The sequence below is a fragment of the Salvelinus alpinus genome, chromosome 1 (assembly GCF_045679555.1).
Source record: "Salvelinus alpinus chromosome 1, SLU_Salpinus.1, whole genome shotgun sequence".
Taxonomy (NCBI): Eukaryota; Metazoa; Chordata; class Actinopteri; order Salmoniformes; family Salmonidae; genus Salvelinus; species Salvelinus alpinus.
The window spans coordinates 33,206,543-33,278,631 of record NC_092086.1 but is presented as its reverse complement, the minus strand read 5'-3'; the positions used below and the strand labels follow the sequence as shown (position 1 = coordinate 33,278,631).

General features: G+C 45.8%; 1 protein-coding gene and 1 long non-coding RNA gene across 3 annotated transcripts; both read left to right on the top strand.

Annotated features, from left to right (window-relative positions):
• The first annotated feature begins 46,380 nt into the window (after positions 1-46,380).
• slc25a23b (solute carrier family 25 member 23b) lies at positions 46,381-71,160 on the top strand. Of its 2 annotated transcripts, none has more exons than XM_071397507.1 (10): positions 46,381-47,293; positions 64,620-64,743; positions 65,485-65,572; positions 65,723-65,834; positions 66,229-66,387; positions 66,579-66,731; positions 67,202-67,315; positions 67,457-67,624; positions 68,510-68,540; positions 70,556-71,160. In XM_071397507.1, the coding sequence occupies exons 1-10, from the start codon at positions 47,075-47,077 to the stop codon at positions 70,735-70,737; spliced, it is 1,350 nt and encodes a 449-aa protein (XP_071253608.1). In that variant the 5' UTR covers positions 46,381-47,074; the 3' UTR covers positions 70,738-71,160. The 2 variants fall into 2 exon arrangements, with proteins under 2 accessions (XP_071253608.1, XP_071253598.1); XM_071397497.1 differs by having other exon boundaries at positions 68,510-68,660.
• On the top strand, positions 48,190-51,323 carry LOC139573726 (uncharacterized). The gene is made up of 4 exons (XR_011674645.1): positions 48,190-49,119; positions 49,227-49,299; positions 49,457-50,523; positions 50,793-51,323. It is a non-coding gene; the product is annotated as an uncharacterized lncRNA (long non-coding RNA).
• Positions 71,161-72,089: the final 929 nt, after the last annotated feature.

Here is a 72,089-nt window from a genome sequence, read left to right as displayed (position 1 = left end):
CCACCCAACATTGAGGGGGTGAAACTCTTGTGACCTGTTGTCACAAACACACAAAGTACACAGATACAGTGTACTCACAAGTGACAGTAATACAGCATTCCAAATTCAGTCTAAGAGTGTACACTATGGCAGCAAAAAAGAAAATACACAAAAAAGACAAAACAATGGCAGCAGAAATGGGAAAGAGAGAGTGTGTATATCTGAGTGTGAGAAAAAGAGAATGTGTGTGTGCAGTATAGACAGGTGCACGTGTGTGAGAGAAAGAGAAACACAGGTCTGCAAGAGAGAGGAGCAGATAGCTGAGAGAGAGAGAGAGAGAGCGAGAGAGAGAGAGAGAGAGAGAGAGAGAGAGAGAGAGAGAGAGAGAGAGAGAGAGAGAAGCTGAGATTATGTACAGTGCTTTGGTCATCCCCAGTCTGCACACGCACAGGGGACCTGCATCACAGAGCCAGGAGAGCAAAGTCAAGTCATAGCTCATCTCACCACCGGTGTGCTGGGGGGGGGGGGTTTGGGTTGTCTGGGAGGAAAACAATACATACTGTATGGATGTTGTGAGTGCCACAGTCTGGGATGTGGGACTGGGACTGGGATGTGACTCTCATACCAAATGTACGTTTTTAGCCTACAGTCAAATGGTCTATTATGAAAACACCCTCTGTTATTCTGAGTGAAGAGATATCGATTCAAAGTCCACCACACCTCTGTTGTTGATACATGCTAGGCCACCACCACATATACAGTGTCTTCAGAAAGTAGTCATTACCCTTGACTTATTCCACATTTTGTTGTGTTAGCGCCTGAATTCACCCATCTACACACAATACCCATTAAAGACAAGGTGAAAACATGTTTTTATTAATTTTAGCAAATTTATCGAAAAGGAAATACAGAAATATCTAATTTCCCTAACTATTCACATGCCCGAGTCAATACTTAGTAGAAGCACCTTTGGCAGAAAGTACAGGCATGGTCTTAGGTATGTCTATATCAGCTTTGAGTTGTCTTAGGTATGTCTATATCAGCTTTGAGTTGTCTTAGATATGTGTAACGGTCGTCGTATGAAGAAGGTGTGGACCAAAGCGCAGCGTGGTAAGTGTTCATGTTACTTTTATTTAAACTGAACACAAAACAAAATAACAAACAGAATGAACGAAAACGAAACAATCCTGTCAGGTGCAGAAACACAAAACATAAAACATCTACCCACAAAGCATTGGTGGGGAAAAGCTACCTAAGTATGGTTCTCAATCAGAGACAACGATAGACAGCTGCCTCTGATTGAGAACCACACCCGGCCAAACACACAGAAATAGAAATCATAGAAAAAAGAACATAGAATGCCCATCCAAATCACACCCTGAACAAACCAAAATAGAGACATAAAAAGCTCTCTACGGTCAGGGCGTGACAATATGTCTATATCAGCTTTGAGTTGTCTTAGGTATGTCTATATCAGCTTTGAGTTGTCTTAGGTATGTCTATATCAGCTTTGAGTTGTCTTAGGTATGTCTATATCAGCTTTGAGTTGTCTTAGGTATGTCTATATCAGCTTGAGTTGTCTTAGGTATGTCTATATCAGCTTTGAGTTGTCTTAGGTATGTCTATATCAGCTTTGAGTTGTCTTAGGTATGTCTATATCAGCTTTGAGTTGTCTTAGGTATGTCTATATCAGCTTTGAGTTGTCTTAGGTATGTCTATATCAGCTTTGAGTTGTCTTAGGTATGTCTATATGTTAAGATAATTATGTTCTCAATGTTCATAAACTGAACTTCCATTAAACTACTCGGTCTGTTACTAAGAATCTGTAAGGTTCTTGTTGAAATGAAACAGACAGAGGCCAGTCTACAATAGTCAGCATGTTTATTTACGAGAGCTCTGCCCATCCTTACATGTACATTGGTTTATATACCTCTCATTTCATCATAACTGTCCCTCCTCCTCTAAGACAATGACAATATAGTTTACAAGTCTTCTCCTTCTCATACATAGCCTGCCACCTGTTATACAATCTACTACAAGCCCAAGGTTTCTCCCCTCCCTGGGTGGGGAGACTTCCTTCCCTGTTATCAGTTCCACAGTGGTCACAAGTTGTCTGCCACAGTTCCTTGCCTGCTAACAGTCCATCTTTCTTATGGACAAACATTATTTATCATTATACAGAGACAGGGTAGAATTCTGTTAGTTATAGTTCTACGTTAAATGTATACACCATTTAGTCATTATTCATAAAATTCATAACACTATATCAGCTTTGAGTTGTCATAGGTATGTCTATATCAGCTTTGAGTTGTCTTAGGTATGTCTATATCAGCTTTGAGTTGTCTTAGGTATGTCTATATCAGCTTTGAACATCTGGATTTGGGCATTTTTTCCCATTCTTCCTTGCATATTTTCTCAAGCTCCGTTAAGTTAGATGGGGAGCAGCAGTGAACAGCAATCTTCATGTGTTTCTACAGATTTTCAATGAGATTCAAGTATGGGCTTTGGCTGGGCCATTTAAGGACTTTCACATTCCTCTTCTGAAGCCTTTTCAGCATTACTTTGTCTGTATACTTGGGGTCATTCGCCTGTTGGGACATAAATCTTCACCCCAGTCTAAGGTCGTTTGCACTCTGAAGCAGGTTCTCATCAAGGATTTGCCTGTATTTGGCTCCATTCATTGTTCCCTTTATCCCCCTTTTCTCCTTAGTAGTATCCCAGTCCCTGCTGCTGAAAAGCATCCCCACAGCATAATGCTGCCACCACCATGTTTCATGGTAGGGATGATTTTAGACGGATGACATAGCGCTTTGCATTCAGGCCAAAGAGTAAAAATGTTGTCTCATCAGACCACAGAATATTTTGCCTTATTCTCTGAGTATTTCACGTGCCTTTTTGCAAGCTCCAGGTATGCTGTCATGTGCCTATTTCTCAGGAGTGGCTTCTGTCTGGCCACTCTCCCATAACGCCCAGATTGGTGAAGTGCTGTAGAGACTGTTCTGGCAGGTTCTCCCATATCAGCCGAGGAACTCTGTAGTTCTGTCAGAGTGGTCATCGGGTTCTTGATCACCTCCCTGACCAAGGTCCTTCTTGCACAGTTGCTCAGTGTGGTTGGAGGGCCAGCTCTAGGCAGAGTCTGGGTAGTTCCATTTTTCCATTTCCCAATGACAGAGACCACTGTGGTCTTGGAAACTTTCAACACTCTAGAAATAGTTTTATACCCTTCCCCAGATATATTCCTCATCACAAATCTATTTCGTAGATCTACGGACAGTTCCCTGGACTTGGTATAGTTTCTGCTCTGACATGCACTGTCAACTATGGGACCTTATATAGACGGAGGTGTTTCTTTCTAAATCATGTCCAAACAATTGAATTGGCCACAGGTGGACTCCAATCAAGTTGTAGTGATTGGAGCTCCATTTGGAGTTTTATTCCAAAGGGGGATGAATACTTATGTAAATGAGATATTTCTGTATTTTATTTTCAATATATTTGCTAAAATTTCGAAAAACATGTTTTCACTTTGTCATTATGGGGTATTGTGTGTAGATGGATGAGAAAAAAATCTATTTAATCCATTTTGAATTCAGGCTGTAACACAACTAAATGTGGAATAAGTAAAGGGGTATGAATACTTTCTGATGGCGCTGTATTTAATTACATGGTTATAAACAGTTTTGTTTTTGTTTTTTGTTTCCATTCATTCATATCATCATGGTGCATGAACATAGGTGAAGGCTCTCTCTAGTCTGTGACAAGAGGTATGGACCTTTATGGCACACATGAAGTAGTTCGCCTCTAAACATTAAACAGATGCTTTAATCAAGATTTGACAGGCCAGGCCTGTATAGAGATTATAAAGTATAGAAGCTATAGAATAGTGTACATTTGATTGTTAAAATATTAGGTTCAACTCACTTGCTGCAACCAATGTATATATAAATCCTCGGCTGCGACCCGCAACATGCAGTCGAGCAACGAGCACAGAGACAAAAGGACGATGTTCACTTCAGAAGTCGCTATGATTGGTTGTTCGTGTAACCATTGGAAACAGTGAGAAGGAGGAAGTAATTTTCCAATTTTCCTTAACCTTTTCCCTCACATCGACATGGTAATATTATGATTTTTTACAGACATGAGAATTTCACATCAATGTATTTGGTGCAAACAGCTGACAAGAACAGACACACAATGAAGATATCCTAATATAAAGTATTCATGGTGTGTTTGACAAAGGTGAACTACCTGATATAGTCTTACATGCTAGGTGTGTTAAATTACACATCAAGTAGACTGGGGTTACACTAGCATGAGGCTTAATATACACTGCTCAAAAAAATAAAGGGAACACTTAAACAACACAATGTAACTCCAAGTCAATCACACTTCTGTGAAATCAAACTGTCCACTTAGGAAGCAACACTGATTGACAATACATTTCACATGCTGTTGTGCAAATGGAATAGACAAAAGGTGGAAATTATAGGCAATTAGCAAGACACCCCCAAAAAAGGAGTGATTCTGCAGGTGGTGACCACAGACCACTTCTCAGTTCCTATGCTTCCTGGCTGATGTTTTGGTCACTTTTGAATGCTGGCGGTGCTTTCACTCTAGTGGTAGCATGAGACGGAGTCTACAACCCACACAAGTGGCTCAGGTGGTGCAGCTCATCCAGGATGGCACATCAATGCGAGCTGTGGTAAAAAGGTTTGCTGTGTCTGTCAGCGTAGTGTCCAGAGCATGGAGGCGCTACCAGGAGACAGGCCAGTACATCAGGAGACGTGGAGGAGGCCGTAGGAGGGCAACAACCCAGCAGCAGGACCGCTACCTCCGCCTTTGTGCAAGGAGGTGCACTGCCAGAGCCCTGCAAAATGACCTCCAGCAGGCCACAAATGTGCATGTGTCAGCATATGGTCTCACAAGGGGTCTGAGGATCTCATCTCGGTACCTAATGGCAGTCAGGCTACCTCTGGCGAGCACATGGAGGGCTGTGCGGCCCCACAAAGAAATGCCACCCCACACCATGACTGACCCATCGCCAAACCGGTCATGCTGGAGGATGTTGCAGGCAGCAGAACGTTCTCCACGGCGTCTCCAGACTCTGTCACGTCTGTCACATGTGCTCATGTGCTCAGTGTGAACCTGCTATCATCTGTGAAGAGCACAGGGCGCCAGTGGCGAATTTGCCAATCTTGGTGTTCTCTGGCAAATGCCAAACGTCCTGCACGGTGTTGGGCTGTAAGCACAACCCCCACCTGTGGACGTCGGGCCCTCATACCACCCTCATGGAGTCTGTTTCTGACCGTTTGAGCACACACATGCACATTTGTGGCCTGCTGGAGGTCATTTTGCAGGGCGCTGGCAGTGCACCTCCTTGCACAAAGGCGGAGGTAGCGGTCCTGCTGCTGGGTTGTTGCCCTCCTACGGCCTCCTCCACGTCTCCTGATGTACTGGCCTGTCTCCTGGTAGCGCCTCCATGCTCTGGACACTATGCTGACAGACACAGCAAACCTTTTTACCACAGCTCGCATTGATGTGCCATCCTGGATGAACTGCACCACCTGAGCCACTTGTGTGGGTTGTAGACTCCGTCTCATGCTACCACTAGAGTGAGAGCACCGCCAGCATTCAAAAGTGACCAAAACATCAGCCAGGAAGCATAGGAACTGAGAAGTGGTCTGTGGTCACCACCTGCAGAATCACTCCTTTTTTGGGGGTGTCTTGCTAATTGCCTATAATTTCCACCTTTTGTCTATTCCATTTGCACAACAGCATGTGAAATGTATTGTCAATCAGTGTTGCTTCCTAAGTGGACAGTTTGATTTCACAGAAGTGTGATTGACTTGGAGTTACATTGTGTTGTTTAAGTGTTCCCTTTATTTTTTTGAGCAGTGTATATAGCTATATAGTGGTCTATAGGGGCCATTTACAATGCAAAACATTTACAGTATGCTGTCTATGAAGGACTCGTAAATTGTCAGAAAGAGTCAGAGAGAGAGAGATAGTCATTTGTTTTCCAGAGAAAGTCATTAATTCAGACACAGGGTTCTGGAGGAGATAGAAAGGTAAGCTAGGCTAACATGAGTAGGATGATGCTGATAGGCTAACATTAGTATGATGATGCTGATAGGCTAACATGAGTATGATGATGCTGATAGGCTAACATGAGTAGGATGATGCTGATAGGCTAACATGAGTAGGATGATGCTGATAGGCTAACATGAGTGGGATGATGCTGATAGGCTAACATGAGTATGATGATGCTGATAGGCTAACATGAGTAGGATGATGCTGATAGGCTAACATGAGTATGATGATGCTGATAGGCTAACATGAGCATGCTGATGCTGATAGGCTAACATGAGTGGGATGATGCTGATAGGCTAACATGAGTAGGATGATGCTGATAGATACTTGATACTGGCTATAGTCTGTGTGAAATGAGTTATTAGTTACTGAGTAAGTACATAATTACCAAAGAGAGAGACAGTCTCAGCAGTTTGTTGCGTCGCTCCCCTGGGACTCTGTCTGGTGACTAACACACCATTAATAGTGTATAGACCAATCAGCACACCTTTGTTAATAACAGTGTCATCATATGTGCAGTTTTCTACCCACCAAACCAGCTCCTACGTTTGTGTATTACACCCCCTCAGATGCATTTACACCAGCTCACCCTATTACACAGCGGCCTCCAGTCTTGGTGTCTGACTACCTTTTTTAGACGGGGTACCCAAATCCCAACCTTAACCCTTAGTGAATGAATGAATAATATTGACCCTGTGATTATGGAACTTTTATGTACTCTAACCCAGCATGGACTCGGCTGTTTGCCCACGGTAGTGCCTCTTTTAATGGGTATAATGAGGCAGCCTCCCTCTGTCATTATGATGGAAATAAGACTGTGTGTAGAGCGAAGAGCCTCTTGTCCAACAGGTGTTTCATACAAGCACAGCCACACCCAATAAGTTAGGAGCACTAATGAAAAATCTTTCATAGAATATTCAGTCCTCTGTATTATCACAAATGGGCAAAAGGCGTCTATCCCTCCTTCTCTTTTATCCTTCTCTCCATCCCTTTCTTCTCCAACAGCATCACACCCTTCTCTTCTTCCCCATCCATCCTTTCTCCTCCTCCAGCCATCTCTCAGCTTGACGTGCAGAGGGTGGAGCCTGTAGTCGATGTTGAGGTTCAGACAGCAGGTGAAAGAATGTTGAGGGTGAGGCAGGTGAGACCTAATGACCTAATACTGTTCACAGTATTGAAGAAGTGCTATGAGATTCTCAAATATCAAATCAGTCAAATGCAGGCCTGTGTGATCAAGAAAATGCCATTGAGTATCGGTGGTGTCTCCTCTCAATCTACAGTATGTCCGTGGCTCAAAGTGCACTCTAAGGCCACCGTTGTACGACAAGAGTATGAACAGGCCCTGTTGTATATGCAGGATTCCAGTGAAGAGGAGGAGGAGGAAGGAGGAGAGGAACTGTGGGATCTAGAAGCAGACACAGAGCTTGTGGTAAGGAACTGTCTGTAACGTCCTGACCAGAGTTCTTATGTGTTGTGCTTGTTTTAGTGTTGGTCAGGACGTGAGCTGGGTGGGCATTCTATGTTGTGTGTCTAGTTTGTCTGTTTCTGTGTTCAGCCTAATATGGTTCTCAATCAGAGGCAGCTGTCAATCGTTGTCCCTGATTGAGAATCATATATAGGTGGCTTGTTTTGTGTTGGGGATTTGTGGGTGGTTGTTTTCTGTGTCCGTGTTTGTGCCACACGGGACTGTGACGGTTAGTACGTTTGTTGTTTTGTATTTTGTCTAGTTTTCATGTTATTAAATTATGGAAACTTACCACGCTGCACATTGGTCCTCCGATCCTTCTCGCCTCTCCTCGTCTGAGGAGGAAGAAGAGCTAGACTGCCGTTACAGAACCACCCACCAAACTCGGACCAAGCAGCGTGGCTACGGGCAGCGACAGCAGCAGCAGCGGCCAACTACACAGGACTCCTGGACATGGGAGGAAATTTTGGAGGGAAAAGGACACTGGGCTCACATTGGAGAATATCGCCGCTCTCGGGAAGAGATGGAGGCAGCTAAAGCCGAGGAGCGGTGGTATGAGGAGGCAGCACGGAAGCGTGGCTGGAAGCCCGTGAAGAAACCCCAAAAATGTCTTGGGGCCTCCCGGGTGGCGCAGTGGTCTAGAGCACTGCATCGCAGTGCTAGCTGCGCCACCAGAGTCTCTGGGTTCGCGCCCAGGCTCTGTCGCAGCCGGCCGCGACCGGGAGGTCCGTGCGGCGACGCACAATTGGCATAGTGTCGTCCGGGTTAGGGAGGGTTTGGCCGGTAGGGATATCCTTGTCTCATCGCGCTCCAGCGACTCCTGTGGCGGGCCGGGCGCAGTGCGCGCTAACCGAGGGGGGCGGGTGCACGGTGTTTCCTCCGACACATTGGTGCAGCTGGCTTCCGGGTTGGAGGCGCGCTGTGTTAAGAAGCAGTGCGGCTTGGTTGGGTTGTGCCAACGCATGGCTTTTGACCTTCGTCTCTCCCGAGCCCGTACAGGAGTTGTAGCGATGAGACAAGATAGTAATTACTAGTGATTGGATACCACAAAAATTGGGGAGAAAAGGGGATAAAATTTATTTAAAAAAAATAAAAATAAAAATAAACAAGTTCTTGGGGGGGGGAGGCTAAAGGGTAGTGTGGCGAAGTCAGGTAGGAAACCTGCGCCCACTTCCCATGCTTACCGTGGAGAGCGGGAGTACGGGCAGACACCGTGTTATGCGGAAGAGCGCACGGTGTCTCCTGTACGTGTGTATAGCCCGGTGCGGTACATTCCAGCTCCACGTATCGGCCGGACTAGAGCGAGCATTGAGCCAGGTGCCATGAAGCCGGCTCAACGTATCTGGCCTCCAGTACGTCTCCTCGTGCCGGTGTACATGGCACCAGCCTTACGCATGGTGTCCCCGGTTCGCCAACACAGCCCAGTGCGGGTTATTCCACCTCCTCGCACTGGTCGGGCTACGGGGAGCATTCAACCAGGTAAGGTTGGGCAGGCTCGGTGCTCAAGGGAGCCAGTACGCCTGCACGGTCTGGTATATCCGGCGCCACCTTCCCGCCCCAGCCCAGTACCACCAGTGCCTACACCACGCACCAGGCTTCCAGTGCGTCTCCAGAGCCCTGTTCCTCCTCCACGCACTCTCCCTGTGGTGCGTGTCTCCAGCCCAGTACCTCCAGTTCCGGCACCACGCACCAAGCCTCCTGTGCGTCTTCAGAGCCCTGTACGCACTGTTCCTTCTCCCTGCACTCGCCCTGAGGTGCATGCCCTCAGCCCGGTACCACCAGTGCTGGTACCACGCACCAGGCCTATAGTGCGCCTCGAGAGTGCAGTGTGCCCTGGTCCTGCTCCCCGCACTAGCCCTGAGGTGCGTTCCCTCAGTCCGGTACCACCAGTTCCGGCACCACGCACCAGGCCTACTGTGCGCCTCAGCAGGTCAGAGTCGGCCGTCTGTCCAACGCCGCCTGCACTGCTCGTCTGCCCAGCGCCATCTGAGCTGCCTGCCTGCCCAGCGCTGTCTGAGCCATCCGTCTGCCCAGCGCCGTCTGAGCCATCCGTCTGCCCAGCGCCGTCTGAGCCATCCGTCTGCCCAGCGCCGTCTGAGCCATCCGTCTGCCCAGCGCCGTCTGAGCCATCCGTCTGCCCAGCGCCGTCTGAGCCATCCGTCTGCCCAGCGCCATCTGAGCCATCCGTCAGCCCAGCGCCATCTGAGCCGCCCGTCTGTCCCGAGCCGTCAGAGCCGCCCGTCTGTCCCGAGCCGTTAGAGCCATCCGTCAGTCAGGAGCCGCTAGAGCCGTCCGCCAGTCAGGAGCTGCCAGAGCCGCCAGCCAGTCAGGAGCTGCCAGAGCCGCCAGCCAGTCAGGAGCTGCCAGAGCCGCCAGCCAGTCAGGAGCTGCCAGAGCCGCCAGCCAGTCAGGAGCTGCCAGAGCCGCCAGCCAGTCAGGAGCTGCCAGAGCCGCCAGCCAGTCAGGAGCTGCCAGAGCCGCCAGCCAGTCAGGAGCTGCCAGAGCCGCCAGCCAGTCAGGAGCTGTCAGAGCCGCCAGCCAGTCAGGAGCCGCCTGCCAGTCATGAGCTGCCTTCCAGTCATGAGCCGCCCTCCAGTCATGAGCTGCCTTCCAGTCATGAGCTGCCCGCCAGTCATGAGCTGCCCGCCAGTCATGAGCTGCCCTCCAGTCATGAGCTGCCCTCCAGTCATGAGCTGCCCTCCAGTCATGAGCTGCCCTCCAGTCATGAGCTGCCCTCCAGTCATGAGCTGCCTTCCAGTCATGAGCTGCCTTCCAGTCATGAGCTGCCCTCCAGTCATGAGCTGCCCTCCAGTCATGAGCTGCCCTCCAGTCATGAGCTGCCACTCAGCCCGGAGCTGCCACTCAGTCCGGAGCTGCCACTCAGTCCGGAGCTGCCACTAGTCCGGAGCGACCTCTCAGTCCAGAGCTGCCTCTCTGTCCGGAGCTGCCCTTCAGTCCGGAGTTGCCCCTCTGTCCTGAGCTACCCCTCTGTCCTGAGCTACCTCTCTGTCCTGAGCTACCTCTCTGTCCTGAGCTACCTCTCTGTCCTGAGCTACCTCTCTGTCCTGAGCTACCTCTCTGTCCTGAGCTGTCTCCTCTATCTAGGGGGGACCTTTGTGAAGGTTCCTAGACCAGGGTCGGGGGCGAGGGTCGCCACTCAAAGGACGCTAAGGAGGGGGACAAAAACAATGGTGGAGTGGTGTCCTCGTCCTGCGCCGGAGCCGCCACCGCGGACAGATGCCCACCCAGACCCTCCTCTTGAGTTTTAGGGGTGCGTTCGGAGTCCGCACCTCAGGAGGGGGGAACTGTAACGTCCTGACCAGAGTTCTTATGTGTTGTGCTTGTTTTAGTGTTGGTCAGGACGTGAGCTGGGTGGGCATTCTATGTTGTGTGTCTAGTTTGTCTGTTTCTGTGTTCAGCCTAATATGGTTCTCAATCAGAGGCAGCTGTCAATCGTTGTCCCTGATTGTGAATCATATATAGGTGGCTTGTTTTGTGTTGGGATTTTGTGGGTGGTTGTTTCCTGTGTCAGTGTTTGTGCCACACGGGACTGTGACGGTTAGTACGTTTGTTGTTTTGTATTTTGTCTAGTTTTCATGTTATTAAATTATGGAAACTTACCACGCTGCACATTGGTCCTCCGATCCTTCTCGCCTCTCCTCGTCTGAGGAGGAGGAAGAGCTAGACTGCCGTTACACTGTCACTAAGGTTCTGGTGAGACAACCTGGATCAAAAAGAGACACAGCCATAAACCCACTCAGACACGGATGGACAGGCAATGGCTAAACTAAACTTGAGATCTGTGCACATTACATGTTTTTTCATGCAACGCGCCCATTGACATTAACATCACATTGCAATCATGTGTTCAATTTACCAGGCAGAGTTGAAGAAGATAATGGGAGAGTGGAGTACAGAACCATGCAAGTTTGACAACCAATCCAATGTGCTCTCATGGCCTCTGTCTCCTATTGGCTCGTCTCCTTTGGAGCCCCTCCTCATTGATATGATTGACATGTATCTTGACATCCTCCTTGTTACCTTGGAGGATGGGTTAGGGCAGAGCAGCAGAGAACACAGGTTGTTACCTTGGAGGATGGGTTAGGGCAGAGCAGTAGAGAACACAGGTTGTTACCTTGGAGGATGGGTTAGGGCAGAGCAGTAGAGAACACAGGTTGTTACCTTGGAGGATGGGTTAGGGCAGAGCAGCAGAGAACACAGGTTGTTACCTTGGAGGATGGGTTAGGGCAGAGCAGTAGAGAACACAGGTTGTTACCTTGGAGGATGGGTTAGGGCAGAGCAGTAGAGAACACAGGTTGTTACCTTGGAGGATGGGTTAGGGCAGAGCAGTAGAGAACACAGGTTGTTACCTTGGAGGATGGGTTAGGGCAGAGCAGTAGAGAACACAGGTTGTTACCTTGGAGGATAGGTTAGGGCAGAGCAGTAGAGAACACAGGTTGTTACCTTGGAGGATGGGTTAGGGCAGAGCAGCAGAGAACACAGGTTGTTACCTTGGAGGATGGGTTAGGGCAGAGCAGCAGAGAACACAGGTTGTTACCTTGGAGGATGGGTTAGGGCAGAGCAGTAGAGAACACAGGTTGTTACCTTGGAGGATGGGTTAGGGCAGAGCAGTAGAGAACACAGGTTGTTACCTTGGAGGATGGGTTAGGGCAGAGCAGTAGAGAACACAGGTTGTTACCTTGGGGGATGGGTTAGGGCAGAGCAGTAGAGAACACAGGTTGTTACCTTGGAGGATGGGTTAGGGCAGAGCAGTAGAGAACACAGGTTGTTACCTTGGAGGATGGGTTAGGGCAGAGCAGCAGAGAACACAGGTTGTTACCTTGGATGATGGGTTAGGGCAGAGCAGTAGAGAACACAGGTTGTTACCTTGGAGGATGGGTTAGGGCAGAGCAGCAGAGAACACAGGTTGTTACCTTGGAGGATGGGTTAGGGCAGAGCAGTAGAGAACACAGGTTGTTACCTTGGAGGATGGGTTAGGGCAGAGCAGCAGAGAACACAGGTTCATAAGAGCGGACAAGGTAAAGAGGGTGGAACGAATAGATAGATACTCTATATAGATCATCACAAATATGTATGCGCATTGTCATATACTGGCATTTTAAGTCGAGCGTTTCTGAGACAAATGAAAAGAATGTAATTGAATTCATATCAGAACTACACACATTACCTCTGAATGGTTGAATCTTGTGGTTTCTTTGTTGCATAATATTTAATTTTTTTACCAATAGATCAATAGAAACGAATTGCATGATGTGAATTGAATGGCCATAATTCAACATAATCCATATATCTGAATTAATATGTTTTTAATATTGTGAATGGTGCTCATTGACATTTTTAATTCATTCTTTATAGACCCTTCAATCTTTTATTGTCTTTTAGACCCTGCGTCCATGTTGGCGACCGTAAAATGGGACAAATGAATCAATAAGGAGGTAATCCCACCACATGTAGCCACAGGCCACAGCAACACTGTCATTCTAGACAAAAGTCACTGGTGAGGAGCAGGATTATCACCCGCCTCCATCTACTACCTCAACCAATGACAATGCATCGCAGGGTGTTGAGCCAACCCCCTCCGACACGCCCAGCCAAACAGAGCTCAGTCATTCATGTACAAGAGTGCATATTGTCAACTAACTAAGTACTGTGTAGATGACAGAGTGGGACTCGGAACAGACATGCACGCACACGCACACACACACACACACACACACACACACACACACACACACACACACACACACACACACACACACACACACACACACACACACACACACACACACACACACACACACACACACACACAAACCTAACTCTCTGACTCCCGCGCCAGAATTAGACACACACTTGGCACCAGCATCTCTCGGCTCCACCCAACCACAACCCAAACCTGAGTTGTTACTGCATCTCCAAACCCGACAGTCAGTTCTTTATCATCAATCATATTAAACCGTGGCCTTCTCTTAATGAGATTTATAGGCGTGGCTTTCAGAACGTGATCTGCCCTCTCAGTCTGCTGTGATTGATCACTGTGTGTGGATCCCCATCGTCTCCACAGACTGAGAGTGAATTAGCTATTGATCCCGGCCTGGGCTCACTGTGTGTTATAGGACAGGACCCTGACTGGAAGTGTGGTTTGTGGGGTGTGAAGACACTCCTACTGCTTAAAGTCATGGAATGATAGTTTCCTCTTAGTGTTAATGAGGAGATGATTAATTATATAACAGAGGAAATATTGGAAGCCACTGTATGTTGGTTGACTGTGGATCAGGGATGGATGCTCTTCCACTGGCAACTACAGTATACAGTGGTAGTGATATGGATGTGTGTGTTCATCCAGATCCTCAGGGCTTGGTCCTGAGCAGACAGAGAGTACAGAGTGGCAGCAGTCCAGGCCAAGTGGGCAGGAGACATGGAGCTAGCCAGACGTTACTATCGGACAGCAAAGGTACCACACACACCACTCATTCACTCTCACCTGACTAAGGTGAGTCACACACCACATGCCCAAACATGACACACAGCCAAGATGCCACCAGCGTGCTACCAACCAGCTACTTGGCAAACACTGCTCTGCCCAGTGGAGCCAAACCCAGACAGGCATCTTTACTGCCGTCCTTCTCTGTGCCCACCAACCAACCAGGGATCTGGGTCAGAGCCGTACAGTATATTCTGCCCGGTCATCGAGGGCAGAAGTCCCTCATAACTCTCCTCAGGATAATGTGTGTGTGTGTGTATATGCCATTTAGCAGAAGCTTTTGTGTGTATGTGTGTGAGAGTACACAACAGTCAGTCTGATAGATGGCCTCAGCAGCATGCAATATAATAGAGTCAATAATGAGGGTCATAAGTCAAGTTAATGGTTTGTTTGCTTGCTTGTGTGTATTTGTGTGTTTCTCTCTCTTTCTTCTAACCTCTCTTTTCCTTCCTCTTCCTCCCCCTCCTCCTCCCCTCTTTCCCTCTCTCTCTCTCTCTCTCTCTCCCTTCACCCCTCTCATTCATTTTCTCTCTCCATCCATCTCATCCCCTCCCTTTCTTCTTCTCTCAGAAATTAGAGATGATGGTGGAAGAGGCATCTGAGAGAGGAGTGAGTGGACATCAGCTCCATACCGCCCCCTCCTGGAGAGACCTTATCATTACACCACAATGGGAACTGGCAGTAGTGCTGGATCTCAGACTACTACTCCATCGATTACTGCTCTCTCCCCAGTAACACCAATGTCATTATTTTAGTGCATAATACCCCCATATGTAGTTCATATATTCCAATGAAGCTTTAAGGGTAGTTAGTACTGACAGTGGTCTGTCATTAATAACAGCTTTTTGAGAGAACTTCAAACAAAAAAGTTCAGTCTCCCTCTCATTTAATTTTTCTTCCCCCTGTCATTCTTTATCTGAGGGCTTGAGCTCTATAATGGGAGTAGGCTAATGAAGAGGGCTAATGAGGGAGAGAGAGGAAGTCGCTTACTAATTCTCTCTCTCCTGAGGCAGACTGTTTGTTTCCATTTGTTTGTCCATCTCCTCCTCCCCCAGACGAACCACTCAAACAACAGACAGAGACAGACGCCAGCCTAAGAAGGAGCCTCCTAGCAGCATGACCATGGTATTCATCCTCTCCTCTCTAGCCGCTTCTAGTCATCCTCTATGTTTTCACCTCCACCACTGTGTTGTCATTCTAGGTGTCAAGAACAGAAGAAAAGGCACAAGTCCACTCCCAGCCCCTCCCAGTGCCTTCTGGGGCCTCACACCAGTACAGCCAGCTGATAGAGGTCCTCACACAGCAACAACAGGTTACTATAACACTTCCTTTATTACACACTGAATTACACTGGTTATCACAGTACCCTAACTGACTCTGTGCCTCTCCTCCCTCCATCAGAAGTGTCTGTGCCAGCAGTTCACCCACATGGGGGAGGTCACTGAGACAACTGGGTCAGTGCTGGCCCTTTTCATTACCTCTTGTGCATTGATAAATGATATATAAGTTATATAACGGATAGCAGATAGGTGGACATGTGCTGCCTTAGGTCAGGTCAGACACGCAGAATGACACTGTTGATGTGAGAATGTGTATTGTTGAGACAGGTTGGAAGTGCTGGCAGAGGAGTGTAGGAGACACCTGGAGGTGGTGAAACAGGCACAGAGTAGAGGACACCTGTTACCCCTATACACAGAGGAACGCACCTTCAACACCTACAGGTACACTACCAACACACACCTCACGCACACCTCACACAACACCTCACGCACACCTCACACAACACACCCAGTCACAAATGACACATAGAGGAACTCACCTTCTACACGTACAGGGGCTTGTTACAAGTGCATTGAGAGACCAGTGCTGTGGCCCTCTAGTGGTGGTGTTGTGATATAGTCATTCAGTCCAGTCCCGGGGTTTGTTTCTGCTAGTGCAAGGTGAGGTAAGTACAGCCAGACAACCCTATGGCTTTTTCCAGTTCCAGGCATTGAATACGAATGATTTCCCTGAAATGTTTGTGTGTGCATGTGTGTGTCCACGGCCGACAGATGGCTGCATTGACTGTCCCTGACAGAGACTGAGGCATAGAGACACTGGCCCGGTCTTTTCATCAATCCTCTTATTGATTAACTGATTTGCTGATCCATGCCAATGCCCAGAGGCTGATAGATACACTGGGCCGAGCAGCACACACACACCCTACATTCCCCAATTCCTTGTGTTTCTATCCATTAAGATCATCCCCTCGCTAACAGGTAGTGACATGGTGTTGACCATAGTGAAAGGCATCAAACTCCCAGTACCTACAGGTATGAATAACTTAATCATACTGTAGGATTATATCCCCCGTTCTCTCAGGAGGAAGCGCAGAAGGACCAAACCCGCTCTGTGAGAAGCACTACCTGTCCAGGTACCTGCTCTATAACACTCCTCAAACACTACCTGTCCAGGTACCTGCTCTATAACACTCCTCAAACACTACCTGTCCAGGTACCTGCTATATAACACTCCTCAAACACTACCTGTCCAGGTACCTGCTCTATAACACTCCTCAAACACTACCTGTCCAGGTACCTGCTCTATAACACTCCTCAAACACTACCTGTCCAGGTACCTGCTCTATAACACTCCTCAAACACTACCTGTCCAGGTACCTGCTCTATAACACTCCTCAAACACTACCTGTCCAGGTACCTGCTCTATAACACTCCTCAAACAATACCTGTCCAGGTGCCTGATCTATAACACTCCTCAAACACTACCTGTCCAGGTACCTGATCTATAACACTCCTCAAACACTACCTGTCCAGGTACCTGCTCTATAACACTCCTCAAACACTACCTGTCCAGGTACCTGCTATATAACACTCCTCAAACACTACCTGTCTAGGTACCTGCTATATAACACTCCTCAAACACTACCTGTCCAGGTACCTGATCTTTAACACTCCTCAAACACTACCTGTCTAGGTACCTGCTATATAACACTCCTCAAACACTACCTGTCCAGGTACCTGCTCATACCTCCCAACACTCCTGCCAGGACCAACACTACCTGTCCAGGTACCTGCTCTATAACACTCCTCAAACACTACCTGTCCAGGTACCTGCTCTATAACACTCCTCAAACACTACCTGTCCAGGTGCCTGATCTATAGCACTCCTCAAACACTACCTGTCCAGGTACCTGCTCTATAACACTCCTCAAACACTACCTGTCCAGGTACCTGCTCTATAACACTCCTCAAACACTACCTGTCTAGGTACCTGCTATATAACACTCCTCAAACACTACCTGTCCAGGTACCTGCTCTATAACACTCCTCAAACACTACCTGTCCAGGTACCTGCTCTATAACACTCCTCAAACACTACCTGTCCAGGTGCCTGATCTATAACACTCCTCAAACACTACCTGTCCAGGTACCTGCTATATAACACTCCTCAAACACTACCTGTCCAGGTACCTGCTCTATAACACTCCTCAAACACTACCTGTCTAGGTACCTGCTATATAACACGCCTCAAACACTACCTGTCCAGGTACCTGCTCTATAACACTCCTCAAACACTACCTGTCCAGGTACCTGCTATATAACACTCCTCAAACACTACCTGTCCAGGTACCTGCTCTATAACACTCCTCAAACACTACCTGTCCAGGTACCTGCTATATAACACTCCTCAAACACTACCTGTCCAGGTACCTGCTATATAACACTCCTCAAACACTACCTGTCCAGGTACCTGGTCTATAACACTCCTCAAACACTGAACCATCTCGCAGGTACCTGCTAGCTCATAACACTCCTCAAACAAGTTACCTGTCCAGGATACCTGTTCTATAACACTCCTCAAAAACTACCTGTCTAGGTACCTGCTATATAACACTCCTCAAACACTACCTGTTTAGGTACCTGATCTATAACACTCCTCAAACATTACCTGTCCAGGTACCTGCTATATAACACTCCTCAAACACTACCTGTCCAGGTACCTGATCTATAACACTCCTCAAACACTACCTGTCCAGGTACATGCTATATAACACTCCTCAAACACTGCCTGTCCAGGTACCTGATCTATAACACTCCTCAAACACTAACCTGTCTAGGTACCTGCTATACAACACTCGCTCAAACACTACCTGTTCAGGTACCTGCTCTATAACACTCCTCAAACACTACCTGTCCAGGTACCTGATCTATAACACTCCTCAAACACTACCTGTCCAGGTACCTGCTATATAACACTCCTCAAACACTACCTGTCCAGGTTCCTGATCTATAACACTCCTCAAACACAACCTGTCTAGGTACCTGCTATATAACACTCCTCAAACACTACCTGTCCAGGTACCTGCTATATAACACTCCTCAAACACTACCTGTCTAGGTACCTGCTATATAACACTCCTCAAACACTACCTGTCTAGGTACCTGCTATATAACACTCCTCAAACACTACCTGTCCAGGTACCTGCTCTATAACACTCCTCAAACACTACCTGTCCATGTGCCTGATCTATAACACTCCTCAAACACTACCTGTCCAGGTACCTGCTCTATAACACTCCTCAAACACTACCTGTCCAGGTACCTGATCTATAACACTCCTCAAACACTACCTGTCCAGGTGCCTGATCTATAACACTCCTCAAACACTACCTGTCCAGGTACCTGCTCTATAACACTCCTCAAACACTACCTGTCCAGGTACCTGATCTATAACACTCCTCAAACACTACCTGTCTAGGTACCTGCTATATAACATTCCTCAAACACTACCTGTCCAGGTACCTGCTATATAACACTCCTCAAACACTACCTGTCTAGGTACCTGCTATATAACACTCCTCAAACACTACCTGTCCAGGTGCCTGATCTATAACACTCCTCAAACACTACCTGTCCAGGTGCCTGATCTATAACACTCCTCAAACACTACCTGTCCAGGTACCTGCTGTATAACACTCCTCAAACACTACCTGTCCAGGTGCCTGATCTATAACACTCCTCAAACACTACCTGTCTAGGTACCTGCTATATAACACTCCTCAAACACTACCTGTCTAAGTACCTGCTATATAACACTCCTCAAACACTACCTGTCCAGGTACCTGCTATATAACACTCCTCAAACACTACCTGTCCAGGCACCTGATCTATAACACTCCTCAAACACTACCTGTCCAGGTACCTGATCTATAACACTCCTCAAACACTACCTTTCTAGGTACCTGCTATATAACACTCCTCAAACACTACCTGTCTAGGTACCTGCTATATAACACTCCTCAAACACTACCTGTCCTAGGTACCTGCTATATAACACTCCTCAAACACTACCTGTCCAGGTGCCTGATCTTTAACACTCCTCAAACACTACCTGTCCAGGTACCTGCTCTATAACACTCCTCAAACACTACCTGTCCAGGTACCTGATCTATAACACTCCTCAAACACTACCTGTCCAGGTGCCTGATCTATAACACTCCTCAAACACTACCTGTCCAGGTACCTGATCTATAACACTCCTCAAACACTACCTGTCCAGGTACCTGATCTATAACACTCCTCAAACACTACCTGTCTAGGTACCTGCTATATAACACTCCTCAAACACTACCTGTCCAGGTACCTGCTATATAACACTCCTCAAACACTACCTGTCTAGGTACCTGCTATATAACACTCCTCAAACACTACCTGTCCAGGTGCCTGATCTATAACACTCCTCAAACACTACCTGTCCAGGTGCCTGATCTATAACACTCCTCAAACACTACCTGTCCAGGTACCTGCTATATAACACTCCTCAAACACTACCTGTCCAGGTACCTGATCTATAACACTCCTCAAACACTACCTGTCTAGGTACCTGCTATATAACACTCCTCAAACACTACCTGTCTAAGTACCTGCTATATAACACTCCTCAAACACTACCTGTCCAGGTACCTGCTATATAACACTCCTCAAACACTACCTGTTTAGGTACCTGATCTATAACACTCCTCAAACATTACCTGTCCAGGTACCTGCTATATAACACTCCTCAAACACTACCTGTCCGGGTACCTGATCTATAACACTCCTCAAACACTACCTGTCCAGGTACATGCTATATAACACTCCTCAAACACTACCTGTCCGGGTACCTGATCTATAACACTCCTCAAACACTACCTGTCTAGGTACCTGCTATATAACACTCCTCAAACACTACCTGTTCAGGTACCTGCTCTATAACACTCCTCAAACACTACCTGTCCAGGTACCTGATCTATAACACTCCTCAAACACTACCTGTCCAGGTACCTGCTATATAACACTCCTCAAACACTACCTGTCCAGGTTCCTGATCTATAACACTCCTCAAACACAACCTGTCTAGGTACCTGCTATATAACACTCCTCAAACACTACCTGTCCAGGTACCTGCTATATAACACTCCTCAAACACTACCTGTCTAGGTACCTGCTATATAACACTCCTCAAACACTACCTGTCTAGGTACCTGCTATATAACACTCCTAAACACTACCTGTCCAGGTGCCTGATCTTTAACACTCCTCAAACACTACCTGTCCAGGTACCTGCTCTATAACACTCCTCAAACACTACCTGTCCATGTGCCTGATCTATAACACTCCTCAAACACTACCTGTCCAGGTACCTGCTCTATAACACTCCTCAAACACTACCTGTCCAGGTACCTGATCTATAACACTCCTCAAACACTACCTGTCCAGGTGCCTGATCTATAACACTCCTCAAACACTACCTGTCCAGGTACCTGCTCTATAACACTCCTCAAACACTACCTGTCCAGGTACCTGATCTATAACACTCCTCAAACACTACCTGTCTAGGTACCTGCTATATAACACTCCTCAAACACTACCTGTCCAGGTACCTGCTATATAACACTCCTCAAACACTACCTGTCTAGGTACCTGCTATATAACACTCCTCAAACACTACCTGTCCAGGTGCCTGATCTATAACACTCCTCAAACACTACCTGTCCAGGTGCCTGATCTATAACACTCCTCAAACACTACCTGTCCAGGTACCTGCTGTATAACACTCCTCAAACACTACCTGTCCAGGTGCCTGATCTATAACACTCCTCAAACACTACCTGTCTAGGTACCTGCTATATAACACTCCTCAAACACTACCTGTCTAAGTACCTGCTATATAACACTCCTCAAACACTACCTGTCCAGGTACCTGCTATATAACACTCCTCAAACACTACCTGTCCAGGCACCTGATCTATAACACTCCTCAAACACTACCTGTCCAGGTACCTGATCTATAACACTCCTCAAACACTACCTTTCTAGGTACCTGCTATATAACACTCCTCAAACACTACCTGTCTAGGTACCTGCTATATAACACTCCTCAAACACTACCTGTCTAGGTACCTGCTATATAACACTCCTCAAACACTACCTGTCCAGGTGCCTGATCTTTAACACTCCTCAAACACTACCTGTCCAGGTACCTGCTCTATAACACTCCTCAAACACTACCTGTCCAGGTACCTGATCTATAACACTCCTCAAACACTACCTGTCCAGGTGCCTGATCTATAACACTCCTCAAACACTACCTGTCCAGGTACCTGCTCTATAACACTCCTCAAACACTACCTGTCCAGGTACCTGATCTATAACACTCCTCAAACACTACCTGTCTAGGTACCTGCTATATAACATTCCTCAAACACTACCTGTCCAGGTACCTGCTATATAACACTCCTCAAACACTACCTGTCTAGGTACCTGCTATATAACACTCCTCAAACACTACCTGTCCAGGTGCCTGATCTATAACACTCCTCAAACACTACCTGTCCAGGTGCCTGATCTATAACACTCCTCAAACACTACCTGTCCAGGTACCTGCTATATAACACTCCTCAAACACTACCTGTCCAGGTGCCTGATCTATAACACTCCTCAAACACTACCTGTCTAGGTACCTGCTATATAACACTCCTCAAACACTACCTGTCTAAGTACCTGCTATATAACACTCCTCAAACACTACCTGTCCAGGTACCTGCTATATAACACTCCTCAAACACTACCTGTCCAGGTACCTGATCTATAACACTCCTCAAACACTACCTGTCCAGGTACCTGATCTATAACACTCCTCAAACACTACCTTTCTAGGTACCTGCTATATAACACTCCTCAAACACTACCTGTCTAGGTACCTGCTATATAACACTCCTCAAACACTACCTGTCTAGGTACCTGCTATATAACACTCCTCCAACACTACCTGTCCAGGTGCCTGATCTTTAACACTCCTCAAACACTACCTGTCCAGGTACCTGCTCTATAACACTCCTCAAACACTACCTGTCCAGGTACCTGATCTATAACACTCCTCAAACACTACCTGTCCAGGTGCCTGATCTATAACACTCCTCAAACACTACCTGTCCAGGTACCTGCTCTATAACACTCCTCAAACACTACCTGTCCAGGTACCTGCTATATAACACTCCTCAAACACTACCTGTCCAGGTGCCTGATCTATAACACTCCTCAAACACTACCTGTCTAGGTACCTGCTATATAACACTCCTCAAACACTACCTGTCTAAGTACCTGCTATATAACACTCCTCAAACACTACCTGTCCAGGTACCTGCTATATAACACTCCTCAAACACTACCTGTCCAGGTACCTGATCTATAACACTCCTCAAACACTACCTGTCCAGGTACCTGATCTATAACACTCCTCAAACACTACCTTTCTAGGTACCTGCTATATAACACTCCTCAAACACTACCTGTCCAGGTGCCTGATCTTTAACACTCCTCAAACACTACCTGCCCAGGTACCTGCTCTATAACACTCCTCAAACACTACCTGTCCAGGTACCTGATCTATAACACTCCTCAAACACTACCTGTCCAGGTACCTGATCTATAACACTCCTCAAACACTACCTGTCCAGGTGCCTGATCTATAACACTCCTCAAACACTACCTGTCCAGGTACCTGATCTATAACACTCCTCAAACACTACCTGTCCAGGTGCCTGATCTATAACACTCCTCAAACACTACCTGTCCAGGTACCTGCTCTATAGCACTCCTCAAACACTACCTGTCCAGGTACCTGATCTATAACACTCCTCAAACACTACCTGTCCAGGTGCCTGATCTAGAACACTCCTCAAACACTACCTGTCTAGGTACCTGCTCTATAACACTCCTCAAACACTACCTGTCCAGGTGCCTGATCTATAACACTCCTCAAACACTACCTGTCCAGGTACCTGCTCTATAACACTCCTCAAACACTACCTGTCCAGGTACCTGCTCTATAACACTCCTCAAACACTACCTGTCCAGGTGCCTGATCTATAACACTCCTCAAACACTACCTGTCCAGGTGCCTGATCTATAACACTCCTCAAACACTACCTGTCCAGGTACCTGCTATATAACACTCCTCAAACACTACCTGTCCAGGTGCCTGATCTATAACACTCCTCAAACACTACCTGTCCAGGTACCTGCTATATAACACTCCTCAAACACTACCTGTCCAGGTACCTGCTATATAACACTCCTCAAACACTACCTGTCCAGGTGCCTGATCTATAACACTCCTCAAACACTACCTGTCCAGGTACCTGCTATATAACACTCCTCAAACACTACCTGTCCAGGTACCTGCTATATAACACTCCTCAAACACTACCTGTCTAGGTACCTGCTATATAACACTCCTCAAACACTACCTGTCCAGGTACCTGCTATATAACACTCCTCAAACACTACCTGTCTAGGTACCTGCTATATAACACTCCTCAAACACTACCTGTCCAGGTACCTGCTATATAACACTCCTCAAACACTACCTGTCCAGGTACCTGCTATATAACACTCCTCAAACACTACCTGTCCAGGTACCTGCTATATAACACTCCTCAAACACTACCTCTCCAGGTACCTGCTATATAACACTCCTCAAACATTACCTGTTCAGGTACCTGATCTATAACACTCCTCAAACACTACCTGTCCAGGTACCTGCTATATAACACTCCTCAAACACTACCTGTCCAGGTACCTGCTATATAACACTCCTCAAACACTACCTCTCCAGGTACCTGCTATATAACACTCCTCAAACATTACCTGTTCAGGTACCTGATCTATAACACTCCTCAAACACTACCTGTCCAGGTACCTGCTATATAACAGTCCTCAAACACTACCTGTCTAGGTACCTACTATATAACACTCCTCAAACACTACCTGTCCAGGTACCTGCTATATAACACACCTCAAACACTACCTGTCTAGGTACCTGCTATATAACACTCCTCAAACACAACCTGTCTAGGTACCTGCTATATAACAATGATGCTAGACTCCATAAGACAGTTCTGTTTGAGGTTTTTGAATCCTTACACTTCTATCTATCTGTCATTATTCCTTCCTCACTCATTCTCTCTCTATATCTCTATTTATTCTTATTTTATCTTATATTTTTCTCTATCCCCATCTGTCATTACCTCTTCATTTTGTTGCTTTGCCCCCCTCCCCCCCTTCACCCCATAGTTCAGTGAAGATTTTAAGCGGGACCTCAAACGATCTCGCCGTAGATTTAAGAGAGTCATCCAGTCCAAAGGCATCAAGTTTACGTTGTTCAAAAAGGGTGAGTGAGTTTATCTCTTTGTGACTCAATTGACATTCTAACTGGTGTCTGCCGTTTTGACTGTTGTTTCTGTGTCAGTAGTTGTCTTCTCTTTCTGTAATACTTTCATATTTGTGGATCTTTGTCTGTCTCTGTTTTTTTGATTGTTTGTTTGTATCACTTTCCCTTTCTTCCTCTCTTATTCCATCTCGCTCGCCCTCCCTCTCTCCAGTCTCTCTCTGTCTCTCTTCAGTGGGCTGTTTAAGACTGATAACAGGATTGGCAGTGCTGGTATGAAGCTGGACTCTCTGGAAAGGCAGTGTGAGAGCAAACAGCTAATAAAGGTGAAATCACACACACACACCAAAATAGCATTCCAAGCTAATGTTGAGTTGTGTGTGTATGGTTGTGTTTGTGCGGTATGTGTACACATGTCAGCTGGCTGATCATATCTGGCCTGCCGGCCGACACATCCCATCTGGCCGGCCGACTGGTACTATCTGGCCGGCCGGCTGACTGGTACTATCTTGCCAGTCGAATGGTCCCATCTGGCTGGCCGACCTGTCCCATCTGTCTGGCCGATCTGTCCCATCTGTCTGGCCGACCTGTCCCATCTGTTTGGCCGACCTGTCCTATCTGTCCGGCCGACCTGTCCCATCTGGCCAACCGGCCGACTGGTCCTATTTAGCCAGCCGACTGGTCTTATCTGGCCGGCCGACCGGTCTTATCTGTCTGGCCGACCTGTCCCATCTGTCTGGCCGACCTGTCCCATGTGTCCGGCCGACCGGTCCTATCTTTCCGGGCCGACTGGTCCTATCTGACCGGCTGGCCGACTGGTCCTATCTATCTATTCTTTGTGTTTTGAGGGTGGACTGACTGTATTATTTGGCATTAATAGACTGGTTTCACACTCAACAATTTTCTATCCAAGCTGGGAGAGAGCGTGAGGATGGCTCATGTCATGCAGGTTCATGTAGCCTATACAAGACAGTTATATATTATAAAAAATATATATATTGGTAGCTGATTAGTATGCTGTTACATCGAAAATATATTTTACAATCTGCAATGTTTGATATTCACTAAGAACACATTGAGAACACCTTCCTAAACCCCCAACAACAATAAAAACAGGCCATTAGAGAGACAGACAGAGAAGAAGTCAGTAAAGGACAGGGTAATGTTCATAAGTTACAATACAAGAAAACACAGTGAAACAGGTCGAATACCATCTGAACTTATACAATATCAAATGCTTGTTTTTTTTTTTTCATTGCAACATATTTTGTTATGGTGTGTGCTCTAATGAACACAACCCGGTTTCAGTAAAGAACATGTTCAAATGAATAGAGGACAGCATCAACAGGGTTGAGTTCAGGTGGATGACAATGTACACGTTTAGTGTTTGTATGTGTGTGAATGAACAGACAATGGAGGAGCATCCTAGAATGGATGCCTGGCTGGACACACTGTAAAGTTTGCGTGAACAGTACACACACACACAGCCTCTTGATTGAGTGGATACAACACAATGGAGTTAGTGGGAGGCACGCAATGGACACCACAAAACAAAGCCAGGTAGCTAGCTAGTAGGCCTATACCTTTATTACTGAAGGAGCAGGGAATTGGATGGAAGGGTGCCACCACAGCCACACTCAACTTAGTATAGCAAGTTAATGAGAAATATACAGTGGTAAGCTAGACTGTTTTTCCATTCTTCCACACTGCTGTTGAGTGAAACTGCAGGCTCTAGTTTTATCTTGTCTTGATTATTGTCCAGTCATATGGTCAAGTGCTGCAAAGAAAGACCTAGTTAAGCTGCAGCTGGTCCAGAACAGAACGTCTGGTCTTGCTCTTCATTTTAATCAGAGGGCTGACATGCTGACCACACTGCTCGTGTTACGAGAGTTGCAAAATAAATTTACACACCTGTTATTCAATAATTTCATCCAAACTGTTCGCTCGTGTCAACGAGCCCCTACCTGGTCAGGCGCTAAAATAGAACTTGGTTCTACTTTGGATACTGCACACGCTACAAGTCCCACCTCTCCTATCTCCTCATTGGATTTTAGTAGCATATACCCACGTGGGTGATTGAAAGTTGAGGTCCACACTCCAGTCCAGTTGGTGGTGGAAATGCACCTTAAGGTTAGTTGCCAACTGCGATATAAAGTCCACAGAAGAAGAAGAAGAATATGACTGAAGGGGAAACTAACTAGGTTTCCCCTTTTATCTGTGGATTAATTGTCGGAGTAGAGAACACACAATTTTGTGACAAAAAATGGGTCAAAATTATACAAAGATCCAGAGAAAAAGGATATTGTGCATTTAAGGTAAAATAACAAACCAATGGTTATATCCCAGGACAAATTACCTAGCAACAATAAGCTAGCAAGCTAAATGGCCATGTATGATTCATGTGTTTCGACCTGTTCATAAATTAATATAGTTGGTTCAGTTTGTTTTGATATTTCAACCTGCGTGTACTGATTGCATCTGTGGATGGACAAAATCAACATGTGTGCCCAGTCTATTCAGCATGTGATCTTAATAATATGCATGCCAGTCTCTCTTGCCTGAGAGTTGAGGAAAGACGGACAGTGTCACTTCTTGTTTTTATAAGAAACATTCATGTGTAGGAAATTCCAAATTGTTTGCGTAGTCAATTTACACACAGCACTGACAAACACACTTACCCCACCAGACATACTACCAGGGTTTTTTCACAGTCCCCAGGTCCAGAACAAATTCAAGGAAAAGTACAGTATTATACAGAGCCATGAGTGCATGGAACTCCCTTCCATCTTATCTAGCACAATTGAACAGAAAACCTGGATTTAAAAAAACGAATAAAGCAACACCTCACGGCACAACGCCTCTCTGTCACGTTCCTGACCTTATTTCCTTTGTTTAGTCTGTGTTTAGTTGGTCAGGACGTTAGCTGGGTGGGCATTCTATGTTTTGTGTTTCTATGTTGGGTTTGTTGTTTGGCCTAATATGGTTCTCAATCAGAGGCAGGTGTTTGTCATTGTCTCTGATTGGGAACCATGTTAAGGTAGCCTGTTTGCACTGTTGGTTTGTGGGTGATTGTTTTCTGTCTTTGTGTTCTGCACCAGATAGGACTGTTTTCGGTTTTCACATTTATTGTTTTGTAGCTTGTAGTCTTCACATTATTATTCTTTATTAAACATGTTGAACACTAGCCGCACTGCGTTTTGGTCCTCTCCTTCATCCCAGGAAGAAAGCCGTTACACTCTCTCCCGTGTGACTTACTTGTTGTGTGTATGTACTGACATGTGTAACTGATAGATGCACACACACACTACATGTTAATGTATGTAAATTGTAAAGTATGTTTATGTCTGGAATGTATTTTTCATTATGTGTCAGACCTCAGTAAGACTAGCTATTGCCGACGGCAATCCTAATAAATCAAAAACAAACAAAAAATAAGTTAAAAACATAAAACGTATCCATGATCCAGGCTGTATCACAACCGGCCGTGATTGGGAGTCCCATAGGACGGCGCACAATTGGCCCAGAGTCGTCTGGATTTGGCCGGTGTAGGCTGTCATTGTAAATAAGAATTTGTTCTTAACTGACTTGCCTAGTTAAATTAAGGTTAAATAAAAAATAAATAATAATAATAATAATTGCATGAGACACAAGAAACTAGCTGGGTTAGCCCTTGCCAGAAGATATCGACCCTGCCGCTACACTTGTTTACACTGAGCTGCACTGAGGTTTGAACGCAATCATGGTTACATTAAGACATTGTGGAGCCAGCACGAGATATGGGTCGGAAAAAGTGCCTCAATGCAGGGATGGGATGCACTGTACTCCAAATTTGACCTTTCTCCACACTGCTCCATCGAGAAGATTGAAGTACTGCTAATTTACCTGGAAAACTGATGCTAGCTACCAGTTACCCACAGCAGACATTTTGGTATGGCACATTGTGTAGAACAACAAAGGAGCTGATTGGCTGACACTGCCATTCCAAAATTGCTGCGGTGGCTACATACAACAGTATAACAACATGCTCCACCTGGATAACATTATGATTAGCTAACATTGATAACAATTTACCACAATTCATCAATGTGGACCTGAGGGAATAGCTGAGTTACTGCTCCAAAAATAGCACATAACTAGCTAGCCGGCCCTTAGCTAATCTAGCTAACATTAGCTAACGTTGGTGATGATATGAATCTGAAATAAGAACCTTAACTGCTTTTTGAGGAGTTTTTCAATGGATAACAGACGGAAAGTTCAATGTAATAGCCTACACATTCTTACCTTGGAAAGCAGCACTTGCATGTGTGTTGTGTGTCTTTGTGTTGTGTCTTTGTGTTCAAAATCAAATCAAATGTTATTTGTCACATGCGCCGAATACAACAGGTGTAGTAGACCTTACCGTGAAATGCTTACTTAAAAGCCCTTAACCAACAATGTTGTGTGTCGTCTTGTATGTATTCCTGTTGTTCACTATTTGGGAATGGGTGATGGTGGTTTAGATTGTCTCCCTAGCCTCTTGGGAACGTTTTACAATTTGTGAGCTTGTTTTATCAATCATGAGCACATTTTATATCAATTCATGCACACGTTTTAGTAATTTGTGAGCATATTTTACATTTCATGAGCTTGTTTTATAAATCATGAGCATGTTTTATATCAATTCATGCACACGTTTAAGTAATTCATGTGCATTTTTTATAATTCGTGAGCTCGTTTTATAAATCATTTTCCTGTAGTCCACAATCATCTCCTTTGTCTTGATCACGTTGAGGGAGAGCTTGTTGTCCTTGTACCACACGGTCAGGTCTCTGACCTCCTCCCTATAGGCTGTCTCGTCGTTGATCAGGCCTACCACTGTGGTGTCAACGGCAAACTTAATGATGGTGTTGGAGTTGTGCCTGGTCGTGCAATCATGAGTGAGCAGGGAGTACAGGAGGGGACTGAGCCCCTGAGGGGCCCCTGTGTTGAAGATCAGCGTGACGGATGTGTTGTAACCTACCCTTACCATCTTGGGGCGGCCCGTCAGAAAGTCCAGGACCCAGTTGCAGAGGGAGGTGTTTAGTCCCAGGGTCCTTAGCTTAGTGATGAGCTTTGAGGGCACTATGATGTTGAAAGCTGAGCTGTAGTCAATGAATAGCATTCTCACACAGGTGTTCCTTTTGTCCAGGTGTGAAAGGGCAGTGTGGACTGCAATAGAGATTGCATCATCTGTGGATCTGTTTGGGCGGTATGCAAATTGGAGTGGGTCTAGGATTTCTGGGATAATGGTGTTGATGTGAGCCATGACCAGCCTTTCAAAGCACTTCATGGCTACAGACGTGAGTGCTACGGGTCGGTAGTCATTTAGGCAGCTTACTTTAGTGTTCTTGGGCACAGGGACTAAGGTGGTCTGCTTGAAACATGTTGGTATTACAGACTCAGACAGGGAGAGGTTGAAAATGTCAGAGAAGACACTTTCCAGTTGGTCAGCACATGCTCGGAGTACACGTCCTGGTAATCCGTCTGGCCCTGCGGCCTTGTGAATGTTGACCTGTTTAAAGGTTTTACTCACATCGGCTGCGGAGAGCGTGATCACACAGTCGTCCGGAACAGCGGATGCTCTCATGCATGTTTCAGTGTTACTTGCCTCGAAGCGAGCATAGAAGTTATTTAGCTCGTCTGGTAGGCTCGTGTCACTGGGCAGCTCTCGGCTGTGCTTCCCTTTGTAGTCTGTAATAGTTTATAGCCCGAGTCACTGGTGCTTCCTACTTTAATTTTTGCTTTTAAGCAGGAATCAGAATTATGGTCAGATTTGCCAAATGGAGGGCGAGGGAGTGTAACGGCAGCCTTCCTTCTCTTCAAGAGAAGAGGAGATTTAGCAGGGATCGGACCAACACGCAGCGTAGCCAGTGCTCAACATGTTTAATTAAACGATAAACAGAGAACACTTACAAATACAAAATAACAAAAAGTGGCAAACCGATACAGTCCTAGCTGGTGCAGAGAAAACACAGAGACAGGAAACAACCACCCACAAACCCACAAACCCCAACACAAAACAAGCCACCTATATATGATTCCCAATCAGAGACAACACAAAACACCTGCCTCTGATTGAGAACCATATTAGGCCAAACATAGAAACAGACAAACTAGACACACAACATAGAATGCCCACCCAGCTCACGTCCTGACCAACACTAAAACAAGCAAAACACACAAGAACTATGGTCAGAACGTGACAGTACCCCCCTCCTGAGGTGCGGACTCCGAACGCACCCCCTAAAACTCTAGGGGAGGGTCTGGGTGGGCATCTGTCCGCGGTGGCGGCTCCGGCGCTGGACGAGGACACCACTCCACCATTGTCTTTGTCCCCCTCCTTATTGTGCTTTGAGTGGCGACCCTCGCCGCCGACCTTGGCCTAGGAACCCTCACAAAGGGCCCCATCAGACTGAGGAGACAGCTCCGAACCGAGAGGTAGCTTAGGACAGAGAGGTAGCTCAGGACAGAGAGGTAGCTCAGGACAGAGAGGCAGCTCCGGACTGAATGGCAGCTCCGGACTGAATGGCAGCTCCGGACTGAGTGGCAGCTCCGGACTGAGTGGCAGCTCCGGACTGAGTGGCAGCTCCGGACTGAGTGGCAGCTCATGACTGGATGGCAGCTCATGACTGGATGGCAGCTCATGACTGGAGGGCAGCTCATGACTGGAGGGCAGCTCATGACTGGAGGGCAGCTCATGACTGGCGGGCGGCTCATGACTGGCGGGCGGCTCTGGCAGCTCCTGACTGGCTGGCGGCTCTGGCAGCTCCTGACTGGCTGGCGGCTCTGGCGGCTCCTGACTGGCTGGCGGCTCTGGCGGCTCCTGACTGGCTGGCGGCTCTGGCGGCTCCTGACTGGCTGGCGGCTCTGGCGGCTCCTGACTGGCTGGCGGCTCTGGCGGCTCCTGACTGGCTGGCGGCTCCTGACTGACGGACGGCTCTAGCGGCTCCTGACTGATGGACGGCTCTAATGGCTCGGGACAGACGGGCGGCTCTGACGGCTCGGGACAGACGGGCGGCTCAGATGGCGCTGGGCAGACGGATGGCTCAGATGGCACTGGGCAGACGGATGGCTCAGATGGCGCTGGGCAGACGGATGGCTCAGATGGCGCTGGGCAGGCAGGCAGCTCAGATGGTGCTGGAAAGGCAGGCAGCTCAGACGGCGCTGGGCAGGCAGGCAGCTCAGACGGCACTGGGTAGGCAGGCAGCTCAGACGGCGCTGGGCAGGCAGGCAGCTCAGACCTGCTGAGGCGCACAGTAGGCCTGGTGCGTGTTGCCGGAACTGGTGGTACCGGTTTGTAGACACGCACCTCAAGGCGAGTGCGGGGAGAAGGAACAGTGCGTACAGGGCTCTGGATACGCACTAGTACAGCTTGGTGCGTGGTGCCGGCACTGGTGGTACCGGGCTGAGGGCACGCACCTCAGGGCGAGTGCGGGGAGAAGGAACAGTGCGTACAGGGCTCTGGATACGCACAGTAAGCTTGGTGCGTGGTGCCGGAACTGGTGGTACCGGGCTGGAGACACGCACCACAAGGAGAGTGCGTGGAGGAGGAACAGAGTTCCTGATACGCACAGGAAGCCTGGTGCGTGGTGTTGGCACCGATGGTACTGGGCTGAGGGCACGCACCTCAAGGCGAGTGCGGGGTGCTGGAACTGGACCTGGTACGTGGCGCCGGCACCGGAGAGCTGGTGCATGGGGCTGCCACAGGAGAGCTGGTGCGCTGAGCTGGCAGAGGACGTGCAGGGCTAGGAAGGCGCACAGGAGGCCTAGTGCGTGAGGCTGGCACAGTCTTCACCAGACGGCTAGCCCGCACCTCAGGACGAGTATGGAGAGCTGACTCAGGTGACATCAAATCCCCGACATGTTCCGTCGGGCGGATGTCGTGCCTCATGCACCAAACCAGCAAATCCCTAATTTCTCTCTCCTCCAATTTCCCCATTAGATCCTTCACAGTCTCTACTTCGCTCACCTCCAATACCGCCCTCACTGGCTCTGGTTCCATCCTTGGCTCCTTACGGTAAGCAGGGGGAGTTGGCTCAAGTCTCCTACTTGACCCAGCTACACACCCCTTTAGCCCCCGCCCAAGAATTTTTTGGGGGAGCCTCTCGGGCTTCCATCCGCTCTGCCTTGCTAGCGCCTCATAATGTCGCCTCTCTGCTTTTGCTGCCTCCAGCTCTGCTTTGGGGCGGCGACATTCCTCTGACTCTGCCCAGGGTCCTTTTCCGTCCAGCTCATCCTCCCATGTCCACTCCTGAACTCGCTGCTGCTGCTGCTGTCGCTGCTGCCCGTTGCTACGCTGCTTGGTCCGAGATTGGTGGGTGGTTCTGTAACGGCAGCCTTCCTTCTCTTCAAGAGAAGAGGAGGTGTAGCAGGGATCGGACCAACACGCAGCGTAGCCAGTGCTCAACATGTTTAATTAAACGATAAACAGAGAACACTTACAAATACAAAATAACAAAAAGTGGCAAACCGATACAGTCCTAGCTGGTGCAGAGAAAACACAGAGACAGGAAACAACCACCCACAAACCCCAACACAAAACAAGCCACCTATATATGATTCCCAATCAGAGACAACACAAAACACCTGCCTCTGATTGAGAACCATATTAGGCCAAACATAGAAACAGACAAACTAGACACACAACATAGAATGCCCACCCAGCTCACGTCCTGACCAACACTAAAACAAGCAAAACACACAAGAACTATGGTCAGAAGGTGACAGGGAGAGCTTTGTACACGTCTCTGTGTGTGGAGTAAAGGTGGTCTAGAGTTTTTTTCCCTCTGGTTGCACATTGAAGATGCTGATAGAAATTAGGTAAAACTAATTGAAGTTTCCCTGCATTAAAGTCCCCGCCCACTAGGAGTGCGTTTTCCTATTTTCTTATGGCGGTAAACAGCTCATTGAGTGCGGTTTTAGTGCCAGCCTCGGTCTGTGGTGGTATGTAGACAGCTATGAAAAATACAGATGAAAACTCTCTATGTAGATAGTGTGGTCTACAGGTTATCATGAGATATTCCACCCAAGGCGAGCAAAACCTTGACACTTCCTTAGATATCATGCACCAGCTGTTGTTTAGAAATATACATAGGCCGCCGCCATGTCTTACCAGAGGCTGCTGTTCTATCCTGCCGATAGAGTGTATAACCCGCCAGCTGTATGTTCTTAATGTCGTTGTTCAGCCGCGACTCGTGAAACATAAGATATTACATCTTTTAAATGTCCCTTTGATAGGATATACATACTTTCAGTTCGTCCCATTTATTTTCCAGCGATTGAACCTTGGCTAACAGTACGGATGGCAAAGGCAGATTAGCCACTCGTCGCCTGATCCTCACAACGCACCCCAATCTCTTTCCGCAAAATCTCAGTTTCTTTATCCAACGAATGAAGGGGATGAGGGCTTGTTCGGGTATTTGGAGTATATCCTTCCAGTCCGACTCATTAAAGAAAAAGTATTTGTCCAATTCCAGGTGAGTAATCGCTGTTCTGATGTCCAGAAGCTCTTATCTGTCATAAGAGACGGTAGCAGCAACATTATGTACAAAATAAGTTACAAACAATGCAAAAAAACTAACAAAATAGCACAGTTGGTTAAGGACCAATAAAACGGCAGCCATCCTCTCCTGCCCCATCTTATCTCAGCTGGGGTTATAATTTACGCAATAGGCTACAAACACACACATTCACTATAATGTCCCATGGACAGGCTCTTAAAAAGGACAGATGGCAACTCAATTCACAACAGTGTGACATGCCACGATATGTATACTGAAGAAAAATAATAACCAACATACAACAATTTAATTGATTTAACTGAGTTACAGTTCATATGAGGAAGTCAGTCAATTGAAAAAAATGCATTAGGCCCTAATCTATGGATTTCACATGACTTGGAATACAGATGTGCATCTGTTGGTCACAGATACCTTATTTTTGTGCATTCAAATTTCCAGCAAATAAAATGCAATTGTGTTCGTAGTCCATAGTTTATGCCTTCCCATACCATAACCACACTGCCATCAGTGGGCACTCTGTTCACAATGTTGACATCAGCAAACCGCTCACCCCCACAACCTCATACAAGTGGTCTGCGGTTGTGAGGCCAGTTGGACATACTGCCAAATTCTCTAAAACAACATTGAAGGCAGCTTATGGTAGAGAAATTCAAATGTAATTATCTGGCAACATCTCTGGTGGACACAATTGGACGCTCCCTCAGAACTTGAGACATCTGTGGCATTGTGTTGTGTGACAAAACTTCACATTTTAGAGTGGCCTTTTATTGTCCCCAGCACAAGGTGCACCTGTTGGTTTGATTATCCTGTTTGGTCAGCTTCTTGACATGCCATGCCTATCAGGTGGATGGATTATCTTAGCAAAAGAGAAATGCTCACTAACAGGGATGTAAGCAAATTTGTGCACAAATCTTGAGACAAATAAGCTTTTTGTGCATTTCTGGAATCTTTTATTTCAGCTCATGAATCATGGGTCCAACACTTTACATGTTGCATTTATATTTTTGTTCAGTGTAGGTTATGGTTAAAGCCCATAAAGCCCATAGCCCATAAGTAGGGGATTTGGTTAAAAATAAATATTAAAATGATGGCGATGTTGATAATTATAATGATAAAAATAATTATAGTGATATTGATGATGACTGCAATAATGTTGGTGGTGATGATTTTGAGTCTGTATGTCATTGTGTCTGTCTGTTCAGTTGGTAGTAATGTTGATGAATAGCGGTTGCCCCTAGGAACTCCAAAATCAACACCACTCACCCTCCTGCTGACAGATGGCCAATCATCTAAAGCACCGTGAGATACCTTTATGTGTATGAACAGGAATGTTCTGTGTATGTGTGTGTGTGTCCATCCGCCCTTCTGTCCATTTGTCTGTGTATACCAGTATGTTAGAATCAGTATCTGTATATGACCACATGCTAGCTGGCGATTGCTGTAAAGCCCAATGGGATGGCTTTATATACTATGCACCCAGGGGGTCATTGGAGTGTGGAGAGGTGTGCTGTGACCACACACTGGCTCACACTCTACATGGAAAGACAGAGAGCCATTCATTTTGTGTCCATGACAGCAAGATAAACAGAGAGATTGAATGAGAGAGGGAGAGGGAAAGAGAGAGAGATGGAAAAAGTAACAGAAAAGGGGAAATAATAATGGAAGAGACTCAAAAAGAGAAGGGGAGAGCAAGAAAGGGAGAGGAATATAGCGACTAACAATAAAGGGAAGAACGTTATAATGAGTTTATAATAAATAAGTACTGTGAAGAAAGTGGACGGAGCAGTCAGAAGAACGAGAAGAGAATATCAGTTAGCATATTGTAGTCTTATCTGAGCAAGAGGAAGTCATTAAACACTACTCTGAGTGAATTAGGCTCAATGTAATATAGCTAACTGTATTCATTCCATCATCTGAACACTGTTGGTTCTTGGCAGTTTGCCATACTTTAGGGACCCCAAGAGTATTACAGTTGTAATTGCACTCACTTTCCAATCCAATCTCATTCAAATGCGGTAGCAGGCTGGTTACCAAATTTCTTGGAGCCAGGGAACCATGAAATACACTGAACAAATGTGTCTTGCCACAATTTACTCCTTAGCCACGAAGGAACTAGCCATGACCTGCTGTTTGATATGCAGATCCAAAGCACACTCTCTGCACGCCCACCACACAACCTGCGTGTGTGTGTGTGCGTGCGTGCGTGCGTGCGTGCGTGCGTGCGTGCGTGTGTGTGTGTGTGTGTGTGTGTGTGTGTGTGTGTGTGTGTGTGTGTGTGTGTGTGTGTGTGTGTGTGTGTGTGTGTGTGTGTGTGTGTGTGTGTGTGAAAATGTGTGCGTGCGTGTCTGTGCATTTGACCAAACTCACCCCTGACAGCGTACAACAATCCACCTCAATGGCACCATAGCAACCGAGAAAGCAATTTACACTGGAGTCCAGTAAACGCCAAATTAAAAGACTTAAAATAGTTAGTTATATCCACATGCATTGCTGCTCACCGAGGCGTGAGTCTGTTCTTCGGTGCTTCGCTTCAGAGCAGCAGTCCTCAGCAGTCCTCACTCCTCATGGTGTCGTCACGATCGTGGCCAGAGCCTCGGGGTGAAGCTCTATTCAGGTTTAGGATGAATCTCAAAAGTGGCTGCCTTTCCTCATCTCCTCCCTTTCATTTACACTGAATCTATGGACAGGATTGGTGAAAGCTTCTGTATATAATCGATGTCCACCAGGTATTTTCTCGCAACTGTCATGCACTTTCACCACAGTGCCGAGAAATATGACGAATAGAGAAAGCCGCTATAAACAATTGAGATGCACAGATTAGCTAAAGAGAAGTTCAGCAGAAGGAAAGGAGTTGAGGAGAGAAGGCCACTTGAGACTATTGAGATGTACCCTTGACTCTAGAGGGGGAGAAGGTCTTTGTTGTGGGACTGGAGAGTTGCCTCAGTGATGATGGAACACAACAAGTCAGTGCCAGTAAGGCCGACTGATTTCCTGCTATCAACACTAGGCTGCTATTCATCACTGTTATCACACTGCTAAAGTATTGCAGTTGGTGAGGTTTCATTTTATCTAATCAAATCCTGTAGCCTACAGACTTACTTACATATTAGCTAGATTGCATCTGGTTTTCCTTGTTTCATCTTTTGCTCAGGTACACCAACTTAAAACCAGCTGATCTTACAGTCTACACTCCTTGAAGAAAAGGGTTCCAAAAGGGTTCTTTGGCTGTCTCCATAGGAGAAACCTTTTTAGTTCCATGTGGAATCATTATAGGTTCCGGCTGGAATCTTTTTGGGTTCCATGTCGAACCCTCTGTGAAAAGGGTTCTATATGGAACCCAAAAAGGTTCTAACTGGAACCAAAAGGGTTGTACCTGGAATCGAAAGGGGTTCTCCAATGGGTTGTCCTATGGGGACAGCCGACTAACCCTTTCAGGTTCTAAATTGCACCTGTGCAATCATAAAGTCTGGGATATTATAATATAGCAATATATGTCCTATACTCTAATACACTACTGTAGGATATAGTGAGACTTCATTTCACAGAGAGGCCCATGGTTTAATGGCTGTTCTGGTAAGGGAAGCGATCAGACAGGACTATGATAGGTGGCAGCTGCAGACAGTCACATCAAGCTGTTCACAAGGTGATACCCTCTGTGCATGTGTGTGTGGGAGAGAAAGAGAGAGAGAGCGAGAGAGAGAGAAAAGGAGAGAGAGACGTGGAAAGAGAGCAGGAGGGAGTAAGAGAGGCGGGGAGAGAGAGATGTGGAGAGCAGTGGCGTGTCCAGGGGGTGGCCTGTGTGGCCACGAACCCACCTAAAATTTGATTGTTCCCCTCTGAAATGGTCACCTCTGACAATGTTGATAGTTTTGACGAAGACGCACACCGACAGCAAGACTCATCCATCTCACCAGAGAAAGCATTTCGCTACACCCACAATAACATCTGCTAAACATGCGTATGATACCAATAACATTTGATTTGATTTGATTTTGAAACAGCGCCCCTCTGTCTTAGTGTGTGTACCCCATGTATATGATACTGTCTGGCCAAAAATATTATTACAGGTCATATTCTTTTTGGCCCGACGGCATCAGATACATGGGCTACAGATACTATGACAGAGGTGTAAAGCGTCTGTGTGTAGCTGGTGAGATGAGTCAGGCGCAGGACAGCAGATATGAGTAATGAAAGTAATTTTACTCAAATATATCACAATATGCGTCGTAATAAATACAAGGCCACAAATACGGACCGCAATACAATAAACAATTACTCACAAACAAACATGGGGGAACAGAGGGTTAAATAATGAACAAGTAATTGGGGGATTGAAACCAGGTGTGTAAGACAAAACAAATGGAAAATGAAAAGTGGATCAGCAATGGCTAGAAGGTCGGTGACGTCGACCGCCGAACGCAGCCCGAACAAGGAGAGGGACCGACTTGGGCGGAAGTCGTGACAAGAGGAGAGCTGTTTGTCTCACTCGGATGCTTTCTCTGGTGAAATAGATTCAGCTTCTTGTGAACTGGTGGAAAATTTTATTGTAAAATTTTTGGGGGAATCCTGGCTTCCCTTGGCATCCATGAATACGTGCCACTTTGTAGGCTGAATTTCATTACACTTATGGTGTTTGTAATAGACGTCCCTTACCATTCAAATGGCGTGTGCACAGTGCACTGGTCGGATGCTTGACTTATTTTGGAGTAGACTAATGTGAGCAGGTGACCTACTTAACCTGCTTTTTTAAGTGATTTGTTTGACTACATGTACATATTACCTCAATTACCTCGACCCCCGCACATTGACTCTGTACCGGTACCCCCTGTATATAGCCTCGTATGTTATTTTACTGCTGCTGTTTAATTATTTGTATGCTAATACCCTTCTATTTTAATGCAAACACTGTAACAATACTTTTGGAATTGATTTATGATTTATTTGAACAAGGAAATGTGCCTAAACTGAAATATTTAATGCGTTGAACCATCATAATTATATAGAAAATATCCACCTTGCATCGATTAAGGTTCAAAATGTTATGGCCCCACTTAACTGGGTCTGTGCCGCATCTTGGCCACCCCATTCAAAATATTGAGAGAGAGAGAGAGAGAGAGAGAGAGAGAGAGAGAGAGAGAGAGAGAGAGAGAGACCAATGCTGAAAGAAGCTAGCTAGCTAACAAGGAGAGAGAGAGAGAGAGAGGTCATGATCAGATGATCAGATGAGCTCCTGCATTTTTCAGCATTTTCTTTAAAAAAGATAGATTTAGAGTTAGTTAAACTTGGATTTTTTGTGGAACTGAGAGAGATACAGCTTCAACTGTATTCAACTGTAACTGACTTGATACAGCTTCAACTAGCACTGACGTGTCAAGTGAGAGGTGTCAAAGACCATTAGCCCAACAATGGCAGGAGAGTCGAATAGTCTACCCCAACCAAATGGAGAGGCCTTAGAAGCTCCCTCCTGCTGTTCAGAGGTAATTAAAATACAGTACCCTGTGAGTGTAAAGAATGATAAGGCAAGAAAAGAGCACAAAATGAAGCTCCTTATGGAAAATCAAGAGACACTTTTTGCTGACTATTACAAAAATGGGAACATCAGCAACCTTATCTTCCACACAAACCATCCCCTGGCATGGCACAGTGCTATATTAGCACACTACCCCTCTGTTAAGAGAGGGGGGGTTAACGAGGGGTGGAAACTCAGGATACTTGACAACGAGGACTCTGAGTCAGCTAACATAAATCTATATAAGTCTGGAACAGTATTGGTACAGGGCAACCCCAAACAGTTTCAGCTGGACTTTCACCTAATCAAAGAATTAGCCCAGCAGGAGAAGCTCTCCCTTGATAAAGATACCCCCACCCCAAGCGGGTCAGACCAGACCTCTTCATCATATAACCCCACAGACGAGCAACCCTCAGCAGACAGTCAACCTCCCAGTACAGAGCACTTCTCCCTCATTGAAATGAAGGATAAATTCACCCAGCTGGAGGTAAGGCAGGTGGAGCTGGAACAGCAGGTGATTACACTCCAGTCAGCACAGACCCAGACAACAGTCCAGCACAACAACCCCTTAACCAGACCAGGAGAGCTGGAGGTGGAGAGAGACATATCTGCACTCTGGACAGTGGTGAGACAACTTCAACAGGAGAAAGAGCAGAAGCAGGAGCAGAACAAAGCACTAGAGGTGAGGATCAGACTGCTGGAGGAGAGGGAGAGGGGGATGGAGGAGAGGATCAGACTGCTGGAGGAGAGGTTGAGGGGGATGGCATGTGACAGAGAACAACCCACTAGGGAGGTGGCCATCCCCACAGAGACGCCAGCAGAACAGCCCACCTCAGCACCGGACAAAAGTCTCGACACCACAGCAGAACAGTCCACACCAGACCCTGACCATAGAGTCAACATCACAGCAGAACAGACAAAAGAAAAAACCCAAGCCCAGCAGCTCTCACCCCCCCTGAGCACCCCCCCTGTCAGCCACCCTGATAGCCCTCCTGATAACCCCCCCACACCCACTGAGAACAAACACAAGACACAGATTGTTCTCCTTATGGACTCAAATGGGAAATATATAGAAGAAAAAAAACTTTTTCCCAAACACAGTGTGTCTAAACTCTGGTGTCCAAACACCCAGCGCGCCCTAGACCTTCTGTCTGAGGACAAACTAGGCTCACCTAGCCACATAATAATACACACAGGCACAAACGACCTGAGAGCAAAGCAGGAAAGGGTGGCCACAGCACTGAAGGGAGTGATTGAAAAAGCTTCTTCTACTTTCCCCAATGCACAAGTGGTTATCTCCACCCTGCTACCACGAAAAGACTTCCACCCTGCTACAATACAGCGGGTAAACGCAAGCATTTCCCGTGACTGTGCCTCAAAACCAAATGTTTTCCTGGCCCACCACTCCACCCTGGACTTGAACAGCCTCTATGACCAGGTCCACCTCTATAAGGCAGCAGTGCCCACCTTTGTCCGGACTCTAAAGGACATCGCTCTCAAACGCAGCCCCAACACTTCACACAGGAGCAACAGATCAATAGACACCCCACCCAGACCAGCGAGACACCCTCCAAGACCTGCAGGACCCCCCCGTGGACCTACACATAGAGGACCCACGCCAAGAGGACTTACATCCAGACCACAGCACCCCCAGACACATCCACACCCCCACCCCAACCAATCAACACCCCCCCACATCAACCATGCCCACACCCCATTTAGGCCCCCTCAGATCAGACCTATGCCACTCCTGCCCACCCCATGCACCCCACCCCCGCAAAGAGAGCATCAACATGGAAGTCACACATACGCCCAGGTAGTGAGGGCGGGCAAACAGGCCCAACCCCCACTCTTACACTCGCCCAAGCCAACGGCATGTACCAGATGCTCAGCAGGCTACTGCTCACACTTACTGGCCTGAGGCCAAACCACACGGCCAACAACATTGGACACTTTATGGAACAAAAAGCCTTCACTATATCATCCTGGAATATCCAAGGCCTGAGGTCATCTGCCTTTCGGCCTAAAGAGCAGGAACACGGACTTCACCAAAGAAATCGGTAATGCAGACATTGTCATCCTGCAAGAAACATGGTATAGCGGAGACGGACCCACTGGTTGCCCTCTAGGTTACAGAGAGCTGGTAGTCCCATCCACCAAACTACCAGGTGTGAAACAGGGAAGGGACTCAGGGGGAATGCTAATTTGGTATAGAGCAGACCTAACTCACTCCATTAAATTAATCAAAACAGGAGACATTCTTACATTTGGCTAGAAATTCAACAAGGAAATTATCTTAACAGAGAAAAATGTCCTCCTGTGTGCTACCTATATCCCCCCACTCAGAATCACCCATACTTTAATAAAGACAGCTTCTCCATCCTGGAGGGGGAAATCAATCATTTCCAGGCCCAGGGCACATGTATTAGTCTGTGGCGACCTAAATGCCAGAACTGGCACAAGAACCTGACACCCTCAGCACAGTCAGGGGGACAAACACCTGCCTGCAGGTGACAGCCATTCCCTCCCCACATATGCCCCCACTAGGCACAACTATGACAACAGTGAACCAACAAAAACGGAGTCACAACTCCTGCAGGCTCTGTCGCACGCTGGGTATGTACATAGTCAATGGTAGGCTTCGAGGGGACTCCTATGGTAGGTTCACCTATAGCTCATCTCTTGGCAGTAGCACTGTAGACTACTTTATCACTGACCTCAACCCAGAGTCTCTCAGAGCGTTCACAGTCAGCCCACTGACACCCCTATCAGACCACAGCAAAATCACAGTCTACTCTGAGACAGAGCAGATACTCAATCATGAGGCATCAAAGCCAAAGGAACTGCAGTAACATTAAGACAATGCCTATAGATGGAAGTGCAATGCAGTTTGGAAACCTACCAAAAAGCAATTAGGCAACCAGCAAATTCAATCCCTTTTAGACAACTTCCTGGCCGTAACATGTCTCCACTGCAATAGTGAAGGTGTAAACTTGGCAGTTAGAAACATCTTAACAGTATATTTGACCTCTCAGCTTCCCTATCAAATCTAAAGAATCATCAAATAGAAAACCGAAGAAAATGAACAGACAATGACAAATGGTTTGATAAAGAATGCAAAAATCTAAGAAAGTAAATTGAGGAACCTGTCCAACCAAAAACATAGAGACCCGGAAAACCTGAATCTACGCCTTCACTATGGTGAATCACTAAAACAATACAGAAATACACTACGGAAAAAGAAGGAACAGCACGTCAGAAATCAGCTCAATGTAATTGAAGACTCCATAGACTCTAACCAATTCTGGGAAAATTGGAATAACACTAAACAAACAACAACACGAAGAATTATCTATCCAAAATGGAGATGTATGGAGTAAACCACTTCTGCCAATCTTTTTGGCTCTATAACAAAGAATAAAGAACAAAAACATATACATGATCAAATTACAAATCCTAGAATCAACTAGTTAAAGACTACCAGAACCCATGTGGATTCTCCAATTACCTATGAATGAGTTACAGGACAAAACTATGAAACCCTCCAACCCAAAAAGGCCTGTGGTGTTGATGGTATCCTTAAATGAAATGATCAAATATACAGACAACAAATTCCAATTGGCTATACTAAAACTCTTAAAACATCGTCCTTAGCTCTGGCATCTTCCCCAATATTTGGAACCAAGGACTGATCACCCCAATCCACAAAAGTGGAGACAAATTTGACCCCAATAACTACCGTGGAATATGCGTCAACAGTAACCTTGGGAAAATACTCTGCATTATCATTAACAGCAGACTCGTACATTTCCTCAATGAAAACAATGTACTGAGCAAATGTCAAATTGGCTTTTTACCAAATTACCGTACAACAGACCATGTATTCACCCTACACACCCTAATTGACAACCAAACAAACCAAAACAAAGGCAAAGTCTTCTCATGCTTTGTTGATTTCAAAAAAGCCTTCGACTCAATTTGGCATGAGGGTCTGCTATACAAATTGATGGAAAGTGGTGTTGGAGGGTAAAACATACGACATTATAAAATCCATGTACACTAAACAACAAGTGTGCGGTTAAAATTGGCAAAAAACACACACATTTCTTCACACAGGGTCGTGGGGTGAGACAGGGATGCAGCTATAAGCCCCACCCTCTTCAACATATATATCAACGAATTGGCGCGGGCACTAGAACAGTCTGCAGCACCCGGTCTCACCCTACTAGAATACCGAAGTCAAATGTCTACTGTTTGCTGATGATCTGGTGCTTCTGTCACCAACCAAGGAGGGCCTACAGCAGCACCTAGATCTTCTGCACAGATTCTGTCAGACCTGGGCCCTGACAGTAAATCTCAGTAAGACCAAAATAATGGTGTTCCAAAAAAGGTCCAGTCACCAGGACCACAAATATCCATTCTATTTGGACACCGTTGCCACTAGAGCACACAAAAAACTATACATACCTCGGCCTAAACATCAGCACCACAGGTAACTTCCACAAAGCTGTGAACGATCTGAGAGACAAGGCAAGAAGGGCCTTCTATGCCATCAAAAGGAACATTAAATTTCAACATACCAATTAGGATCTGGCTAAAAATACTTGAATCAGTCATAGAGCCCATTGCCCTTTATGGTTGTGAGGTCTGGGGTCCGCTCACCAACAGCAAGATTTCACAAAATGGGACAAACATCCAAATTGAGACTACTGCATGCAGAATTCTGCAAAAATATCCTCCGTGTACACTGTAGAACACCAAATAATGCATGCAGAGCAGAATTAGGCCGATACCCACTAATTATTCAAAATCCAGAAAAGAGCCGTTAAATTCTACAACCACCTAAAAGGAAGCGATTCCCTAAACCATTCCATAACAAAGCTCTATCACCTGTCAGAGAGATGAAACCTGGAGAAGAGTCCCCTAAGCAAGCTGGTCCTGAGGGCTCTGTTCACAAACACAAACCACACCCCACAGAGCCCCAGGACAACAGCACAATTAGACCCAACCAAATCATGAGAAAACAAAAAGATAATTACTTGACACATTGGAAAGAATTAACAAAAAAACAGAGCAAACTAGAATGCTATTTGGCCCTAAACAGAGAGTACACAGTGGCAGAATACCTGACCACTGTGACTGACCCAAACTTAAGGAAAGCTTTGACTATGTACAGACTCAGTGAGCATAGCCTTGCTATTGAGAAAGGCCGCCGTAGGCAGACATGGCGCTCAAGAGAAGACAGGCTATGCTGCACACTGCTCCACAAAATGAGGTGGAAACTGAGCTGCACTTCCTAACCTACACTGCGCCAATGTATGACTCATATCTAGAGAGACATATTTCCTTCTCAGAATTACAACTCAGATCCACAAAGAATTCGAAACTACAAATCCAGATTTTGATAAACTCCCATATCTACTGGGTGAAATTCCACAGTGTGCCAGTCACAGCAGCCAAGATTTGTGACCTGTTGCCACAAGCAAAGGGACAACCAGTGATAGAATGCAATACACCACTGTAAATACATATTTCCCATTTAGTTTATGTTTTATTTTATCTTTCATACTAGGTCGTGTGTCTTCTCAAGCCATGTTGTACATTGTTACAACTACTGCATATGATATAATATGACATGTTGTAATGTCTTAATATTGTTGTTGAAACTTGCTGTTAATGTGTAATCCCATGTTTACTGTTACTATTATTATTACTGTTTATTTGACCATTTATGTATATATACCTACATATACATCTTGCATATATGTGCATATGTATTTTATTTTTATTTTTCGACATGTATACTCCGACAATGCCAAGTAATAATGAACCCCTTGCAATTGTCAATTGAATTGAATTGAGAGAGAGAGAGAGAGAGAGAGAGAGAGAGAGAGAGAGAGAGAGAGAGAGAGAGAGAGAGAGAGAGAGAGAGAGAGAGAGAGAGAGAGAGTCTTGTAGTCCACTTTGGTTTTATTGAGCTACTACTGGTCCATGTCAACATTTTTAGAACTGTGTCATGAGCCTCCCTCCCACTGTCTCTGCAATCTCTCATATCCCATGCATGCTGACCGGGCGGTTTCCGTCTCAGTGCGCCAGAGGCGCGTCACGGCGTGCAAACCCCATTATGTATCTACTAATACCCAATAAGAGCCTATCAATGGGTTCAATAGGGATGAGGCAGCCAACAGCACCCTTTACTTTCACTGTGAAAATGGAGATCACATTAATGTTCCTGCATTACAAATTCAGAATTCAGTTGAATGAAATGTCCGTCAGGTGTTCAGGCCTAAGGATACTGTGGTAGCCTGTTGTGTGGTAGAGGCTAGATTACAGTTTGAGGGATTTGATGGTGTGTGTGTGTGTGTGTGTGTGTGTGTGTGTGTGTGTGTGTGTGTGTGTGTGTGTGTGTGTGTGTGTGTGTGTGTGTGTGTGTGTGTGTGTGTGTGTGTGTGTGTGTGTGTGTGTGTGTGTGTGTGTGTGTGTGTGTGTGTGTGTGTGTGTGTGTGATATGAGCAGCTGCGATAATGATAACGGCTATGTAATGAACAGAAGGAAGCATCATAATCTTACGAGAGAGGGGGAGGATAGGATGGACCTGCAGAGGTGAAAGTAGATGATTTTTGTTAGGCTTCTACTACTACAGCTACACCTAACCACTCTGTTCTAACTTCGAACCTTTAAAAGTAGAAGGGAACTCTTTCTCTCACGAACACTCACACACAAACACCGCATTGAGCGCGTTGTCAGAGATTACAGCATAGAAATTCCACCCGGTATCCTACATGCATACACAAAGCTGTAGCTGTGGTAAAATATAACGAACACCGGGAGCTTGGTTCGCTTCGTTGCATGGGGGACTCACTGCATATCCAAAAGGCAGAGCCAGTCCCCTGACCAACAGACTAATTCATTTGAATTAGTTAATGGATTTTTAATCATCGCCGATGTTACGAGATACGTAACGGATACGTGGATTAATATTACAGGCACCGAGAGTTTACACCGCGCCCGGTGTACGGACATTCTCGACAACGACTCGGTATATTAAACCGGTGCCTCGGTAACGAAACCGAGGGAGAACATCAGTTATTTCAGTAAGGCTATCGTGCCATTTCGATATACCATGGTTCCGGGATTTGAATAGGTAGGCTATCGTAACGATAGCCACTGGGAGTCATTAGAACAAAAAGCGCTCCTTCAATTTTCTACGCCTGCTTTGCGGCAGCAGGTTGGGATAATAGCCACCACCACCAGGATTGCACAAGTCTCTCATTCACATGGGCGAAGGCAGGGCTCGGTTCTGTTTTGGTTGGACTCGGGCTCGCTGTCAAGAACAAGACAAAAGTGTGTCGGACCCTGGGAGGGAACCAGAAACGCGAGAGAGATGGGCCGAACTGTTCGACCAACTGGACCTCAATAAAGACGGTAAAGTCGACATCAACGAGTTGAGGATAGGACTCGCTGCCCGCGGTTTACTTCGCAGTGACGCGGAGGAGGTGAGAGGAAAAGTGATGATGGGGGTATTCCCAATAGACATGTGTATCCCTTGAATTATAGCCTGCATGGCACATTAATTGTGTGTGTGTGTGTGTGTGTGTGTGTGTGTGTGTGTGTGTGTGTGTGTGTGTGTTTGTTTGTTTGTTTGTTTGTTCTTGGCTGAGTAAGGAGTAAGACGATTATGTCCTGTCAAACAACACAAACTGATCATACAGTATAGTATGTATGACATAGGCCAGGGGTTCCTAAACTTTTATTTTCTGATAGCAAATTCATCAGGGACCCCCTCAAAATCAGAACATGTGTGTGTGTGTGTGTGTGTGTGTGTGTGTGTTTGTTTGTTTGTTTGTTTGTTCTTGGCTGAGTAAGGAGTAAGACGATTATGTCCTGTCAAACAACACAAACTGATCATACAGTATAGTATGTATGACATAGGCCAGGGGTTCCTAAACTTTTATTTTCTGATAGCAAATTCATCAGGGACCCCCTCAAAATCAGAACAAACTCAGACTTTAGAGTGAGGTAAAAAAAAAAAATAGCATACAAGAAGTTTCATGACTGCTGCAGTGCATACATGGCCAGACTAACCAATACTTCAGCCATGGAAAGTAAAATGTAAACAACAATTGGATGGAATACAATAAGTTTTTAGTTGAAAACTGGATCATTGATGGAGTACTGTGAGCCTCCCAGGCCCTGTTGTGCATCTACGGGTATATTGTATTGCACCAACTTCTTCCACAGACCCCTTCACCAAATTTGTGTATTTTTTATTTCTTTTACTAGGCAAGTCAGTTAAGAACAAATTCTTATTTTTAATGATGGCCTAGGAACAGTGGGTTAACTGCCTTGTTCAGGGATAGAACAGCAGATTTGTACCTTGTCAGCTCTGGGATTCAATCTTGCAACCTTTACTAGTCCAACACTCTAACCACTACCACCAGTTGTTGTGACAACTGTTCTACATTTCTTAACGTTTAAACAACACATTTTTTAAAATAGTTTTTCCTTTAAACAGTGAACATCATGTTTTCATAACATTTGAGGATATTTGGATGAAACCAGTGAAAAATTACTGTAGCTGGTACATTAACAAAGTTGATCATGAAGTTACTGGTCCCCTCCCCCATGTCAAACACTTGAATTCAGGGATTACTTCTGTCTTTATTTAAATAGGCAAGTCAGTTAAGAACTTATTCTTATTCACAATGACAGCCTACCGGTGAATAGTGGCTTGTTAAGGAGCAGAACGACAGCTCGGGGATTTGATCCAGCAACCTTTCGGTTACTGGCCCAACGCTTTAACCACTAGGCTACCTGCTGTCCCTATGCAATGTCAAGTAGGGCCGTAAATGTTATACACCAATGGTAGCGTCTTGTAATCTTAACTAATTTAAATATGTAACGCCTTAAAACTGCCATCACATGTGCGCATCATATGGCTTTGTTTACAAACCATAAATAGCTCAAGTAGAACGTGGCAGAACGATACTGGTAACTCAACTTTTCATCTGTGTTGTAACTTATAGCTAGCAAGCTACTTACCATCATGTTGGAAAAAACACACTGTGTTGTGACTGGATGCCATAGGGATAATTCAACATGACACTATTTTCTGAAGAACGAAGACATCCGAAAGCAGTGGCTGCTTTTCATTTCGGGTGGACAGGATCATAATATCGGTGTGCAGTGCACATTTCGAGCAAAGTTGATTTATTAATTGGGGAGAATATTTGATGTGTCTTGCCAGGAAGCTAATCCTGAAGATGGATGCTGAACCATCATTGACAGTGGATCAGTTTATCTTGCAAGCACTGACCATAATGTAAGTATGAGTCTGACACGGTGGCTGGAACTGTGGCTACTTTGACGGTATATTTTCTGCAACACAGCTGATAGTCACTATATGGTTTTTGTTCGTCCATCCCTAAGCCCCCTACATTGAGTCTGAGAACTGACAGCACACAGCTGATATGAAGGAATGTTGTCCACAAAATGAGTTCTGGTGTGTATAGTATTTATAATTTACCCCTGAAAATTATATTCTGCCATTCAATTATGTGGGTTGTTGTCTTATATTTGCTGTAGCTTGTGTCATTGGGGTTCTAATGATATATATTTTAGAAAATTCAACATCTACTTGGTTTGCAACATCTTTCCAGGCAACCACCGCAGCAGGAATGCCATTATACAAAATCAGCTTTCCCAAGGCAAAGGGGGATATGCTGTAAAGCCTGTGAAGACAGTAAAAATAAAGGGGGATATGCTGTAAAGCCTGTGAAGACAGTAAAAATAAAGGGGGATATGCTGTAAAGCCTGTGAAGACAGTAAAAATAAAGGGGGATATGCTGTAAAGCCTGTGAAGACAGATCAAGTGAAGACAGTAAAAATAAAGGGGGATATGCTGTAAAGCCTGTGAAGACAGTAAATATAAAGGGGGATATGCTGTAAAGCCTGTGAAGACAGTAAAAATAAAGGGGGATATGCTGTAAAGCCTGTGAAGACAGTAAAAATAAAGGGGGATATGCTGTAAATCCTGTGAAGACAGATCAAGTGAAGACAGTAAAAATAAAGGGGGATATGCTGTAAAGCCCGTGAAGACAGATCAAGTGAAGACAGTAAAAATAAAGGGGGATATGCTGTAAAGCCTGTGAAGACAGATCAAGTGAAGACAGAAAAAAGAAGGGGAGATATGCTGTGAAGCCTGTGAAGACAGTAAAAATAAAGGGGGATATGCTGTGAAGCCTGTGAAGACAGTAAAAATAAAGGGGGATATGCTGTAAAGCCTGTGAAGACAGATCAAGTGAAGACAGAAAAAAGAAGGGGGGATATGCTGTGAAGCCTGTGAAGACAGATCAAGTGAAGACAGAAAAAAGAAGGGGGGATATGCTGTGAAGCCTGTGAAGACAGAAAAAATAAAGGGGGATATGCTGTGAAGCCTGTGAAGCCAGAAAAAATAAAGGGGGATATGCTGTAAAGCTTGTGAAGACAGATCAAGTGAAGACAGAAAAAAGAAGGGGGGAAATGCTGTAAAGCCCGTGAAGACAGATCAAGTGAAGACAGTAAAAATAAAGGTGGATATGCTGTAAAGCCTGTGAAGACAGATCAAGTGAAGACAGAAAAAAGAAGGGAGGATATGCTGTGAAGCCTGTGAAGACAGATCAAGTGAATACAAACCAAAGAAGGTGGGATATGCTGTGAAGCCTGTGATGACAGACCCAACAATACTGTAAGTCATAATTATTCATTTCAAATCATAATTATTCATTTCAAATTTCAGGCACACACAAATTCCAAATACAAACATTGAAAAGTTCACTAAATATTGCATATTTCAAAATGAGTACTTCAAAAACACCAGAAAACACATTGTAGAATGAGTAGATCACTACATCAACAACATGATAACGTCATAACTCAGAACAGTGAATAAAATAAAATAAATTTCACTACCCATTTACCATTTAACAAACATTTCCCTTTTCAAAACCCTTACAGGCTACGTAGACAGGCTCCTGGATCTCCTCTTCAACAAGGTCACCCTTGATCCAGTGCCGTATGTGGGGAAGATGTGTGAGCTGTCCATCCCAGAACCCCTGTCTGCCCAGTGTGAGAGGCCTGACAAGGAGGAGGCCATTCCTGGATTTGTCTCCAGCTTCAATGTTGTGACTGAAGCCAAGTGGGTGACTGAAGCCTGCTTGATTGAAGCGGAGTACATGGGTCCCCCTCCGCTCCCGATCCCGTCCCATCAATCTCTGTAGTTGGTTGCATTTCCCAAAGTCTAAGTAATTTACTTTTACATGATATGATAACACTTTTTCTTTTATATCGTTTTTTCTTACATTTGGACGGTAGATGAAAGTTACAAATGGTAAGAATCAATGTACACTGTAGGGCAGCCGGGTGCCTATATTGCGGCTTATGGCTCTATTTTATTTTTTTATGTCAAATGATGTCTCACCATTATTTCTCACCTTTATTTCTCATGAATGTCCATGTTGATCAATATTTCAGATATGCTTGCCTAATGTAAATGAACAAATACAGTGGGGAGAACAAGTATTTGATACACTGCCGATTTTGAAGGTTTTCCTACTTACAAAGCATGTAGAGGTCTGTAATTTTTATCATAGGTACACTTTAACTGTGAGAGACGGAATTTAAAACAAAAATCCAGAAAATCACATTGTATGATTTTTAAGTAATTAATTCGCATTTTATTGCATGACATAAGTATTTGATCACCTACCAACCAGTAAGAATTCCGGCTCTCACAGACCTGTTAGTTTTTCTTTAAGAAGCCCTCCTGTTCTCCACTCATTACCTGTATTAACTGCACCTGTTTGAACTCGTTACCTGTATAAAATACACCTGTCCACCCACTCAATCAAACAGACTCCAACCTCTCCACAATGGCCAAGACCAGAGAGCTGTGTAAGGACATCAGGGATAAAATTGTAGACCTGCACAAGGCTGGGATGGGCTACAGGACAATAGGTAAGCAGCTTGGTGAGAAGGCAACAACTGTTGGCGCAAGTATTAGAAAATGGAAGAAGTTCAAGATGACGGTCAATCACCCTCGGTCTGGGGCTCCATGCAAGATCTCACCTCGTGGGGCATCAATGATCATGAGGAAGGTGAGGGATCAGCCCAGAACTACACGGAATGTCTGATCAATACATACAATTCTGAACATATTGTCATTTATAAGGCTAATGCAGAGGCACCAATAAATTGTCCAGTACACTTATTGTAGGCTGTTTTCATGTACATTCCCTTACGTCTAAGCTTCTAAGGGACTCAGACTTGACTAATTCTGCTGAAGAAGTGTATCAGTGAACAGTAATTGGTTAAAAAACAATAGAAATGCAATTGTGTATTGCTGCTGTGTGACTGATATCTAACAGTCCATTATCAGCTCTGTTGAGAACATTTTGCAGAGAAAATGGGTTGAGAAATACTATTTAGGGTCAGAATGACATGTGGCCCATTGTTTACCTTGTTACCTGGCAACGACCACAAGGGTGTTTCAAAGAGCTGTCATTCAAGGCGAGCTCATGATATAAGCTCCCCACCCACTCAGCCTGTTCTTTCAGGTTCCTGATAGTTACAGATGGGAGAAAGGGTACAATTTCTTCAATTCTGAGCATTTTAATATTGTAAAAATGTTATGGGTGATGTTTCGGTCATTCAAAGGCATTTTTAATGACGTACAGAGCACTTTATTATTATATATTTTTTAATTGAACCTTTATTTAACTAGGCAAGTCAGTTAAGAACAAATTCTTATTTACAATGACGGCCTACCCCGGCCAAACCCGGACAACGCTGGGTCAATTGTGCGCCGCCCAATGGGACTTCCAATCACGGCCGGATGTGATACAGCCTGGATTCGAAACAGGGACTGTAGTAACGCCTCTTGCACTGAGATGCAGTGCCTTAGACCGCTTTGCCACTCGGTGGCAAATCATTAGAAAGATGTATATCTCTTACTAACATTACAGAATTGTTGCGTTAGGTACAGTATTTGAACAAAATGTTTTTTTCCCTTTATGATGATGATCGGGACCTGTTAGTGGTAGTTTTGTAATAACAGCACTGTGATAAAAAATATATATATAAAATACATAGTTTTTCAGTTAGGGATTAAAAAAAATAAAAATGTAAAAAAATAGTTGATCTTGTCGCGGACCCCTTCAGTACCCAGTGGACTCCAGTTTGAGAAGCACTGACATAGGCAACTGTGTAGTTCCTGTGTTTACTATAAATAAGAATATTTGTTTATAGCCTACTAGTATAATGAACAGGAACTAACCTGCTTCACTTATTCCGAGTGTATAGGCCTCTCATATCAAGTCTTCAACTGCCTGAGCTATGAGCTATGGTCCAGTCTAGCCGGTGTCCCAGTGCTCTATTTTGGCCCTGTGATGTCACAGGAGAAGCAGGCAGAGTGTTCTACAGGCAGTGAGAGGCATTTTAAAAGAGTTCCTTGGAAGAGAGTGCTCATTCAAATGTATCTATAAAGCCCTTTTAACATCAGCAGTCGTCACAAAGTGCTTATACAGAAACCCATAGATGACCAGCAGGGTCAAATAATAATCACAGTGGTTATAGAGGGTGCAACAGGTCAGCACCTCAGGCATAAAGGTCAGTTGGCTTTTCATAGCAGAGCATTTAGAGGTTGAGAGAGAGAGAGGTCGAGGGGGGCGGGGGCGGGGGAGGGAGACGAATCAGCAGGTCCGGGACAAGGTAGCGCGTCCAGTGAATAGGTCAGGGTTCCATAGCCACAGGCGGAACAGCAGAGATTGGATCAGCAGCACTGGATCAGTGCTCCATTACCCAGACATCTGGGACCTATTTCAAAACTCCACTGCTCTCTCTAACTCAAAACAACACAACATTAACCAGTGCTATTTTCACACATCCCTCCAACTCAAGTTGCCTGTCACCAGGGCTATCTGAAGACTCTCGCTTCAATACAATACTGATGCATGCTTTTCTGATCTGCTTGTCCCAGTACATGACAGGAAAGCAACACTTCCCTGGATGAATATTTTAAACGTATGACTGTAACACAAACCTGGTGCAGCCCTGACCCCGCCTGACCTTAATATCAGTGTCTGGCACACATGCACACACACACCACACACACACACACACACACACACACACACACACACACACACACACACACATCTTAACTTCAGTCTTCAAATCAAATTTTATTTGTAAAATGCTTTGTAAACAACAGGTGTAGACTAACTGTGAAATGCTTAGTTACAGGTCCTTTTCCAGCAATGCAGAGAGAAATAAAAAGTAGTAATAAATACACAATGAGTAACGATAACTTGGCTTGAGTCGATGTGCAGGGGTACGAGGTAATTGAGGTAGATGTGTACATATACTGTAACTAGGAATAAAGTGACAGATAATAAACAGAAGCAGGAATGTATGTGATGTGTCAAAAAAGTTTGTGCAAAAAGGGTCAAAACAGATAGTTAAATAGTTAATCAAAAAGCTACCCAGACTAACCATTTATGGCTTGTGGGTAGAAGCTGTTCAGGGTCCTGTTGGTTCCAGACTTGGTGCATCGGTACCACTTTCCATGCAGTAGCAGAGAGAACAGTCTATGATGGTTGGCTGGAGTCTTTCTTTTACAGCCCTCCTCTGACACCGCCGGGTATAGAGGTCCTGGATGGCAGGGTGTTCGGCCCCAGTGATGTACTGGGCCGTTCGCACTACCTTCTTTAGCGCCTTGTGGTCAGTTGCTGAGTAGTTGCCATACCAAGCGGTGATACAGCCAGTCAAGATGCTCTAAGTGGTGCAGCTGTAGAACCTTTTGAGGATCTGACTGCCCATGCCAAATCTTTTCAGCCTCCTGAGGGGGAAGAGGCGTAGTCGTGCCCTCTTCACGACTGTGTTGGTGTGTGTGGACCATGATCCTTAGTGACGTGGACACTGAGGAACTTGCAGCTTTCGACTCGCTCCACTACAGCCCTGTCGATGTGAACCCGGGCGTGCTCGGCCCTCTGTTTCCTGTAGCCCACAATCAGCTCCTTTGTCTTGCTGACATTGAGGGAGAGGTTGTTGTCCTGGCACCACACTCCCAGGTCTCTGACCTCCTCCCTATAGGCTGTCTCATCATCGTTGGTGATCAGGCGATCGTTGGGGATCAGGCGTTGGGGATCACTGTCATGTCGTCGGGAAACTTAATGAGGGTGTGGGAGTCGTGAGTGGACATGCAGTCGTGGGTGAACAGGGAGTGGTGGATGTGTTGTTGCCTACCCTCACCACCTGGGGGCGGCACTTCAGGAAGTCCAGGATCCAGTTGCAGAGACAGGTGTTCAGTCCCAGGGTCCTTAGCTTAGTGATGAGCTTGGAGTGCACTATGGTGTTGAAGGCTGAGCTGTAGTCAGTTTATAGCATTCTCACATAGGTGTTCTTCTTGTCCAGGTGGGAAAGGGCAGTGTGGAGGGCAATAGAGACTACCTGAGCTGTGGATCTGTTGGGGCGGTATACGGATTGGAGTGGGTCCAAGGTGTCTGGGATGATGGTGTTGATGTGAGACATGACCAGCCTTTCAAAGCATTTTATGGATACAGATGTGAGTGCTACGGAGCGATAGTAATTTAGACAGGTTACAATGGCGTTCCTGGGCACAGGGACTATGGGGGTCCACTTGAAACATGTAGGTTCTACATGCCGGTTCTACTTCCGGCGCTGACAGAGATGGCCGCCTCGCTTCGCGTTCCTAGGAAACTATGCAGTATTTAGTTTTGTTACGTGTTATTTCTTACATTGGTACCCCAGGTAATCTTAGGTTTCATTACATACAGTCGGGAGGAACTACTGAATATAAGAGCAACGTCAACTCACTATCATTACGACCAGGAATATGACTCTCCCGAAGCGGATCCTGTGTTTTGCCTTCCACCCAGTACAATGGATCTGATCCCAGCCGGCGACCCTAAACAACGACGCCGTAAAAGGGGCAAACGAAGCGGTCTTCTGGTCAGGCTTCGGAGACGGGCACATCGCGCTCCACTCCCTAGCATACTACTCGCCAATGTCCAGTCTCTTGACAACAAGGTTGATGAAATCCGAGCAAGGGTAGCATTCCAGAGAGACATCAGAGACTGTAACGTTCTTTGCTTCACGGAAACATGGCTCACTCGAGAGACGCTAAAGGAGTCGGTGCAGCCAGCTGGTTTCTTCACGCATCGCGCCGACAGAAACAAACATCTTTCTGGTAAGAAGAGGGGCGGGGGGGTATGCCTTATGATTAACGAGACGTGGTGTGATCATAACAACATACTGGAACTCAAGTCATTCTGTTCACCTGACTTAGAATTCCTCACAATCAAATGTCAACCGCATTATCTACCAAGGGAATTCTCTTCGATTATAAGCAGACACATCGATGGCCCTGAACGAATTTTATCTGACTCTATGTAAACTGGAAACCACACACCCTGAGGCTGCATTCATCGTAGCTGGGGATTTTAACAAGGCTAATCTGAAAACAAAACTCCCTAAATTCTAGCAGCATATCGATTGTGCTAACAGGGCTGGTAAAACCCTAGATCATTGTTATTCTAACTTCCGCAACGCATATAAGGCCCTCCCCCGCCCTCCTTTCGGAAAAGCTGACCACGACTCCATTTTGTTGCTTCCAGCCTACAAACAGAAACTAAAACAAGAAGCTCCAGCGCTCAGGTCTGTTCAACGCTGGTCCGACCAATCTGATTCCACGCTTCAAGACTGCTTCGATCACGTGAATTGGGATATGTTCCGCATTGCGTCCTGATTCGGTGAGCGAGTTCATTAGAAAGTGCATCGGCGACGTAATACCCACAGCAACAATTAAAACATTCAGAAACAGAAACCATGGATTGATGGGAGCATTCGTGTGAAACTGAAAGCGCGAACCACTGCTTTCAACCAGGGCAAGGTGACCGGAAACATGACCGAATACAAACAGTGTAGCTATTCCCTCCGCAAGGCAATCAAACAAGCGCCAGTATAGAGACAAAGTAGAGTCGCAATTCAACAGCTCAGACACAAGAGGTATGTGGCAGGGTCTACAGTCAATCACGGATTACAAAAAGAAAACTAGCCCCGTCGCGGACCAGGATGTCTTGCTCCCAGAAAGACTAAATAACTTTTTTGCTCGCTTTGAGGAGAATACAGTGCCACTGACACGGCCCGCTACCAAAACCTGCGGGCTCTCCTTTACTGCAGCCAAGGTGAGTAAAACATTTAAACGTGTTAACCCTCGCAAGGCTGCAGGCCCAGACGGCATTCCCAGCCGCGTCCTCAGAGCATGCGCAGACCAGCTGGCTGGTGTGTTTACGGACATATTCAATCAATCCTTATCCCAGTCTGCTGTTTCCACATGCTTCAAGAGGGCCACCATTGTTCCTGTTCCCAAGAAAGCTAAGGTAACTGAGCTAAACGACTACCGCCCCGTAGCACTCACTTCCGTCATCATGAAGTGCTTTGAGAGACTATTCAAGGACCATATCACCTCCACCCTACCTGACACCCTAGACCCACTCCAATTTGCTTACCGACCCAATAGGTCCACAGACGACGCAATCGCAACCACACTGCACATTGCCCTAACCCATCTGGACAAGAGGAATACCTATGTGAGAATGCTGTTCATCGACTACAGCTCAGCATTTAACACCATAGTACCCTCCAAACTCGTCATCAAGCTCTCCACCCCGCTGATCCTCAACACTGGGGCCCCACAAGGGTGCGTTCTGAGCCCTCTCCTGTACTCCCTGTTCACCCACGACTGCGTGGCCATGCACGCCTCCAACTCAATCATCAAGTTTGCGGACGACACTACAGTGGTAGGCTTGATTACCAACAACGACGAGACGGCCTACAGGGAGGAGGTGAGGGCCCTCGGAGTGTGATGTCAGGAAAATAACCTCACACTCAACGTCAACAAAACAAAGGAGATGATTGTGGACTTCAGGAAACAGCAGAGGGAGCACCCCCCTATCCACATCGACGGGACAGTGGTGGAGAGGGTAGTAAGTTTTAAATTCCTCGGTGTACACATCACGGACAAACTGGATTGGTCCACCCACACAGACAGCGTTGTGAAGAAGGCGCAGCAGCGCCTCTTCAACCTCAGGAGGCTGAAGAAATTCGGCTTGTCACCAAAAGCACTCACAAACTTCTACAGATGCACAATCGAGAGCATCCTGTCGGGCTGTATCACCGCCTGGTACGGCAACTGCTCCGTCCACAACCGTAAGGCAGTCCAGAGGGTAGTGAGGTCTGCACAACGCATCACCGGGGGCAAACTACCTGCCCTCCAGGACACCTACACCACCCGATGTCACAGGAAGGCCATAAAGATCATCAAGGACAACAACCACCCGAGCCACTGCCTGTTCACCCCGCTATCATCCAGAAGGCGAGGTCAGTACAGGTGCATCAAAGCAGGGACCGCGCTCCACTCCCTAGCACTCCCTAAATGTTGGCAGCGGCCAGCTTCTATCTCAAGGCCATTAGACTGTTAAACAGCCACCACTAACATTTAGTGGCCTGCTGCCAACATACTGACTCAACTCCAGCCACTTTAATAATGGGAATTGATGGAAATGTTTGTAAAAATGTATCACTAGCCACTTTAAACTATGCCACTTTTTGTTTATATACCCTACATTACTCATATCATATGTATATACTGTACTCTATACCATCTACTGCATCTTGCCTATGCCGTTCTGTACCATCACTCATTCATATATCTTTATGTACATATTCTTTATCCCTTTACACTTGTGTGTATAAGGTAGTAGTTGTGGAATTGTTAGGTTAGATTACTCGTTGGTTATTACTGCATTGTCGGAACTAGAAGCACAAGCATTTCGCTACACTCGCATTAACATCTGCTAACCATGTGTATGTGACAAATAAAATTTGATTTGATTTGATATTACAGACTGGGTCAGGGAGAGGTTGAAAATGTCAGTGGAGACACTTGCCAGCTCTGAGTACGTGTCCTGGTAATCCGTCTGGCCCTGCAGCCTTGTGAATGTTAACCTGTTTAAAGGTCTTACTCACATCGGCTACAGAGAGTGTGATCACACAGTCCGGAACAGCTGGTACACTCATGCATAGTTCAGTGTTGCTTGCCTCGAAGCGAGCATAGTTAGCTAGTCTGGTAGGCTTGCGTCACTGGGTTTCGTACTAGGATTCAAACTTATCCCGACCAGAAGCCATGGATTACAGTCAACATCTGCACTGAGCTAAAGGCTAGAGCTGCCGCTTTCAAGGAGCGGGACACTAATCATGACGCTTATAAGAAATCCCGCTACGCCCTCCGATGAACCATCAAACAGGCAAGGCGTCAAAACAGGACTATGTACTTACGGTCACTGTGGGGAAAATGTTGTCGATGCACTCATTAATGAAGCCGGTGACTGATGTGGTAAACTCCTCAATGCCATCAAATTAATCTCGGGACATAATTCAGTATGTGCTAGTGAAACAGTCCTCAGCTTAAACTGTCATCACCAGGGATTTGGGATACTACTGTGTCACTGCTCATCTGCACAATGTCATGAGTTCAACTCAGCCTGGCTGGCAGAATGGCTGGATTTATGACTACTGAAGTCATCCCTTTTGCAAGACATTTTCCATTCAGTCCAGATAATATGGTTATGATAGTAGTTGACGATTGGGGATTTCTCTTCACATAAAATTCTATACACCTTGCATCTGTGGTGTGCATAAAGCGATTAGAAAAGTCCCCACAGAGCCCAGTAGAGCCACAGAGCCCAGTAGAGCCACAGAGGCCAGTAGAGTCACAGAGGCCAGTAGAGTCACAGAGGCCAGTAGAGTCACAGAGCCCAGTAGAGCCACATAGCCCAGTAGAGCCACAGAGCCCAGTAGAGCCATATAGCCCAGTAGAGCAAGAGAGCCTCGCCGGATTCAAGGGGTGTTTCTCAAAATGCATACTACCGTGCTCTGAGAACGTAAACTGGAGCACAGGAGGGTCGGCGTATGAGTCCAAATCAAAGTATGCGAAACGAAGCACAGAGGTCACTTCTCGAATACGTACTCTGTTTGTACAACATTTGAAGTATGCATCGATGCAAGCTTCAATGCAAAGTATGCACAGAAATATGATGCAACCACGTAAAAAATTATGCAACATTTCTTGAAATCAATGGCGGCCGTTATTTGAGCTATAAACGTGAAAATGTTGTAATTATTTCATGGTGTAATTTTGGCCCAAATATATTTTGGCTGGTAAAAAAATTTGAGTGGCTGGTATATTTTTCCATCTACGCCTGACCCTTTCCTACCACACCGACTGAACTTTCATGGCCGGCAGTGGCACATACAGTGCCTTCAAAAAGTATTCACAATCATTGACTTTTTCCGCATTTTGTTGTGTTACAGCCTGAATTTAAAATGGATGGAATTGAGATTTTGTGTCACTGGCCTACACACAATACCCCATAATGTCAGAGTGGAATCATGTTCTTTGAAATTTTTAACAATTACTTAAAAATGAAAGCTGAAATATCTTGAGTCAATAAGTATTAAACCCCTTTGTTATGGCAAGCCTAAATAAGTTCAGGAGTAAAAATGTGCTTAACAAGTCACATAATAAGTTGCATGGACTTAGTATGTATGCAAAAATAGTGTTTAACATGATTTTTGAATGATTACCTCATCTCTATACCCCACACACACAATTATCTCTAAGGTCCCTCAGTCGAGCAGTGAATTTCAAACATTGATTCAACCACAAGACCAGGGAGGTTTTACAATGCAAAGAAGGGCAGCTATTGGTAGATGGGGAGAAAAAAAAGCAGACATTGAATAACCCTTTGAGCATGGTGAAGTTATTAATTACACTTTGGATGGTGTGTCAATACACACAGTCACTACATAGATACAGGCGTCCTTCCTAACTTAGTTGCTGAGAGGAAGGAAACCGGTCAGGGATTTCACCATGGGGCAAATGGTGATTTAAAAAAAGTTACAGAGTTTAATGGCTGTGACAGGTGTAAGCTGAGGATGGATCAACAACATTGTAGTTACTCTACAATACTAACCTAAATGACAGAGTGAAAAGAAGAAAGCCTGTACAGAATAAAAATATAACAAAACATGTATCCTTTTTGAAATAAGGCACTAAAGTAAAACTGCAAAGAAATTGGCAAAGAAATCAACTTTATGCCCTGAATACAAAGCATTAGGTTTGGGACAAATCCAACACAACACATAACTGAGTAGCACTCTTCACATTTTCAAGCATGGTGGTGGCTGCATTATGTTATGGGAATGCTTGTCATCGGCAAGGACTAGGGAGTTCTGAAACGGAATAGAGTCCTCACGTGAACCATTTTAACTTTGAGCCTTTGAACCTAGGTATTTGGTTGGATGACAAGTTGTCCTTTCAAGTTCATGTGGATAATCTTGTGACAAAGCTTAAATTGAAATTGTGTTTTTATTTTCGTAAAGGTTTGCTTCCCGCTTATGGCTAGAAAGAAGCTTGTTCACGCCACTTTTCTCTCTGTAATTGATTATGGTGACTTGTTGTATATGCATGCAACCTCCTCCGTCTTACAGAGACTGGCCCCTGTTATCATGCATCCTTGCGCTTTATTACAAATGCCAAGTCACTCATCCACCATTGCACATTGTACCAAATGCTTTTATTAAGCTGGATCATGTTGTTGTATTGTTGTATGTTTTAATTCTGTAATGTATTGATTGTTTATGCCTTCTTGGCCAAGTCTCCCTTGAAAAAGAGACTCTGGGTCTCAATGGGCTTTTCCTGGTTAAATAAAGGTTAAATAAAATTGAAAAAAGAGCTAAGCACAGGCAGAATCCTAAAGGAAAACCTGGTTCAGGTAAATTCACCTTTCAACGGGACAATAACCTAAAACACAAAGCCAAATATACACTGGAGTTGCTTATTAAGACAACATTGAATGTTTGTGAGTGGCTTAGTTACAGTTTTGACTTAAATCGGCTTGAAAATCTATAGCAAATATTGTACAATCCAGGTGTGTAAAGCTCTTAGAGACTTACCCAGAAAGACTCACAGCTATAATCGCTGCCAAAGGTGATTCTAACATGCATTGATTCAGGGGTGTGTTTTTACTTTGTCATTATGGGGTATTGTATGTAGATATGTGAGAGAAAACAATCAATTTAATCCATTTTGAATTCAGGCTGTAACACAACAAAATAAGTCAAGGGGTATGAATACTTTCTGAAGGCACTGTAGGTGATAGTGCACTTGTGTAACGCCCGTCGGAAAAAGTGGACCAAGGTGCAGCGTGGAACGTGTTCATGATTCTTTATTTTCTCAGAACACCAAACAAAATAACAAAAGAATAACGACGATAGACAGCTGTCCCTGATTGAGAACCATACCCGGCCAAAACATAGAAATAAAGAACATAGAGTTTCCCACCGGAGTCACACCCTGACCAACCAAACATAGAGAATAAAAAGATCTCTACGGTCAGGGCGTAACAGTACCCCCCCCCCCCCCCCAAAGGTGCGTACTCCGGCCACAAACCTGACACAATAGGGGAAGGTCCGAGTTGGCATCTATCCTGGTGGCGGCTCCGGTGCGGGATGCAGACCCCGCTCCACCTCTGGCTCCCCCCACTTTGGTGGCGCCTCTGGTGCGGGGACCCTCATCGCTGACCTCGGACTGGGGACCCTCTCCGCAGGCCCTGGACTGAGGACCCTCGCTGCAGGCTCCGGACTGGGGACCCTCACTGCAGGCCCCGGACTGGGGACCGTCGCTGGAGGCTCCGGACTGGGGACCGTCGCTGGAGGCTCCGGACTGGAGACCGTCGCTGAAGGCTCCGGACTGACCCATGAAGCAGGCACAGGATGAACCGGGCTGTGGGGGAGCACTGGAGATCTGCTGCTTCTCCTTGGCACCACTCTTCCAGGCTGAATGCCCACTTTAGCCCGGCACCTCCAGAGTGCAGGCACAGGTCGAACCGGGCTGTGGGGGAGCACTGGATATCTGGTGCTTAACACTTGCACCTCTCCTCTTGGCTGAATGCCCACTTTAGCCCGGCACGTGCGGAGTGCAGGCACAGGATGCACTGAACTGTCACAGCGCACCGGATACACAGTGCGCAGGGCCGGTGCAGGATACCCTGGACCGAAACGGCGCACCGGAGACCAAGAGCGCTGAGCTGGCACAATCTGCCCTGGCTGGATGCCCAGTCTAGCGTGGCACTTGCGGAGAGCTGGCTCCGAGCGTACCGGGCTGTGCACGTGCACTGGAGACACTGTGCGCTTTACCGCATAACACGGTGCCTGACCAGGCTTCTCGGGCTTCCGTCGATGACATGCCTCCTCATATCGCCGCCGCTCCTCCTTCGCTGCCTTTATCTCCTCCTTTGGACGGCGATATTCTCCAGCCTGCCTCCAGGGTCCCTTACCGTCCAGGATCTCCTCCCATGTCCATGAGTCCCTTTCTCCACGCTGCTTGGTCCTTTGGTGGTGGGATGTTCTGTAACGCCCATCGGAGAAAGTGGACCAAGGTGCAGCGTCCTACGTGTTCATGATTCTTTATTTTCTCAGAATACCAAACAAAACAACAAAAGAATAACGAACGTCACGTTCTGTAGGTTTCACAGAGCTAACAAAAAACAACATCCCACAAAACTAAGGTGGCAAAACAGGCTGCCTAAGTATGATTCCCAATCAGAGACAACGATAGACAGCTGTCCCTGATTGAGAACCATACCCGGCCAAAACATAGAAATAAAGAACATAGAGTTTCCCACCCGAGTCACACCCTGACCAACCAAACATAGAGAATAAAAAGATCTCTACGGTCAGGGCGTGACAACTTGCTTTAAGTAACACTCACACAGATAGCACACTTATATCTAATCAGTCATTTAGGTTAGCATAAAGGAAATTAGCTAAGGAGATCACTCCACCACAGTCAGTAGTTTAGTTTAGCATCACTCCTTTCACATAGCATCATCCCTCCCCAGCCATGCAGCAGATTAGTTTAGCTTTATCTCCACACTCAAATAGTAGGCTAGTTTAGCTAAGCATCATCACCCACAGCTGTGCTTGTCCTTCAAATCTCCTCTGGGAGTTTTCAGACACCACAGGCAATATCCCTCTAGACCAGAATGTATTTGTCTGGGAATGCTTAAATAGACTTGCTCTGATTATATTTGTGTCATGGAGGGGGCCAATGTGTGTGTGTGTGTGTGTGTGTATTGGTCAAGTGCATTGGTTCAGGTCAGATTCCAGTAGCATGTGATTGTTACTGAAGATTAACTGGACACTGAGCACAGGAGTGAAGCGGATTATGGCGAGGTCAGAGTAGGGGTTCTCTCACTCTCGCTCTCTTGCTCTCTCTCTATACTATTCTCTCGCTCTTTCTCACTCTTGTTCTCACTCTATTTTCTCTTTCTCTCTCTCTCTTTCTTCCTTTCTTCCTCTCCTTGTTTGAGGAAGCACTAGAGAGGATGAATATAGAACAGTTCTGCTGATTGTTTTATGTTTGCAGGTTATGACCTTGTAAAATAACGATAGGCTTTGTTGTCATTTCTCACATACTCCTTCCTGCTTCTTCCCTTCACTCCCTCCATTTACCTCTCACCCCCTCAAACTATCACCTTACCCTAAATCTCACCCCTGGCCCCAACCCACCCCACACCTTTTCACCTTGTCACATCCCCCTCAACCTCTCTCTCACCCCCTGTCCCCTACACTGTTTGACCCTTCACCCCCTCCCTATCTGCTATTTTTACCCCTCCTCTCACCCCAATCCTACTCCTGCAGATAGTGCGTGAGAGTGACACCAACCATGATGGCTTGCTGGACTTTGAGGAGTTCTCTCAGTACCTGTGGGCCCACGAGAAGGAACTGCGGCTCATGTTCCACACACTGGACCACAACCATGACGGTCTGCATGCCCACCTCACTCACACACGCACATGCATACACATTTACATTTGACATTTTAGTCATTTAGCAGACATTCTTATCCAGAGCGACTTACAGTTAATGCATTCACACACACAGAAAATAAGTATTTAAATTGCATTATAAACTGGGTGGTTCGGGGGCCTGAATGCTGATTGGCTGACAGCCGTGGTATATCAGACTGTATACCACGGGTATGACAAAACATATATTGTTACTGCTCTAATTAAGTTGGTAACCAGTTTAAAATAGCAGTAAGGCACCTCGGGGGTTTGTGGTATATGGCCAATATACCACGGCTAAGGGCTGTATCCAGGCACTCCGCGTTGTGTTGTGTATAAGAACAGCCCTTAGCCGTGGTATGTTGGCTATATACCACACACCCTTGGGCCTTATTGCTTAGATAATCATGTATTTGAACCCAAGTCTGATCTAAACACACATAAGTAGACACGTAGGAGGGCCATTTGGAATCAATGTCCTTTCACTCACAAAACACTGTTTAAATTGTTCATACATGCACTATGTCACATTGTACTGCTATGGTAATTTATCCGAATGTGTGGTATGACTGCATGAATGGTATTTAGTATCATACCACATTAATGCATGTAGTTCACAAAGTGGCCACACACACACATCACTGTGCTCTAACTGTACTGTATGCCTGTAGGTACATATTACATATTGTGGGCACTGATGGGATTCACTGTTTATGCAGGGCGCATTGATGTCGGGGAGATTCAACAATCGCTGCACAACCTGGGACTGGAGGTGTCCACAGAACACGCCATCAAAATACTACAGAGGTGTGTGTGTGTGTGTGTGTGTGTGTGTGTGTGTGTGTGTGTGTGTGTGTGTGTGTGTGTGTGTGTGTGTGTGTGTGTGTGTGTGTGTGTGTGTGTGTGTGTGTGTGTGTGTGTGTGTGTGTGTTGACACTGCTCTGTGTGTTCTCTCAGTATGGACAGGGACGGCACCATGACTGTCAACTGGAATGAGTGGCGAGATCACTTCCTGTTTAACCCTCTTCACAACATGGAGGGCATCGCTCACTACTGGAAACACTCTCTGGTCAGTCAGTACTGCCTATCTATGCCTTCTATCTCTACACTCTGGTTTAGATCTTTGCTTGACATGAAGTAGCACAGATAGCATTACATGGAATTTTCAAATATTGATGTAATAAAATGTAATTACATAGTAACTATAGAAACAAATAATTTAGCCAGTATCCTTTCATTACAACTGTGGCCATTTTCTCAATCTATGTTTCTATAGTTACTCTGTAATTACATTTTATGTTATAGTTTACATAGTTTAGATTGTTTCTGATGCTTTATCCAGGAATTTTAGTTTAGAAACCTTAGAGAAGGGATCATGTAATTTACATTTGGTGAATACAGATAGTTCTGGATGCCAATCAAGTTTATTTCACTGACCAGTGTTTCTCTTTGTGATTTCTCAGATGTTTGACATCGGAGAGCACATGACAGTCCCGCCAGAGTTTTCCCAACAAGAGCGCCAGTCGGGGGTAGTGTGGAGGCAGCTGGTTGCCGGGGCGCTGGCAGGGGCGGTGTCACGTACAGGAACCGCCCCCCTCGACCGTCTCAAGGTCTTCCTACAGGTGAAGGGTTACTGTTGTGTTTACTACAGGCTCAGAGGTTAGAGGTCAGTGCAGTGCTGATTAGTAGAATTAGGTGTGCTAGAGCAAGGCTGGAACAAAAGCCTGCACATCCAGTAGCTCTCCAGGAGGAGGGTTAGCCACCCCTGATGTACAGAATGTTATTAGAGTAACTGAGCCTGCTGTCTCTCTAGGTGCATGGCTCCAGCTCTAGGGGGATCAAGCTGTGGACGGGGCTGAGGGGGATGGTCCAGGAGGGGGGTGTACGAGCCCTCTGGAGGGGCAATGGCATCAACGTCCTCAAAATAGCCCCAGAGTCTGCCATCAAGTTCATGGCCTACGAACAGGTGAGGGAAGAGGACTGTACACACCTGTATACAAATGTGGGTATAAGAGGCCCCAGAGGTTGATTTGGATTTATTATGGACCAATGTAAGGAGAACACTGATACACACATCTGTAAATAAGTTCTGGTGTATGGGGTAGTCATTAGTGAAGCATAGGAATGAAGGAGTCACACACCCACACTGAGGTGTGAAATGTTGCTCACACACACACTCTGTTTCTCACCCTGTCAGACACACCCTGTGTCTCTACGTGTTGTGTCTCTGACTCTCCTCCTCCACCCCAGTGTGACTCACGTATTCCCCCCTCACCCCCATCTTCCCCAATCTACACCTCCCCCTCACTTTGTATCCCTGCCTCTCCCACCTACCACAATCTATCCCCTCATGCCTTAATCCCTGTATATCCCTGCCTCTCTTCCACCTGCCTGTCTCTCCTCTCCCCCCTGTCTCCCCTGACTCCTCCATCTTAGATCAAGTGGTTGATCCGGGGCAGAAATGAAGCGGGTACTCTGCGGGTGCAGGAGAGGTTCATCGCTGGCTCTCTGGCTGGAGCCACCGCACAGACCATCATCTACCCTATGGAGGTGAGTGAGGGGAGACAGACCGACAGAAAGATAGACAGACTTTTTATTGAATATAGAAACATAGGACTTTTCTCTCATTTTCCTTCTCTTCCTTGCACACCCACTCTCTTTCCCCTTTCTCCTCCCTCTCTCGCTCCCCAGGTGCTGAAGACTCGTCTTACCCTGAGGAAGACTGGCCAGTACTCTGGCATTGTAGACTGTGCCCATCAGATCCTGAGGAAGGAGGGGATGCGAGCCTTCTACAGGGGCTACGTGCCCAACACACTTGGCATCATACCGTATGCTGGCATAGACCTGGCCGTCTATGAGGTGTGTGTGAGAAAGTGTGTGTGTGTGAGAGAGAGAGCGTAGGGCTGTCCCTGAAAAAAAAAAAAAATCTTGGTTGACCGTCGTCGAAATGTATAAACGTATATTTTTCCATATATAGACACACCTTTATATGTTTTAATAAAATCAACTATATGCACTGAGCTTGTCTGATGCTTTAAGCCCACTGCTTGATGAAATAATTAAGACACACAAATGACTCAAGAGGGAGCCAGAGATCAAGATAACCAGAAGAAAAAAATCTGTTCTCGACCCTCCTCCTCCCTCTGCTGCTAGCCTTAGTAGAATATGCCGGAACGCTCCTGAAGTTGCCGGGAATAGGATAGAGTGATGGACTGTGCCATCCCCATGACCTCCGCAATGTTTTAGTCCACTGAGACAGGCACGAGTCAGACAAGTGTCTCGTCTGCCATAAAAAAATAAATGTCGACCAACAGCCTATCGACCAAGCAATCGACCAGTCAACTAAATGGGGTCAGCCCTGTGTGTGTGTGTGTGTGTGTCTACCTGCCAGCTGTGTTTGATGTTTTCTGGGAAAGCTAAATCTCATCACTGGCCCTGTCCCTTGTACTCAAGGAAATGCCAGTCAGTATGTATGCTGCTGTTACTGTTGCCCAGCTCTCTCGTAAAAATGACTTTTATGTGTTTAAGTGAACTTTGAATTTGACTTTTACTAGCAGTCAATGAGCTGTGGTTCTCTATACTATGTTCTCATTTTTTTAACACAATAACATATCTGTCAAATTAACAATGTAGCCTATCTATCCCTTCTCTCCTCTTTCTCCTCTCTCTTTTCTCTCTGTTTATTTTTTCCTTCTCTTTTCTTTCCCCTCCCCTTCTCTCTTCCCCTCCCCCTTTCTATCTCAGACTCTGAAGAATGCCTGGCTCCAGCGGTACGGTAAGGGCTCTGCTGACCCGGGGGTGTTGGTACTGCTGGGCTGTGGTACTGTGTCTAGTACCTGTGGACAACTGGCCTCCTACCCCCTGGCTCTCATTAGAACACGTATGCAGGCCCAGGGTGAGACTGGTGTACAACTGAACTGCAATTCTACCTCCTACCTTACTACATAACATAGATGATATTACACAGATAATATAGATTCTACTACATTCTATAACATAATCTATAATAAATTAATTACTACCTACTATGTCAACCTATTACCCTATATCTACAGTGCCTTCGGAAAGTATTCAGACCCCTTGACTTTATCCACATTTTGTTACGTTACAGCCTTATTCTAAAATGGATTTAATAAAAGATTATCTTCAGAAATCTACACACAGTACCCCATAATGACAAAGCAAAAACAGGTTGTTAGACATTTTAGCACATTTATTAAAAATTAAAAACAGAAATACCTTATTGACATAAGTATTCGGGCCCTTTGCTATGAGAATCGATGTTGAGCTCAGGGGCATCATGTTTCCATTGATCATCCTTGAGATGTTTCTACAACTTGATTGGTCCACCTGTGGTAAATTCAATTGATTGGTCATGATTTGGAAAGGAACACACCTGTCTGTATAAGATCCCACAGTTGACAGTGCATGTCTATGCAAAAACCAAGCCATGAGGTCGAAGAAATTGTCCATAGAGCTCCGAGACAGGATTGCTTCGAGGCACAGATCTGGGGAAGGGTAAACATTCCTGCAGCATTGAAGGTCCCCAAGAACACAGTGGCCTCCATCATTCTTAAATGGAAGAAAATTGGAACTACCAAGACGTTCCTAGAGCTGGCCGCCCGGCCAAACTGAGCAATCGGGGGAGAAGGGCCTTGGTCAGGGAGGTGATCAAGAATTCGATAGTCACTATGACAGAGCTCCAGAGTTCCTTTGTGGAGATGGGAGAACCTTTCAGAAGGACAACCATCTCTACAGCACTCCACAAATCAGGCCTTTATGGTAGAGTGGCCAGATGGAAGCCACTCCTCAGTAAAAGGCACATGACAGCCCACTTGGAGTTTGCCAAAAGGCACCCAAAGACTCTCAGACCATAAGAAACAAGATTCTCTAGTCTGATGAAACCAAGATTGAACTTTTTGGCCTGAATGCCAAGCGTCATGTCTGGAGGAAACCTGGCACCATCTCTACGGTGAAGCATGGTGCTGGCAGCATCATGCTGTGGGGATGTTTTTCAGCGGCAGGGACAGGGAGACTAGTCAGGATTGAGGAAAAGATTAACAGAGCCACATACCGAGAGATCCTTGATGAAAACCTGCTCCAGAGCACTCAGGACCTCAGACTGGGACAAAGGTTTACCTTCTAACAGGACAACGACCCTAAGCACACAGCCAAGACAATGCAGGAGTGGCTTCGGGACAAGTCTCTGAATGTCCTTGAGTGGCCCAGCCAGAGCCCGGACTTGAACCCGATCTAACATCTCTGGAGATACCTGAAAATAGCTGTTTAGCAAAGCTCCCCATCCAGCCTGACAGAGCTTGAGAGCATCTGCAGAGAAGAATGAGAGAAACTCCCCAAATACAGGTTTACCAAACTTGTAGCGTCATACCCAAGAAGACATAATACTGTAATCACTGCCAAAGGTGCTTCAACAAAGTACTGAGTAAAGGGTCTGAATACTTATGTAAATGTGATATTTCAGGGGGGTTTTGTATAAATTGGCAACAATTTCTAAAAACCTGTTTTTGCTTTGTCATTATGGGGTATTGATGAGGGGGAAAAACTATTGAATCAATTTGAGAATAAGGCTGTAACGTAACAAATGTGGAAAAAGTCAAGGGGTCTGAATACTTTCCGAAGGCACTGTATTACTGTTCGGGCTATCCAAACAAAGTTTAATGCATTCAGTTGTACAACTTACTATGTATCCCCCTTTCCCCTATCTATTAATAGCTATCTAACGGATATAACTGAACTGAACAACAGACGTTTTCGCCCTCTTTCCACCAGCCTCCACTGAGGGGGGGCCCAAGCTGTCCATGGTCGGTCAGTTCAAGCACATCATATCACATGACGGGGTACCTGGGCTCTACCGCGGCATCGCCCCCAACTTCCTGAAGGTCATTCCTGCTGTCAGCATCTCGTATGTGGTATACGAACACATGAAGAAGGCTCTGGGTGTGAAATCGTAGAGAGAGGAAGTGAGAGACAGAAAAAAGAGAGGGATATAGAGTGCAGCTCTTGGATTTCAAGATGGAGAGGAAGACAGCAGAGGATTGAGGGATAGAAGACAGATAGTCCACCCTTTTCATACACATTCAGTAAGCTTCCCGTTTACACCTAGCTAGACAGATATACTCACTGTTTGAATCTCTCAGCCCCTCAGCCCCTCAACGACGCTGTACCGTCATTAAGAAAGAGGGAAGAGTCTGCTATCAGGCTGAGCTGAAGTCTGTAAGAAACTGCTGTGTCTGAGACAGATTAGGAGGAGGAGGTGTAAGGGGAAGGAATGAGAGAGAGAGAGAGAGAGAGAGAGAGAGAGAGAGAGAGAGAGAGAGAGAGAGAGAGAGAGAGAGAGAGAGAGAGAGAGAGAGAGAGAGAGAGAGAGAGAGAGAGAGAGAGAGAGAGAGAGAGAGAGAGAGGGTGGAAGAGAGAGAGAGAGAGAGAGAGAGAGAGAGAGAGAGAGAGAGAGAGAGAGAGAGAGAGAGAGAGAGAGAGAGAGAGAAAGAGAGGGTGGAAGAGAGAGAGAGAGAGAGCGAGAGAGAGAGAGAGAGAGAGAGAGAGAGAGAGAGAGAGAGAGAGAGAGAGAGAGAGAGAGAGAGAGAGGAGAGAGAGAGAGAGAGAGAGAGAGAGAGAGAGAGAGAGAGAGAGAGAGAGAAAGAGAGGGTGGAAGAGAGAGAGAGAGAGAGAGAGAGAGAGAGAGAGAAAGAGAGAGAGAGAGTGTGTGCGTGTGTGTCTCGGCAGAATCTAGGCCATTCTTCCTCTTTGTTTATGAGCTGTAACCCCCATTATAGTCACATCTCCACAGTAGGTCTGTGTGTTGCCCTCCAACCAAACACAGTGAAGCACACAGTACAGTTTGTATACCTATATGTAGGCACTTATCTAAGGTCAGTTTCATGTTTTGTGAATATAAAGTGATCTTCCTCCAATGACCTTGACATGTACTGTATATTCGCTCTTTACTACACAGCAGAAAATGTGGTGTTGTTCCACAGTGTGCTGTTGCTAGAACACTACCAAGCCAAAGTACCCTACTCTTTATTTCAATATCTCAAAAGAGATTAGAATTGGATTACATGCACTGTGTTTGTCTTCAGTTGCTATTCTCAAAAAAGTACATTCTAATGGGGAGTTTCTAAAGTTCTTAAACGAGGAAACTTTTTTGACGTTTACATGATGTACTGCATATTGATACAGTATGTATTTTGTAAGGGAAAGATTCTGAACACATTTGCAAGAGATACTTATACAGGGTCTTATACAGAGCTGTTCCTCCGACCTAGTCCATGAAGGGCTTTGCACTTTTCTCCCCTATTTGTTT

Excerpts from the sequence above, each read along its gene's own strand:
- slc25a23b (XM_071397497.1), top strand. The coding sequence starts at position 47,075 with ATGGGCGAAGGCAGGGCTCGGTTCTGTTTTGGTTGGACTCGGGCTCGC. Across the intron at positions 67,316-67,456 it reads CCATCATCTACCCTATGGAG|GTGCTGAAGACTCGTCTTAC; the intron begins GTGAGTGAGGGG and ends CTCGCTCCCCAG. Across the intron at positions 67,625-68,509 it reads TAGACCTGGCCGTCTATGAG|ACTCTGAAGAATGCCTGGCT; the intron begins GTGTGTGTGAGA and ends TTTCTATCTCAG.